This window comes from Notolabrus celidotus, chromosome 12 (assembly GCF_009762535.1).
Source record: "Notolabrus celidotus isolate fNotCel1 chromosome 12, fNotCel1.pri, whole genome shotgun sequence".
In the NCBI taxonomy this organism is placed as follows: domain Eukaryota; kingdom Metazoa; phylum Chordata; class Actinopteri; order Labriformes; family Labridae; genus Notolabrus; species Notolabrus celidotus.
This window is the reverse complement of record NC_048283.1, coordinates 35,091,489-35,163,577: the sequence shown is the minus strand read 5'-3', so window position 1 is coordinate 35,163,577 and position 72,089 is coordinate 35,091,489. Positions and strand designations below refer to the sequence as shown.

General features: G+C 41.5%; 1 protein-coding gene across 1 annotated transcript; it reads left to right on the top strand.

Annotated features, from left to right (window-relative positions):
* The first annotated feature begins 43,283 nt into the window (after positions 1-43,283).
* On the top strand, positions 43,284-59,215 carry has2 (hyaluronan synthase 2). Its single transcript, XM_034698234.1, has 4 exons — positions 43,284-43,359; positions 54,071-54,697; positions 57,086-57,187; positions 57,325-59,215. Exons 2-4 carry the CDS (start codon positions 54,071-54,073, stop codon positions 58,252-58,254), a joined length of 1,659 nt encoding a protein of 552 aa, XP_034554125.1. The 5' UTR covers positions 43,284-43,359; the 3' UTR covers positions 58,255-59,215.
* The last annotated feature ends 12,874 nt before the right edge of the window (positions 59,216-72,089 follow it).

Sequence of the window (72,089 nt, the reverse complement as noted above, 5' to 3'; positions counted from 1 at the left end):
TTACCTTCTGACACAGTGATCCTCTTAAAGTCCTGTTACCTTCTGACACAGTGATCATCTTAAAGTCCTGTTACCTTCTGACACAGTGATCATCTTAAAGTCCTGTTACCTTCTGACACAGTGATCATCTTAAAGTCCTGTTACCTTCTGACTCAGTGATCATCTTAAAGTCCTGTTACCTTCTAACACAGTGATCATCTTAAAGTCCTGTTACCTTCTGACACAGTGATCCTCTTAAAGTCCTGTTACCTTCTGACACAGTGATCCTCTTAAAGTCCTGTTACCTTCTGACACAGTGATCATCTTAAAGTCCTGTTACCTTCTGACACAGTGATCATCTTAAAGTCCTGTTACCTTCAGACACAGTGATCATCTTAAAGTCCTGTTACCTTCTGACACAGTGATCATCTTAAAGTCCTGTTACCTTCTGACACAGTGATCATCTTAAAGTCCTGTTACCTTCTGACACAGTGATCATCTTAAAGTCCTGTTACCTTCTGACACAGTGGTCATCTTAAAGTCCTGTTGTAATCGACCTGGATCACTGATATGTGGCTGTTTGTAGCTTACATCCATAATCGATGAGTATTTCTGATCTATAGGATCTTCAAACGGTCTGGAGTCCGTATATGGTGTTTTATTTTGAGATTGGCGGATGTTGCATGTGATCCTCGTGCCTGACTTCCTGTCCAGGTCGTTCTTTTCTGTGCATATTGACGCGTGCTGGGCGCGGGCTCCGTTGAAAATATACTTGAATAGACTTGAAGCGTATCTCTGGCGGAGAGGCGCTGGGGCACGCTCCCGAGACGGAGCCGTAACGTAACGCCCATTCGCCCTGTGGACCCTAGAGCATTGACTAGAATGGCAAAGTATCGCCTGTGCAGTGACGCGGGGCAGCCGATACGTAACGCCACGCATCCTGTGGACCCGAGGCTTTAGACAGCGATCAAAAGAAGAGAGAAAAAGGTTTTCCAGCTCTTTACTTGTGAGGCAAGAGCAAGGGTGGAGGATGCAACCTGCTACGGGTGGACTTTGCATGCCATGGAGTCAAACAGGACAAATCCTGCTGTGCATTCCTACGTGCCACAAACTAGCGTGATGCACGAGACCTGTAGTCCTGGTGGATATGTAACTGTAACACGCACAGTCATACAAGTTAAGTTTTAACAAGTATTTAAGCATTTACTGTGAACAGGTTTACATACACAGGTTGGTTTTGCATGTCAAGCACTAAAATGTGTATTTATTTTAGATGGGCCTTTTTTTTTTTCAAGAAATGTGAACTTTTTTATGCTAATTCAATTACAAGCAGAGCAGACTTACATTATTAACAAAGACCCAACATCAAGACAGGATAAGATCCACCATGTTACACTTTCCTTTAACAGGCAGAAACCTCCAGCAGGACCAGACTCATGTTAGACAGACATCTGCCTCAACCGTGTTGGAGAGAGGGATAGAGGGAGATGAAGAGAGAGAGATGATAATTGTGAGAAGGTAGTTCATTCTGCAATCTTTCTATGCCTCTGTATTTCATTTACTGACCAAATACATGTACAATGTTTCATCTCAGTGAAATCAAACCAAAGTGCCCTCAATATATGCATGCATTAGTCCTGTACTGTAGCTTCTGAGGGGCATTTTGTGTTCAGTAATTCAGCAGATATACAACTGCGTATCATGAGTCAACTTGTGATTCCCACCCCTGAAGTTCAGACAACTGAAGGCAACTTTCATTAGTTTTAATGTTGTTACACTCCAGCCTCAGAAATGTGTATACAAAAGCTATATGTATATCCACAAATACACAAGCTAGTCTGCACCAACCTGCCTACTTACACACTCCCATGTATGAGCACATGGCTGTAGGACAATAACACACACACACAGATGCTAGACTACAGAATGTGTGTGTGTGTGTGTGTGTGTGTGTGTGTGTGTGTGTGTTTGTGTGTGTGTGTGTGTGTGTGTTAGTCTAATTGCTTTAAAACAATACTGTCTTTCTCTGTGCAACAGGAGCTATAAGGGATGCAAAGCCAGATGTTGCCATGGCAGTGGTCTGCCAATATAGATTTTCACACACACACACACACACACACACACACACACACACACACACACACACACACACACACACATTCAGTCGCACACACACTTTCCTTGAATGTGGTCCTCATTTGATCAGGCAGTAAGACACACCACAGAGCCACTATCTCCATTTAAAGGCTCACACAAGACGCACAGATGAATAAGCTCTCTGTCAGGAGTTCTTGGAAGTGTGTGCACACATACACACGCATGCACACAAGGAAACACAACACCCCTTCACATTTTACATGCTGCATTTATGTGCACGTATGCATTGTGTTTAACACGCTGTCAGCACAGAGTTGACGGTCCAAACATCCTTTTCCTATTTGAGTTAGGGTCAGTGTCCTGAAAAGAATGGGCGCCTTTCACAACACAAAATGTAAAGCACACATTGGCTTGATGAACAATATCAGTGACAGGTTCAAGCCTTTCCCACTGCTGTCTAATGGCAAACACAATATATTAAACCCTCTAACACAAATGTGTATACATTACCAAGGAAGAAAGCCTCAGAGAGGGTAAGAAGTGATTAATGTGTCATTCAGTTTGTAACAACCAACTCAAAGTCTCTGGGATTCTGGGAAGAGTGAAGAAGAGGAGACATTGCTGTTTATCACCCAAACACAGAGCTGGCCTGAAAACTGGAAACAACCTGCAAGTGATTTTACAAGACAAAAGGTAGTCTGTCTTTTCTTTACACAGTTTAAGCTCCAGTGTTAAACATTGTTCTGTGATGCATGTACATGATGATGATGTTATAATGGTGTAGCTGGAAAGCAGAGCAGAGCTGGCAGTCTGTGAGAGGAGAAGGAGATGTGAGGTGTGGAGAAACAGATATGAGAGCTCCCTGGGAGAGGGGAGGGGATGTGAGGCCTGGAGGGAGATCAAAATGAAAGTGAGAGAAACTTAAGACAAGGAAACAGAGGTGGAAGAAAAACAGCAAACAGAACTGGTAGAAAGTGAGCTGCATGAGGGAGTCAGAGATAAAGCATGAAATAATTGATAAATATCACATGGTTAGCCAATGCTGTGGAGTTACATTGTTTTGTTGATTGTCAACTGGCAGAAAAAATGTATATCCATCAACCTGCAACACCAGCCTGCTTCAACAATGTAGAGATTCAGTGTATGCTTTGTTTACTGTGTTGTCATCTTACAGAACCCACCCCATTTCCAAATGAAGGACTATGATTGGTCTGGTTTATCTAAGATCGGCAGGAAATCCTTTAGAATGACAGAAGCTCCTGACCCACCTGCCAGTGAAAATGAATATGAGCTGGGTGATGGGTCTGGAGACACCAGGCTAGAATAACGAAGTCTGATCCATGGAGGCCCTTCCTCAAAACTTCCAGGACTCAAAGGACCTGCTGCTAACACCTTGGTGCCAAACACCACAGCACACCAAAACTCACTCACTTATTATTCCTCATTTTGACATCAAAGCTCTGACTGGTGGATGGTTCTTCCAACCAGCTGATGATCAACCACAGGACAGTATGTGAAACACTAGGGATGCAACGATATCAAAATCTCACGGCACGGTATCGTCACGGTATTAAGGCCACGGTACGGTATTATTGCGGTATTGTCAAAAAACTACAGTATACAATACTTGTATATGTATTTTTATTTAAGATATAACATGCCTAAAACATACCTACACATTACAAAACAAGTAAATGACCTAATGGTCTATACCGTAACACCTTTAAGACCGCAGACCTCTCGCTCGCTCGCCCCCCTCCCCTCTCTGTGCGCAATGCGCTCAGTGAGTGCTGAACAGTCTATGGTGCTGAACAAGACTTGTGCGAGCAATTAAAGGTCCCGACTCTTGTCCCTAATATAGGCAGGCTTCATTCAGTGATTCAAGCAAATATTAACATTAACTGAAGTTAAAGTTAAAAACGAAAAGTGGTCCACTTACATTCTTGGCGCTTGTATAAAAAGAGAGGAAAAACTGCATTTTATACCAGTGTCACTGATTGTCGGGCTCTTTTAGTCCACTGTCAATGCAGGGTCTTAGACCTGACAGGTTATTTGTCAAAAACACGAGACAGTCCACATGTGAAGAAGACAGTCCACATGTGAAGAAGACAGTCCACATGTGAATAAGACAGTCCACATGTGAAGAAGACAGTCCACATGTGAAGACAGTCCACATGTGAAGAAGACAGTCCACATGTGAAGAAGACAGTCCACATGTGAAGAAGACAGTCCACATGTGAAGAAGACAGTCTACATGTGAAGAAGACAGTCCACATGTGAAGAAGACAGTCTACATGTGAAGAAGACAGTCCACATGTGAAGAAGACAGTCCACATGTGAAGAAGACAGTCCACATGTGAAGAAGACAGTCTACATGTGAAGAAGACAGTCCACATGTGAAGAAGACAGTCCACATGTGAAGAAGACAGTCCACATGTGAAGAAGACAGTCCACATGTGAAGACAGTCCACATGTGAAGACAGTCTACATGTGAAGAAGACAGTCCACATGTGAAGAAGACAGTCTACATGTGAAGAAGACAGTCCACATGTGAAGAAGACAGTCCACATGTGAAGAAGACAGTCCACATGTGAAGAAGACAGTCCACATGTGAAGAAGACAGTCTACATGTGAAGAAGACAGTCCACATGTGAAGAAGACAGTCCACATGTGAAGAAGACAGTCCACATGTGAAGACAGTCCACATGTGAAGAAGACAGTCTACATCTGAAGAAGACAGTCCACATGTGAAGAAGACAGTCTACATGTGAAGAAGACAGTCCACATGTGAAGAAGACAGTCCACATGTGAAGAAGACAGTCCACATGTGAATAAGACAGTCCACATGTGAAGAAGACAGTCCACATGTGAAGACAGTCCACATGTGAAGAAGACAGTCCACACGTGAAGAAGACAGTCCACATGTGAAGAAGACAGTCCACATGTGAAGAAGACAGTCTACATGTGAAGAAGACAGTCCACATGTGAAGAAGACAGTCCACATGTGAAGAAGACAGTCCACATGTGAAGACAGTCCACATGTGAAGAGAAGAAGACAGTCTACATGTGAAGAAGACAGTCCACATGTGAAGAAGACAGTCTACATGTGAAGAAGACAGTCCACATGTGAAGAAGACAGTCCACATGTGAAGAAGACAGTCTACATGTGAAGAAGACAGTCCACATGTGAAGAAGACAGTCCACATGTGAAGAAGACAGTCCACATGTGAAGAAGACAGTCCACATGTGAAGACAGTCCACATGTGAAGACAGTCTACATGTGAAGAAGACAGTCCACATGTGAAGAAGACAGTCTACATGTGAAGAAGACAGTCCACATGTGAAGAAGACAGTCCACATGTGAAGAAGACAGTCCACATGTGAAGAAGACAGTCCACATGTGAAGAAGACAGTCCACATGTGAAGAAGACAGTCTACATGTGAAGAAGACAGTCCACATGTGAAGAAGACAGTCCACATGTGAAGACAGTCCACATGTGAAGAAGACAGTCCACATGTGAAGAAGACAGTCCACATGTGAAGAAGACAGTCCACATGTGAAGAAGACAGTCTACATGTGAAGAAGACAGTCCACATGTGAAGAAGACAGTCCACATGTGAAGACAGTCCACATGTGAAGAAGACAGTCCACATGTGAAGAAGACAGTCCACATGTGAAGAAGACAGTCCACATGTGAAGAAGACAGTCCACATGTGAAGAAGACAGTCCACATGTGAAGAAGACAGTCCACATGTGAAGAAGACAGTCCACATGTGAAGAAGACAGTCCACATGTGAAGAAGACAGTCTACATGTGAAGAAGACAGTCCACATGTGAAGAAGACAGTCCACATGTGAAGAAGACAGTCCACATGTGAAGAAGACAGTCCACATGTGAAGACAGTCCACATGTGAAGACAGTCTACATGTGAAGAAGACAGTCCACATGTGAAGAAGACAGTCTACATGTGAAGAAGACAGTCCACATGTGAAGAAGACAGTCCACATGTGAAGAAGACAGTCCACATGTGAAGAAGACAGTCCACATGTGAAGAAGACAGTCCACATGTGAAGAAGACAGTCTACATGTGAAGAAGACAGTCCACATGTGAAGAAGACAGTCCACATGTGAAGACAGTCCACATGTGAAGAAGACAGTCCACATGTGAAGAAGACAGTCCACATGTGAAGAAGACAGTCCACATGTGAAGAAGACAGTCTACATGTGAAGAAGACAGTCCACATGTGAAGAAGACAGTCCACATGTGAAGACAGTCCACATGTGAAGAAGACAGTTCACATGTGAAGAAGACAGTCCACATGTGAAGAAGACAGTCCACATGTGAAGAAGACAGTCCACATGTGAAGAAGACAGTCCACATGTGAAGAAGACAGTCCACATGTGAAGAAGACAGTCCACATGTGAAGAAGACAGTCTACATGTGAAGAAGACAGTCCACATGTGAAGAAGACAGTCCACATGTGAAGAAGACAGTCCACATGTGAAGAAGACAGTCCACATGTGAAGAAGACAGTCCACATGTGAAGAAGACAGTCTACATGTGAAGAAGACAGTCCACATGTGAAGAAGACAGTCCACATGTGAAGACAGTCCACATGTGAAGAAGACAGTCCACATGTGAAGAAGACAGTCCACATGTGAAGAAGACAGTCCACATGTGAAGAAGACAGTCTACATGTGAAGAAGACAGTCCACATGTGAAGAAGACAGTCCACACGAGAAGACAGTCCACATGTGAAGAAGACAGTCCACATGTGAAGAAGACAGTCCACATGTGAAGAAGACAGTCCACATGTGAAGAAGACAGTCCACATGTGAAGAAGACAGTCCACATGTGAAGAAGACAGTCCACATGTGAAGAAGACAGTCCACATGTGAAGAAGACAGTCCACATGTGAAGAAGACAGTCTACATGTGAAGAAGACAGTCCACATGTGAAGAAGACAGTCCACATGTGAAGAAGACAGTCCACATGTGAAGAGGCCAGATCTCTTTTTATTCCCTATACTCCCAGCGGAGGAAAAGACGTGTTCAGAGGATCCTGGCATGGAAAGATTTCTCTCTGCAGTCTGCTTCATGCTGTGCATGTGTGACTCCTGTGACCTGTCCCTGACCTGTCATGCAGTGCGCCCACTCTCAAAGCAGCCGCCGATGTGTTTTTTTCCACAGTCGAATATTAATTTTCATAATCGAATCTCCGTTTTTTTTTTAATATTCAAATTTAGAATATTCATTGACAGCCCTACTACCAACATGTCTTTTCAAGTGCAATGAGCAGTGCAAGCACATCCAGTGTTTCAACTAACAAGCAAATAAAAAACAATCCCTTTTAAATCCCTCATTGTCCCCCAGTGAAAACGGCTGCAGGGGGATGATTCATCAAGTGCCTTCTCATATTTCTTGTATTCCCCGACTTTTAGACGATCGTGGTCTGACAGTGTCTGCAAACAGTTTTTTGTGCATGTCCGTCATGTTTTCTGCTCGATCGTTTTTGTTTACTGCAAAACCAAAATGCGTCCATACTTCAGTTTAAACTTCGCAGGAGGTTCCACTAGTTTAAGTTTTCCGCTCTGCTCCCCCTCTGTACTTTCCGTCATCTCTTCCTGCACTGCGCAGGGGATCATGGGAGATGATGTTTGCTTCTCAGACCGGCCCACTCAATGGCGCCAGAAAAAAACTACACTAGCGGGAGTACTCCGAGTCCCTGTTTGATACCGTCACATGCCACGGTATTACTGTGAGAATTTTGATACCGAAATAACCGCGATATTTACAATACCGTTACATCCCTATGAAACACCAAAAATGTTGTTCTGTAATATTTGAAAATGAACAGAGGACTGGAGCCGACTAATTAATTTCAATAATACATCCACAAAGCAAACTTCAAAACTGATCATAGACTGAAGAATGAGTAAAGAGAATAAATGATCTAGCAGAGACAGCCCAAAATTTCTCAAGACACCATTGACTTCAGGTTGTTTTCTCATTTAGTGCTTTACATTTGAATGAACGTAATGAAGGGATATTGGTGTGCATGGCACCATATTTAATGGACCTTTCTCTCTCTCTTTCTGTCGCTCTCTCATTCTCTCTCCATCTCTGTGTCTTTCTCTCTGTGTTAGTGTTTTATTCTTATAATTACCCAAATACCTGCATACGCACCAGCTCAGCTCATCTAAACCCCTCCTAAGAACTTTGATTTAGTGTGTGAACAGATTGAAATATTGTAAAAAAAAAACAACCTTATTTTCCCCAATTATTTGATATATATGTATATATATATATATATATTTCAAGCCTCCATGCTTCCACATGTGACTTCTATTAGTTTTCATGACTTTGTGGAGACATAGTTGGCGTTATCGGTGTGATTCTTGCCAAGCTAAAGCAATCAAGATTCCTTAACTTTAGTGCACTTTCTGAATATATTCTTTCAGTTTCCAATGCTTGTCCATAATAGAGTGCTGGATTAATAATATTAAGCCTGTAAGAGTTCCTCTTTTCTAATCAAGCACTGTAGAATATCTAAACAGGACACATTATCCAATCTTTTTTTTCGCTGCTGATGTAAATACTTTGGTGGTACTCATCAATCACATCGGACAGAGAACATTTGGTCCATGTAACCAAAGCAACTCATGAGTTTTTTCAGCTCCTGAAGCCAAAAAGAGTAAATTCAGTGTGTCCTGGGACTCCTGGATCATTAACAGTCTGTGACACCCTCTCTCATGTTTGGCCATAACACAACCACGTGCAAACCTATAATTATTCCCCCTTCATCTCTTGAAGCATGAGTCTGGGGTTCGCTTACATCTACATACATGCTACACTTCCTGGCATCTGTAATGTGTCACCTCTTCAGGATAAAGAGGAAAAAGCTGCTAAGTTTCACTGCTCACGTTTGGGATTTCTGACGTGCGATAATGCATCATCAAAGTGCGTGGAGCGCTGGAAAGCATTCCTTTACCGAGGGGATCATATCAGCTGTGAAAAAGAAAACCAAGAGTCAGGATGGTGGACTCCAGCAAACAAAGATACTAACATCTCACTGGTTCCCTCATATCGTCGCATGTCACAAATGAGCAGCGTGAGGTTTCAGATGAAGCTCTTTTACAGGGAAATGAAGCAGGTTAGGGTTGAAAGGGCCCAAAGGAAACTCTGCGGTGGTCAGGTCTTCCTACGTAAAATAAATAGAGGGCGAGCCGTTTATTTTCACTGTGCTTAAATAGGGGGGGAGGGCAGAAAGCAAGAGGCAGAGAAAGAGGGAGAGAGAGAGAAGAAGAGAAAGCAGTTTATTTTCACTGTGGCCAAATGGGTTTGTTTTAACTCTGCAGTGTTTGGACTTGGAGTTATCCCCTGTGTGAGCCACGGGCAGAAAGTCAGAGAGCAATAAAAGAGAGAGGAAGGTGGACAGAGCGACAGGAAGGTGTAACACAAGAAGGTGAATGTGAAAGAGTATCTGAGGAAGAGAGAGAAACAAGGGTTTGTGAGACTCATATGGTCATGCTTAGTGTTGGGAAATCAGAGGAAGAAACGAGAGATCCCAAGAGTACCTCTTCTGTGCCACAGCCAAGTCTCCCCCGCTCATCCAGGATCCCTCTGCAAGGCTCTGTCTCGGTCTATCTCAATCTGTAAGAAACACTGGTGTGAATGTGTTTTATCAAAGCATGCTCCACTGTTGACGCATTCACAGCTTCATGATGTCACTGATCTAATTGATTCCTGCGTCAGAGCAAAGAATAAAGGAGTTTTTCTTCTGTGTGCATGGAAACATGTGCATAAGAATGATGTTTCTGATTATTGCGCTGTTGTAACTGTTATTACTTAACTCTCATACACATGTAGTTTTTAGAGATGAATCAGATTTCGTTTTGCCTTCATGACGGGATGGAGTTGATGGAGTCAAAAGTCAAGAATCATCCTTTTTTAGAAAGACTCTTTTCATTTATACCTAACTTTACACATCTGTAGGTTAAATCTATAAATACACAACATAACACAGTGTTATCAGAACATTAAACAACGTGAAGTGTAAATAAAACCTGTAAAATGTGACCACATTCTCCAGAAAAGAACTGTTCTCCAAAGTGAATGGTCACCAAACGCCATCTTTTCATCTTAAAGCTGAAGCAAGCCTGGCATAAACTATTAGCATTAATAGTAGCTTGTAAGTTTTCATTTATTCAAAGAATATATATTATATTTCACCTCCTCTAGCCTTATACTAGCCTGTAGTCGAGCCTTCAGTTATCAGGCACCTCTCCTTTGGAATCATCTACCAGTCAGGGTCTGGGAGGCAGACACCCTCTCTACTTTTAAGAGTAGGCTTCAAACTTTCCTTTTTGACAAAGCTTATAGTTAGAGCTGGCTCAGGCTTGGACCAGCTCTTAGTTATGCTGCTATAGGCTTAGACTGGAACACTGGGATCCTGTCTTTCCCTCTCTCCTCTCTCTGCCTATCACTTACTTTAACTCTCCCTGTCCCATCAAAGTTACTAACCATAGACCTTCTGGAGTCCCTGAGCTCCCTTGTCTCGTAGGTTCCTCTGGATCTCTGCTGCATGGACTGTTGTGGACGTGCCAGACTCCAGCTGCTACAACTAATATCCGTCTCACCATCCGTCTGGTCCTGCTGGAGGTTTCTGCCTGTTAAAGGAAGTTTGTCCTTGCCACTGTAACTTGCTAAATGCTGTAAAGTGCTCTGCTCATGGTGGATTAAGATGAGTTCAGACTGAGTCCTGTCTGTAAGATGGGACTGGATCTTATCATGTCTTCATGTTTGGTCTTTGTTGATAATAGAGCATAAAGTATGGTCTAGAACTTATTTAAAATCCTAATTATTCAGATGTCACTGAAAATCATGCCTCGTTGAAGTACAGCATAGGACAGGAAAGAAACAGAATCTCTGCTTACATCGGCTTACATGAATTACCTGTTTTACTGAGCTAATGTATAAAATCCAATTATATTCATACAGGTGTACAGTACGGCTATTACTGTATATCCACCTCTAAACTACTAAAAATGTCTTCACTGATTCAGCTCTCATCATCGTTCCTGACCTTCCACTCCACAGAGATTTGATGTTTCTGTATGGAGGAGAAGAGGAGGTTGGTTATGTAACGTTCAAAAGCCTTGTTCTTTTGTTTTTGAATAAAGCAGCCATTAAAAGCCCCACTCTAAGATAAACTCCCCTTGCCCAACATGATGTCTCAGAGATTTTTAAAGATAGAGTTTCACTCAGTTATGGTCCTAATTATAGAGAATCATGTTTGGAGAAGTATTGCATAATTTTAAATAAAACTGCTCTAGCTTTAGAGATCCAGATTCAGGTCTCTGTGCTGCCGACAGCTGGCAAGGCCTGTCGCTGGCCAAAGGCTATCCTGCTCTCCTCAGAGAAATCTGGACGGTTTAGGTTTTGTTTAAGTTGATTTTGTTTTACTGTATAACAAGCAGAAAAGTAATGTCAAGAGAGGCCACTGCAGATAAACTGTAGAACCCTTTCCAAAACCAGCTGGGCTTCATAAAGAGAAACAGGGGTGAGGTAAGGTGAGCTGAAGTGATACATGGTTGTTGTATGGCTCAAGAGTACAGTTTGTCAGGTGTCACATGCTCTTGTTACAAGATCCAGATTTCCATGCACCTTGTGCCAACATTATCTCGACTAATGAGACAGTCTGACCCTTACCTCACGTTCCTTGCATCTTTAATCAGTCCTCGTCATGATGTATGGAGTATCAAGGGATAATCACAAGGTTAGCTGTCAGGATAGTTGACTTGGTCTTCTATCAGCTGGAGAGGGACTGGTGGTTTTCTAAGCTTTGTAAATGATCCTGACATCTTCAAGAGGTACAAAGACAAAAAGATCCTAAATCTCCAAAGTGCCACAGAAGGTGAAAAAAGATTATCAGTTCATAATATCTCTCCCTGAAATAAAACAACCAGGCTGCTCTGCTAACGCATGATAGCGTGCTCATCAGATAAAGATGCTCCTGTGTTAGCAGAAACATGGACTCAAATCAGTCCCATATGGAGCTTGTTAAAGACAGAGTTCCTTTTTCAAACAAGCTGTGACTGATAAGAGGTTGAGGGCTCGACTCATTAAAAACATCATTGTTATATTTGAGAGCATTGTCTTCACTCTTGATTCAAAGGCTGACATCAGCATTTAAATGAATTCAGTCTTGGCCTCTGAAGTCAGTTCCTGTCTTGAAGCAGAACAGGGCTGTAATTTATGATATGATGAATCTCTACCTGAAACACCCTCTGAACAGTCATATTGGTAGTGTTTGTGGCAATTTTTCAATGAGTGTCCAGTTTGCTTTTCATCAGTTAGTGACAGATTACTTCACTACTCAGAGAGTGTGTCAAACCTCAAATGGACCAAAAATGCTGTAAGTAAATCTGACTGGAGGCAATCATCTGTAGTATCCCGTCAGTGCTCCACCCCAGACAAGCTGATTCCTGTTTGTGGTGAAGTGTTTCAACAGAACCACTTTTATATTTCAGACAAAGATCAGAACTAAAGCCATGTGTTTTGGCTTAATTGTTTTCTCTAAAGAAGTTATCCAGCGACAAAAGGTCAATGTCTTTTTTTTTGGTCTACAGTCATGGCCAAAAGTTTTGAGAATGACACAAATATAAAATTTTCCCAAAGTCTGCTGCTTCAGGGTTTTTAGGTGTTTTTGTCAGATGTTTCTATGGTATAATGAAATACAATTAGAAGCATTTCATAAGTATCAAAAGCTTTTATTGAGAATTACACAGAATTCATGCAATAAGTCAATATTTGCAGTGTTGACCCTTCTTTTTCAAGACCTCTGCAATTCTCCCTGGCATGCTGTCAATCAACTTCTGGACCAAATCCTGACTGATGGCAGTCCATTCTTGCATAATCAATGCTTGGAGTTTGTCAGAATTTGTGGGTTTTTGATTGTCCACCCGCCTCTTGAGGATTGACCACAAGTTCTCAATGGGATTAAGATCTGGGGAGTTTCCTGGCCAAGGGCCCAAAATCTTAATGTTTTGTTCCCCGAGCCATTTTGTTCTGACTTTTGCTTTATGGCAAGGTGCTCCATCATGCTGCAAAAGGCATTCTTCATCACCAAACTGCCCTTGGATGGTTGGGAGAAGTTGCTCTCGGAGGACGTTCTGGTACCATTCTTTATTCATGGCTGTGTTTTTAGGCAAGATTGTGAGAGAGCCCACTCCCTTGACTGAAAAGCAACCCCACACATGAATGGTCTCAGGATGCTTCACTGTTGGCAAGAGACAGGACTGATGGTAGCGCTCACCTCGTCTTCTCCGAACAAGCCTTCCTCCAGATGCCCCAAACAATGGGAAAGGGATTCATCAGAGAAAATGACTTTACCCCAGTCCTCAGCAGTCCAGTCCCTGTACCTTCTGCAGAATATCAGTCTGTCCCTGATGTTTTTACTGGAGAGAAGTGGCTTCTTTGCTGCCCTCCTTGACACCAGGCCTTCCTCCAAAAGTCTTGGCCTCACTGTGCGTGCAGATGCACTCACACCTGCCTGCTGCCATTCCTGAGCAAGCTCTGCACTGGTGGTGGCCCGATCCCGCAGCTGTAACACCTTCAGGAGACTGTCCTGGCACTTGCTGGACTTTCTTGGGCGCCCTTTCTTGAGCCTGTTTGGCAACAATTGAACCTCTCTCCTTGAAGTTCTTGATAATTTGATAGACGGTTGACTGAGGTGTAATCTTACTCGCTGCTATAAACTTCCCTGTTAGGCCCTTTTTGTGCAATGCAATGATGGCTGCACGTGTTTCCTTGCAGGTAACCATGGCTAACAGATGAGGAACAATGGTGTCATGCACCATCTTCCTTTTAAAGTGTCCAGTCACTCAATCATGACAGATTGATCGCCAGCCTTGTCCTCATCAACACCCACACCTGTGTTAATGTGTGTGACACCTGTGTGTCATTGAAATTATGTTAGCTGGTCCTTTTGTGGCAGGGCTGAAATGCAGTAGAAATGTGTTTTTGGTGATAAAGTTCATTTTCAAGGCAAAGAGGGACTTTGCAATTAATTGCAGTTGAGCTGATCACTCCTCATAACATTCTGGAGTATATGCAAATTGCCATTATAAAAACTGAAACAGCAGACTTTGTGAAAATTAATAGTTGTGTCATTCTCAAAACTTTTGGCCATGACTGTACTGTCAGTTTGGCATTTCAGCCGTAATGGAGTGAAGAGTTTGGCTAACACAGTGCCTTATCTGCCAAACACTGGCATCCTGATTGACTCTGATTTTATTTTTTAACATCTCAAAGAATTTTAAAAAGTTCAGTATATTTTTGTGTATGAAAGCTGTAACAAAAGGAGCCAAAACTAAGGTTGAGAATGTTTAAAAATGTGTTCATTTTTGTTTTAACAAAGCGAAGGTAAAGAATAAACCAGTAAAGACAGACATGTATCGCACTTTTCAACTGACTCATGCCGCTGAGGATTTACTGAAACACTTTGCCCACTCAAACAGTCCACCTTCACATGGCCTCAGACAGTTTTAAACTAGGACCAAGAGGGTTGAGGCTCATATCTGATGACCTTTGACCTTCTGTCAGACCAGAGCTAGAGCTAATACCACCACAGCACGTCGTTAATGGAGCTGTGTCCCATTTGACTCAACCTCCAAACTGACCCCGTTGTGTGGTAGTTTAATCAGAGGTGAAAGTCCATGATTCAAACCAGAAGTTACTACATAGTGACGACACATTCATACGAGTGGATAAAATTATCTTTATACATCTCTAGCTGTTTGCTTTTTGAAGATTGAATAGAGTGAGCTTGATTTATCTTTTACCATACTGAGGTTCTTATGCAAGACCAAAACATGCAAACACATTTTGGGAACCAGTTTAAAGCTTAATTTGTCAAAACCTTTTAATATTTAGTATCTGGTATGTAACTCATATATCATTCTTTTATGAAGGGGAACCACGTCTTGGTCTTGGATGAACCTCAGTGAGGTAAAATAGCTGGTAAATGGACCACATCATCCCATCAGCATTAATTAATCCCACACATACTGTACATTTGCACACTGCTGACGAGAGCATTTCAAGGTTCAGTATCCTGCCCAAGGACACATGGACACATGGACACATGGACACATGGACACATGGACACATGGACACATGGACACATGGACACATGGACACATGGACACATGGACACACGGACACACGGACACACGGACACACGGACACACGGACACACGGACACACGGACACACGGACACATGGACACATGGACAGTAGAAGCTGAGGATAAGAAACAGTCAGACAGACTGAAAGTGAGGACTGACAGCTTTTAGTTTTCGGGTCATAGATAATTAGCGCAATGCATCAGTTGACTGTGAATGAGAAGGTGCGAAAGCTGCCAAGTGAGAGATTACCGGGTCAGTCAGCAGGTTACAGAGGGGGTGGGATGTAGTGGCTGGGAACCTCTGGATTATTGATCACTGCAGGCACCAGTCCATCTCCCCTGGACAGCTGTGGCTTGTCCACTCTGACCTCTGGGTGAAATATACCTGCACCTCTACAGCGCGACCTATATTCTTCCTGCTTTATCTCCCCGGAGGCCTGCTGGGAGAGGAATGAAAAACCTAAGATTGACAGGCCTCCTCTGTAAAGACCATGTCAAGGACTTCAGAGCCTTTACCATAAAAGCTGAAAAAGTGCAATTTAAATACCTGCTGAGTACAAGGTATGCATTCTTCTCTGTGTGAAATCAGCCACAGCACCATGGTGTCTTTTTTAGCCTCTTATCACTAAGTTAGCAGGGATCCTGTAGGATGACTGCTCAGACTGACAGCAGGGAAAGGATTGTCTTTGTAGTGTACAAGTAGAAAACAGGGTTTACAAATCAGTGTCAGTGATGTTTGGGATAAAGAGCTGATAGGTCTCTGTGGGTGAGCTTTGGTCCCTGCAGTACTGCTCTCATGGATCAATGTGGGTGAGTTCTGAGGGCCTGATTCACAAGAGGACTGCGCTGCTTCTTCGTCTGCTAAACCTGTGTAAATGAGACACAGGTCGCATCCACAACAGAAGTATTAGGTCTGCTGATCAGCTGCTTATTGTGGTCCCGAGACAGGGCTGAAAACCAGGGGTGACCACTCCTTCTCACTACTGCTCCCCAAACTGGGGACGAGATACAATCATGCATTAATCATGCATTAAGATGTCCCTTTGCATACCCTGGCTTATAACCTTACATGAGAGTCTGTGATTCTTGTTTGTTTGTTTTCTTTGCTCTACTCTTTTCACTGTATTTCCACGTTTTAGATGTTGTTAAAGGGATATTTCAGTTTTTTTTTTAAAGTGTATGAGTTACAGCACATTAGTGCTCCTGTTAGTCACAATGCATGCCAGTGAAGACAGGTTTGTACCATCTTTTAAATTTGCAGAAAAGTGAGTTTAATTCACTGTAAAGAACGATCCTGCTACTTGATCCTGCTACGTGCTTGTTGATCCAAACAGCTGATCGGTGTGTATCCGTGCTCATGCAGCGGAAGAACACCGGTCTGCGAGGTGCGTTCGAAAATAGTGCCAAAACAAAGACTGACGGCAAACTGAATAGTTCCAATATTTTTTTACTGGTGCATGCATTTGCACCGTGATGAGTTCCTGGACCATATTTTCTTAACTTTGATGAAATTACGCAAAATAGGAGACCCTGTCCACAGAGAAAATAGCCTAGCTTACCTCCCGGTCCTCTGGGAATTTTTGTCATGATCCTCATCATGGCAGCCCTCCCCTCTCCCTCTTTGTGTGTGTGTTTTGTCATTTCCCTGTCTGTTACTCCTCCTCCTGTGTCTCTTCCCCTTGTTTGTTTCTTGTGGGTGAATGTAGGCGGGGTTTCCAATCAACAGGCAGCACCAGGTGAAGCCATTCACTAATCAACCCTCTACTATAAAGCCTCTGGATTTCCTCCTACTCATCACCAGATCGTACTTCAGTTTTCAGTGGTATTCTGAGTCCGTGGCTCCTAAAGAATTTATGTTTTGCTTGTCTTTGTGTGTGTTTAGCTGACGTCCTTGTGTATTTCCATCTTGCTTCAGAGATTGCCGTGCATGCTTCCTGCTCTCGTGCTGATCGCTTCCCTGTCTGCTGCTGAACCTGCCTGCCTTTGCCTTAGCTCCAGTTACCCTCTGTTTAAGTACGCCGGAGAGAGGGACTGCTCCGCTCTGTACTCACGGCGCCATTTCCACAGAGTGAACTCCAAATAAAAGACTTGTATTTTCACAATCCATCTTTGCCTGAGTTCTGCTTTTGGGTCCAGTCCTGGTGACAATCCTTAACAATTTTCTCATTAAAGGGAAGAGCTCACCGGCATGCATTGTGGCTAGCAGGCGCAATAGTGTACTGTAACTTATACGACCCCACTTAAAAAAAACTGAAATATCCCTTTAAATGTGTTCTTATGTTATTTTGTACTTTCTATATTTGACTGTGTTTTTATTTCTGCTTTTACTTTTGTTGTACATAACTTTGGTAAACTTAAAGGTGACATATCATGCAAAACTGACTTTTTAATGGTTCTCTACCTGAAATATGTTTCCCTGGCATGTCTACAAACCCCCCGAGAATGAAAAAAATCCATTCTGCCCCTGTTTTGATTTCTCCACCTTTCTGTAAATGTGTGTGAAACCAGCCGTTTCAGACTTCAGTGTTTTTGTTACGTAACAACAATATCCGGTCTGTCACTGAGTCAGAGCTCGGAGCTTGTTCAGCCCATAGACTGTATAAAATACAACTCAACCCCTCCTCTGTTTTTCATTCCCTGCACACATGTGCTAACAAGGAGCTTAGGAGGGAGGCATGCTAGTTGTAGGCTGTCTTAATAAACACAAAGGTCGGTTTTACTCCCCACGTCTGCAGATTTGAAGATCTAGTGGATGATTTTTATTTATCATGGATAAGTGCTAGCGCTAGTTAGCATAGCCACATAGCTACATGTTCGTAACTGTGTACCAAGACACACGTCTACATACTGATAAATAAAACAATAAGAAACACTAAATCTGTGACCAATCCTTCAGAAAGGTCCTGCTGCAGGCGCCTCTTCGTCAGGATCAGATTCTGGATCAGATTCAGAGGGTTGAAGTAACGCAGGTCTGTGAGCAGCCGTGTATATTCAGCCAACATGTAAACATTAGATCAACATGCTGGAGAGCCGAGGCACATCCACTTCCGGAGGGGGCGTGGTCAGACAGAAAACAGAGTGTTCTGAGGAGGACTGAAGAAGAGGGTTTTTCAGGCAGACCAAAATCTGATTTCAAAGTGTTTTTTTGAGCATAAACTTTAAAGACATGTTTTGGGGACCTCTTAGACCAATATATATTGATGAAACAAGTGTGATATGTCTGTCACCTTTAAATGTTTTTTTTCAGATGTCCAACAAAAATGTTATGTCCTTTTACCTTTTTAAAAAAAAAAAACATGTGTTTTTTTTTAACCTTGAAATTGATGCCTGTTAATAAAAAAATGTAATTAAAATGAAAAAAACACTTAGGTTTTAAGGCAGTTAAAGTATAGAATTCTGATCTTGTGAAGTCTGTGGCAATTTCAGACCTTAGGGCTTCCAGGGCTTTTCACTTGATTTCAAAATAAAGCTGTAAAATGGGGGTCTGTTGACCCGCATTTTGTAATAACGGTGCATTTTGTAATAAACGTCCAAAATGTAAAAACTTTTTCATTTCATTTTGTAATAAAGCCGCATTTTGTAATAATCTTCTCAAAATGTAATAACTTATTACATAATGCGGCAAAATTTATTACAAAATGCATTGGGGCAGTTTATTACAAAATGCGGCAGTTTATTACAAAATGCGGCTTATTACAAAATGAAATGAAAAAGTTATTACATTTTGGACGTTTATTACAAAATGCACCGTTATTACAAAATGCGTCTCAACAGGGTCCCCACGTTACATCCTTCACCTTCATTTTCAAATCAAAAGATCCCACAAACATAAAACTCCTGTTATGGGAGAGTTTCTGAGCAACAGAGGCAGAAATAAATGAGCTGGTTGACTACATGACATGCAGCTGGAAAAGACAATCAGAAGAAAAAACAAAAACCATGAGAATTTGTGCCGCTTGCTTAAAGTGCTGACTCAACACAGAAAAAGTGTTGTGAAATCGCTGAGGAGACAATAGTTGTCTGGTCTCTCTTTCACAATGTTCAGCACATGATAATTAGCAGTAATTTAACTTGTAATTATGACCATCAATTGTTTCATTTTTTGACTCATGTATTCATCTGAAATTAAAATTAAAATTATTCCCACGGTCTAAATACACTACTTTCCCCTTAAGGCTACACAAGATCTAAACTCTGAATATTCCAGCCTTTTCACAGGGCCTTATTTCTTTTTGCTGGGGGCTTATGAAGGTGTCAGACCTTTTATTTAGCAGCTCTTTCATACAAGACTCTCCAGCTGGTTCTGCGACCGTAGACCTGAAGGGTCGAATGTGACCCTTGAACTTCGGGGGATCCCAGACCTGACATTCTGCACTCTGACCCCTAAAGCTGGAGATTATGTCTGGCCACTAACCACGCCTGAATCAAAGGAAAAGGAAACACAGGCTTTGGTTTATGTGCAGGAGAGTTATCAGGACAACGACGGCCAACAAGTCAACAAATCAGTCTCAGGATGAAATGAGGTGATATGTGTTTCTTTGTGAGGGCATGTTTGTGAATATCTGCATGAGAGAGCTGATTAATCTCATGCCAAATGTGGAGGTGTTGCAGAGAGACAAGAATTTGACCCAAACTTCATCTGATCCAGGACCAGCAGGGGTCCAGTTCTGTCACATGTTTGCCTGTCTGTTCAGATAAGACCACTGAGCACAGATCCAGGTCCAACAGATGGTCAGACAGCAGGGAATTGTGATAAAGTAATGAGTTAAACATGCCTATGGTGTGCCAGCACCAAGATTAAAGGTCTTACAGTCAGTGGTTTGAGAACTTAAACTTCTTGGTTTGGTTTGGGAAAGGGTCATGGCTTGGATTTAAATTATACAATTTTATACGTATTACAAATGTATGACTAACTTATTCTCTTTAACTAAAGGACCTCAAATGTTTGGACGAAAGGAGTTAACTTCTGAAAAGAAGGCCTCTGTACATTTCCAAGTACAGAGGCCTGTGTATCTTTTATTCATACTCTTGGACCATCACCTGAAGTGGACTTCTGTGCTCCTCAGACTACATCACCTGACTTCAACGCCAAATTAAAACCATATGACTGAGGCCAGCTTCCAGAAATGACACCATGAATACTTACAGCATTGTGGTTTTTGTGAGCAAGTTTTAAAAATCAATGACTTTAAAGTGTGTTGGTTGAGTTTGGTTTGATTGGAAAACTGTCTTTAATGTGTGTTTTGTCCTCAAATTTGAAAGATTTTACAACAAAGGAAGAATAAAGCACTGATGTGAAAATATTAAATGACAAATTGAGACTCACATTGGATACTTCCTCCTCCTCAGATACCAGTGTCAACTTGTTGTGATTGCGTTCATGGTTATCATTAACAATTCAAAGGGAAGCATCTTCTTCAGAAAGGAGTAACATAAATCATCTCTACCTGTCTCCTGATTACCCTTATGAAGACCTCTTACATAACACACTTTGAAAGCTGCGGTGAAACATCAGAAACTAATGTCATGCTTGTGATCGTTACTAACCTGCTGTGCGCTCTGTCACTCTGTACAGCTGAGTTAAGACTTGTCCTGCTGTGTGAAGTGTGCGTGCCATGTGTTGAAATCTTGTGATCTACAGTTTTAAAGCAATGGACTTCTCACTAATCTCCCACCTCCTGTGTCACAGTGATTGTGTCATTCTTTCTTCCCATGTCTGCTCTGGTTTTATGCATTCAACAAATCAACCTCATGAAGTGTTATTAAAACACTGTACATTTATCTTCAAGCCAAGTCAGCATTTAACAAAGGCAGTTAATTTGATGGAAGAATTTCCCCCTTCTGACATAGTTGATGTGACTTGATCCTTACCCTCTAATCACATCTATCTACAACTCCATCTTTTATCTGACAAATTGAAATGACAGCCATATCCTACTTCATTACACAAACCCATCTTACCTTTCAATAACACACTATAAAAAACAACCTGGAGATTCTACTCAATAATATTTTGGTAAAATGTTGCACTCTATTTAATAGTGTAAATTTGACCTACTTTTTAAAGTGAAGACTACCTATATTTCACTATGATGAAATACTAAAATGATTTAGGTAAAAGCTACTCATATTTTTTTTAAATACATTTCAAAACTTAAAAATAAGTTGTTGACTGTCAGAGCTGAGCTTGAACTGCCAACCTTCTGATTGATAGACAACTGACTCTTCCCACTGAGCTACAGCCACCCTGGTTCTACTGATAGATTACAGGCATTAGGTGATTAGGAAACAAGCAAACAGCTAAGGCAACACGTTATTAAAACAATGTCTTTATTATGATTTACCACAACTGGTGCCCCACCCCACTATTAGGCCATTGGTGGTCGGGCCCCTGCAGAGTGGCACCACCGCTGGGGGTGTCCTTTATTTTTCTGCTGGGAAGGTAGCAACCCTAATATCAATCCTACCTTCTACCACGATGCCAAACCACAACTGGAGAGTCCCACCAACTGAAACTGTCCTCAGCAAAGAAGAAGTGAGGACGCATACACACCCTTCAGTGCATACCAAATATCTTTGGGTAGATATTATTTAGTTTATTTGTGTAGACATTTTTACTGGTAAAAAATAGGTAAAGAAGGTCAAATGTACCAATCATAATACAGCTCACCTGCTGACCGAATTCTTTTTAGTATAATTTAAACAATTTATATGGATAATATTTACTACCCACAAAAATCCTTTTTCATAGTGCACCTTGATCCAAACACTGACAGGTCTTGGTTTAAAAGATTTAATTTGATCAGTTATATTAAGTATATATATGTAAGAAAGAAAAGATGAAGCAGGGGTAAATGACCCCTGAAATGAACACAATGTGACCCCCCAAAAGAGAAGACAGGAGACTGGATCTTAAACAGTGACCGCTGAATGTACCTTATTTCTCTCTCACTGGTGTGCACGATTACATCACTTTCACACACTCACTGAAATACCAGCCTACTGCTGTAAAGAAGAGGCTGAAGCAGCACAGCGCTGAGACACTGAAAAGCTAAGGCTGACAGTGAAGTAGAGTTCATAAGAGAACGTACGACTGGTTTAACCCTAATGCCAGTCATTCTTACGAATGTCTAAGTTCTGAAATACTGTTATACTGTGTGTTTAGGATGCATTTTTAGTTTTGGTTTATGATTTTCTATATTTTCAAGAACACCTATCAACACTGAGCAAAGACACACGTGCATAAAAAAGCAATGTTTGGTGCTTCTAGCTCTATATAGGAATCGTCTTTGTTTCTGAACAGCTCTAAGGAGTCCTGATAAATAATATTAAGTTCAGTCAGACAACTCGCGTTAAAATTGTTTATTGTAGCAGCAAAAACATATTCATGTTTGGCACCCAGGCTCCAGCCTCATCACTCCCTGCAGATAAGTTACATATAGACATTGAGGAGTGATGAGCAAAACACCCCCCGGAGCCTGCAGGTGGAAGCTGGGGAGGCTGTGGGGATGAAGAAAATTTCAGCAAAAGGCATGCAGCAGCAGAGGCGTTGACAGGCAGAGGGAGAGATGGGAGATTTTCCCAGTTTAAATAGACCGCCAATTTGAGAGGATGGTGGTTATGGGAGTGGGACATGTGACATGTATGGCATTGTAGCTTGAGTTGTCTGCCTGAACTAGCTCGCAGGCGTCGCTCCATTTGATTTTCCACTTAAAGTTTATACTTGCAGCGGAAGCACTTGACACTGCAGATAATACTTGCCTCTTCCACATACAGCTGGCAGCTTCACAGCTTCTATCACAATAAATAGTGAAGTGAGTGTCTGGATAATAGGAATGTTAGCTTGACCTATTTCAAAGGGTTGTGCTGGTTCCATTACATTTGGCTTGTAATGCAATAATTCTTAATATTTAAATCCAGATCAAAGCTGTATTAAATTGTTTATACAAGATTTCTGCAAAAAAGCATGTTTGGATAATGAAGGTTTGGTTGAGTCAGTGGAGTCTAAAGGCTTAGGAACATATTACGCATATATGAGTGCCAATTCATTGTTAATATATTTTTTAATAAGGTATGTAATGTACTTGTTAGTAGGGTTGCAAAATTCAGAGAATTTTCAAAGTTGGAAACCTAACGTGAATTTATGGGAATAAACGGGAATAAAGCAGGAATTGACTAAATTGAAGGTTGGCTCTTAATAGGGAACTTAAATGTAGTTGGGGAAATATATTTTATCATAATCCTGACTAATACAACCAGATTTCATCAAGTACAGTTGAATATCTCTGCTATTCTTCAATCACATGCACATAGCACACTGCTTACTGCAGGGCTATTGAGACCACGCCCCCTACATGCACTGTGCATTCCTCCATCACATGAAGCACACATGATTTCTAGAATCCTGCAGAGGCTAGGCTTGAGAAGCTTGAGGGGAGATGCTTTTTTATTTGCATGTTGAATGGGACTTCGTTGGAGGGAGAGGGGCTCTTTTTATTTAACATTTTGAATGGGAATTTGTTGGGATTGCATTTTTGTTCATTTTTGAATGGGTTGGGTCGGGGGATGAGTAATATTTAACTAATCATTCATGTTTTTGTTCTTCAATGAAATAATTGATTGTTCAATAAAATATTTATCACTTGATAAAGTTCTTCTTACAAATAAATCTGTTTTAATTGTATTATTGTGGATGGATGTCTACTCATAACAAAACAAATATTTATACTTGGATATGATACCTTTCCATTAAATGACCCTCAATTCCCATAAATTCCAATAATTCCTGTTGAAAGTTTCCAATTTGGAATATTTCCAAAATTCCCCAGCTTAACTTCCCATGGAAATTTACTGGGAACTTTCCAGCCCTTTGCAAACCTACTTGAAAGTGCTTGGAAAAACAACATTTAAACATCTGTGATCCCAACACAACTGGACAATTTCCTTCCAAGGCATTCAGGGTAATATTAAATAAATCTCTAGAACCTTAAATACCCTTTAACCTGGCTTTTTGGTTATTTCTTCATATTACATTGGTAAAAAATGTAAGTGTGAGTTTTTAAATCAACAGTATGATTGATTAGCAGTGGAACAAGTTGTGTTTGTGCATCATTGATCAGTTTCTTTGGTTGGTTTTTTTACAGCACCACCCTGTCTGTCTTTTTACACAGATCCAACTCATCCTGTGCAGTAACCTAAAACCTTCCTCCAGTCTGTCTTCCTGACGTTCAAAACATCTCTATTCTTATCATTGACAGCTGACTACAAGCATACACAAGTAAAGATGTCAACTGAAACCCACTTTATGATGTGTTATGCTAACAAGTAGAGCTGTAACAAGCATCCACTTAACCGAAGAAAACGTTTTAATGATAAGAAGAAGAAAGACGATGAGGTCATTATGTCATGTGACACTCAGAATAGAGGAAAGAACTGTAATGAAGTACCTGCTTCAATCTTTGTGACATCCATTACAGGAGGCAGCACACACAGAGGCCTGTTTCTTTTTATCATCTGCCTCCAGTGTCACCAGTGATGTGGAAATATGTTGTTGTGCATGTACCTGACAAAGGCTGGGGTTCTGCTGCTACACTATAAAGGTTTTTATAGCTGTGATTGTTGCAGGAATATGTATTGAAATCAAGGCAGAACTAATACTTGTACTAGTTGATGTAACATGGAAACAATGAAAGTGAGGAAGGATTACAAGGAATTTACACACAAGTAATTGCTGGTAATTACCAACATTTATTTCTTCTCTATTCAACTTAAAATCTAAAGTTCAGTATCTCTTGAAACTAAAAAAACGTTCAAAAAAAGATCAACAGAGCAATCATTTTCACAGATTTGAAAATCTATAATTTCATCACTCTACAGCCAACCAACTAAAACAGCCTGTTTCCTGGTCGCAGTGAAAGCGCAGTAAAAAAAGAAGCCATTAGTGACTTACAGCTGTCATTTAAGTCTCAGATAAAAGCCACTTAGTCCCCTGAGTCAGACCATTACTCTGATGATAGCAGCTCTTTGAAGCACAGCAGAGGACAGAGGGGGCCGTAAAGAACGACCGGCAGACTTCCTGTTCACACAGGTCAGTCAGACCTGCTCAATAAATGAGGGTCTGCTGGACCGTCAGCGAGGAAGTGAGTCATCAAAGAACCGATCCTCATTCATCAATTTATGATTCATCAAACCAGTTTCTTCCAGTTAATGTAATGTTACTCACATGCCAACTTGTCTACGGGAGAAATACTGAACCCCAAAATACTCTAAAGCTGAATCACTGAGGAGAGAAGAAACTGTTTTTGAGAAAGGTTAACAGTATGTATTCAAAAGTGCTCAGCATACCAGAAAGATATACGAGCAGTCTATGACCTGTCATGTTTACTCATTGTTGAAGTTTGAAGCATGTTATGGTAGCAGTATAGTTGAACTGTTTTAACCTCAGGAGGTTATCATTATTGAAAACATACAAGTGATCTCTTTCAGGCTACACATGTAGTTTTTTAGTATTTCCAAATAAAGTATGGGAACTTTTGAATAACATGTCAAAAAGAATTGTCAAAACTGATTAAAAGCTTAATTTAGTCCTTATCTTCAGTCTCTGGAATGTGCTGTAGCCCCAACTTTCCTACATTTCCAATGACTGTGTAACTCTGCGGCTCTGGACCTCAGAATGGCGAGCTCTCTGGGTGTTTTTAAAAGTAAATTTAAGACTTACCTCTTTAATCTGGCTTTTAATTTGTAGTAGTTGTTTTTAGCCCTGGACTGCATTATTATAATACATGTATTTACAACTTTTATCAAGTTGTAAAAACAGTTGATCAAACATAACTGGCCGCATATATTTCAATCAGGAGAGACACAATTTGAATATTACGATTATTTATTACAACTGAATGAATGGCGTAAGGACTCTATGGGGATAATGTTGTGAGCGTAGGATGCATGAATTTGGCAGCTGAAGAAATCCCCCTAGAGTCCAGACAATGGTGGTGGTGGTTGATGATCCAAGGAAATGAAGACTAGCAGAGACCAGGTGGAGACAGGGAGGTGGAGGGGTGCGCACCATCAATGCAAGAAGGAACTAGCTGAAGAGAGAGAGACACATTTAAAAAGACAGCAGAGAGTTGATAGGCTGACGATAAGGGCGTGCCACTGAGCTATTGGATGAGGGAGAGTTAAACTGCTGTGATTGCTTTATAGTCTTCCTGTCTGAACTTTTGCTAGAGCTGCATAATACAAATGTTTTTAGCGTTTTCTGCATGTTTTTGTTGATTGTCACTGTTCTGGTTGTTGTTTTGTTTTTAACTCTGTAAAGCACTTTGAATTGCTCTTGTATGAATGGTGCTTTATAAATAAACTTGCCTTGCCTATCTTATTTATTTATTGATCCATTTATTTCTTGTAGTTTGTCTGATCGTTTTAATTTTGCTAGCTAGTCTTACTTATTTTTATTAATTCTACTGTATTGATTTTATTTTATTTTTAAGTATTTTATTCATGAATATGTCTTTTATTATTTTACCATTTCTGCTGTTTTCTGTCTCTGTTCTTTTGTGAAACACTTTTGGGCTACATATGAGTTGTATGAGTTCTGGAGGTCCGGGAATGTAGCACTGTGTGCTTCACGGAAACGTGGCTACATCAGGATATTCCTGACCACGTCTCCATTGACGGCTTCCAGACTGTCCGGGCAGACCGGGATAGCAGCGAGAGCGCTGTGGGCCTCCGACCATATTATCTGCACAGGGAGATCTCACATGTCATACTGGTAGCTGTTTACATCCCCCCTCTGCCAACCCGACTACGGCGTCCAACGTTCTCAACACTGCCATAGCCAGACTCCAGACAGACCACCAGAGTGCCCTCTTCCTGATCTCCGGACAGACCACCAGAGTGCCCTCTACCTGATCTCCAGACAGACCACCAGAGTGCCCTCTTCCTGATCTCCAGACAGACCACCAGAGTGCCCTCTACCTGATCTCCAGACAGACCAACAGAGTGCCCTCTACCTGATCTCCAGACAGACCACCAGAGTGCCCTCTTCCTGATCTCCAGACAGACCACCAGAGTGCCCTGTACCTGATCTCCAGACAGACCACCAGAGTGCCCTCTACCTGATCTCCAGACAGACCACCAGAGTGCCCTCTTCCTGATCTCCAGACAGACCACCAGAGTGCCCTCTACCTGATCTCCAGACAGACCACCAGAGTGCCCTCTTCCTGATCTCCAGACAGACCACCAGAGTGCCCTCTTCCTGATCTCTGGGGACTTAAACCATGTATTTATTTTATACATTGCTTATTCTGTCTTCTGTACATACTTTTATTATCATTATTTTTTATTAATTACTTCTTCTATTAATATTATTTGATATTCTTAACTATTGCATAATGACTGAATTTCCCCCGGGATAAATAAAGTATTTCTGATTCAGATGTATGAAAGGTGCTGTATAAATAAAGTTGAGTTGAGTTGATTGAACAAAATTGCGTTGTCTGAATCCCTGCTTATTCCAGACTTCACTGCTCCATTATGCAGTGCAGGTTTTCTGCTCAGTGTATAAAGGCTGAGGTTTGATACTGCAGGGAACTGAGATTGCCTTTATTAAATGTTAAATGGTAAATGGACTTCTGATCACTCAAAGCACTTTATTACACTACTTGTCAAATTCATCCATTCACATCACATTCAAAAACTGATTGCAGATGCTGCTACAGTATCTGACCATCAGTATTAGCTTATCTAGTTCATACACATTCATACACCGCTGATCATTTCTATGGGAGCAATTTAGGATTCAGGGTCTTGCCTAAGGACACTTTGGCATGGGATAGGAGCTGGGATCGAACCAGCAACCATCCAATGGACAGATGACCAACTCTACCACTGAGCCACAGCCACTACGAGTTATCATGTTGCATTATTAGCACCCTGTATAGAGTAACACAACTCTAACTTTTATCATCATCAAGGATAAAAAAGCAGAGAATGTTCAAATGTGATGATGATAAGAGAGTATAGACCTCAGAAGCATCCCCTTTCATTGCTCTCTTTATGTCATTTTTGAGAGTATTGCATATTATATAAACTTCCTCCATCAGGATTCATATGCTCATTTTAGATAACAGAGAACATTTATTATTTTATAGTTTTTTTTCAAACTTTGAAGCACTCCACACTCAGCCACATGCAAAGGATATTATGTGTGGCTTTCAAGATGTGATCATGTATACATTTGTGGACTGAACTAATCCATGATATATACTGTGATGTATAGAAATCAGTTCAGGAAGAGTTCATTTTCTTGGCACCTGGATTGTAAAGTTGTAAAAGAAGATGGATGCCTCCCGTAGGACAGTGAGGGGGGCTCTGATGACATACTTCATCTGGTGTTATATATGGAGCAATCAATCAGTCTCAATCTTTAATCCCATGGTGTCTTCAATACTCTAAAGTATATAACTCATGGCACCAACTTGGACTGGCTCGGTATGTTGAGTGAGTAAATCTCAATTTGGTGTAGCAACAGGAACATGGCATTTGTTTAGTGCTTGGGGAATAATTAAGTCTTAAACAATCTTTTAAATGACATTTATTTTTGAAGGACAATGACAGGTTATTAATCATAAATCTTGGCTTCTATAGCTCTGGCATTTTGGATCAAATCTGCAGACTCTACTACGAAATAAAGAAGATTCCAACTCCCACTTTTCTTTACTCTTTAGTATGAGTCAAATGTTTTAATAGCCCAAGTTAGCATATTCATAAGACTGGTTGGTTATTAATTCTGATTGTCTATGTACTTTATTAAACAAAAGGTGGAAGAGCAGGTGACCCAGATGTGATTCTTGTGTGGTGTTTTACACAGATGACAACATGGCAGCCCTGATGAGTCATGAGCACTTCACATCCTCTTCTGATCTCAACACAGACTGCATGATGTATACATTCACAGAAAGATACCTGATGTTGATTTATCACATCAACACTAAATGACTGTTATTTTTATGTATTTTGGAAACACGATTTCTAAATGATTTATGTCAGTTGTCAACATCAGTTAAAGGTGACATATCATGCAAAATGGACTTTTTAATGGTTCTCTACCTGAAATATGTGTCCCTGGCATGTCTACAAACCCCCCAAGAATGAAAAAAAAATCCATTCTGCCCCTGTTCTGATTTCTCCACCTTTCTGTAAATGTGTGCTGAAACCAGCCGTTTCAGACTTCAGTGTTTTTGTTACGTAACAACAATATCCGGTCTGTCACGGAGTCAGAGCTCGGAGCTTGTTCAGCCCATAGACTGTATAAAATACAACTCAACCCCTCCTCTGTTTTTCATTACCTGCACAAATGTGTGCTAACAAGGAGCTTAGGAGGGAGGCATGCTTGTTGTAGGCTGTCTTAATAAACACAAAGGTCGGTTTACTCCCCACGTCTGCAGATTTGAAGATCTAGTGGATGGTTTTTATTTGTCATGGATAAGTGCTAGCACTAGTTAGCATAGCCACATAGCTACATGTTCATAGCTGTAGCTGTAGCTGTGTACCAAGACACACGTCGACATACTGACAAATAAAACAACAAGAAACACAGAATCTGTGACCAATCCTTCAGAAAAGGTCCTGCTGCCTTTCTGGTAGAGGTCGGTTTTACTCCCCAGGCCTGCAGATTTGAAGATCTAGTGGATGATTTTTATTTATCATGGATAAGTGCTAGCGCTAGTTAGCATTGCCACATAGCTACATGTTCGTAGCTGTGTACCAAGACACACGTCAACATACTGACAAATAAAACAACAGGAAACACTAAATCTGTGACCAACCATTCAGAAAGTTCCTGCTACAGGCGCCTCTCCGTCAGGATCAGATTCTTGATCAGATTCAGAGGGTTGAAGTAACGCTATCTATGAGCAGCCGTGTATATTCAGCCAACATGTAAACATTAGATCAACGTGCTGGAGAGCCGAGGCACATCCACTTCCTGAGGGGGCGTGGTCAGAGAGAAAACAGACTGTTCTGAGGAGGACTGAAGAAGAGGGTTTTTTTAGGCAGACCAAAATCTGATTTCAAAGTGTTTTTTTGAGCATAAACTTTAAAGACATGTTTTGGGGACCTCTTAGATCAATATATATTGATGAAAAAAGCGTGATATGTCCCCTTTAATTATATTTTGGATCTGTTTGGGTTCTCCGAGACTAGCAGGGATATTTGTTGATTTTTTATTTCTCAATTGCATTTCATATTACACAACATACACCCAAACTAAATCAACTTCAGTGCTCTTCCAAACACACTTTGAAACATTATAATATTGTTAAAATCATCCAACATCATTCATGCTACCAAAGGAAAAGATTTGATCAAGCAACAACCTCTGGTGTTGAAAAATGAAGACAATGCAGCAGTGCATTAAAAGTGCAGTTCCTCGATTGACCACCTGGGGTTGGCTCTCAACGCCAAGAAAACCCAGCAAGAGCTCACAATCATGTTGATTTTTACAGCAGACTTAAACATGTTCACAGCCTGGTAAAAAGAAAATGGTTTTGGTCTCTATCCTGTGCCTCATTTCTTGAAGCCTTGGGAGAACATAGGCAACGTGACTCTGTGGAGAATACAGCAGTTGACACCCTCTGCAGAGGTATCTGTAACAACAAAACAGAAACTCCACCCTGAGCATAACGGCATTAGGGCCGACCTAGGGAAGCAGCCAAAGTCCCCAGACCACATTGTAAAGACAACACTCAGGCCAGATCTGGTCCTGACTTCAGAGTTGTTTAAGCAGCTGATCATGATTGAAGACCAAACAGAAATGGCCCACAAGCGAAAGTGGGCCACAAATTAGATCTGGTGATGCAGAGCAGAAGCTGCTGGTGGAGAGCCAACTGTGAGTCCATTGTAGTGGGCTGCAAGGGCTTTGCAGGCTAATCCCTATCAGACACTGAGCCACCAGGGCCCATATGCACATCCAGCCATTACACAAACGGCAGTAGCGTTAGCCGCATGCAAGACTGCAAATAATCAGCCAATAAACTAATTGCGCCATGAAAGCGAGACTGGTGCAAAACGTCATATGTCCAGGGAACCTCCTGGAAAACCCCGATCCAACAAATTCAAACTGCGCATGCCTACTACACATAAACAACAATAAACATGGCGAGCAGTACCGGTGTGACTGAGAGAAGATCAAGAAAAATCTATGTTGCAGAGGAAGAAGAAATGGACATTTGATTAGAAGAATCTAGAATGAACAAACAGCTGTTATCAGCAAGTCAATCCTCAAAGAGAACAAACAAGGAGAAAGGGAAAGATTGGCTTCAGATCTTGAACCGGGTAAATGCGTGTGGTGTTTCTGAGCGCACAGTAGAAGACCTACAAAATAAAATAAGCAACATGAAAGTGGCTTTGAGCAACAAACACCGCCACCAACGTGGTCCAGGTGGAGGACCACCTGTCCCCCCATTGAAGGATGAGGACTTATTAATGGAGTTGTTTGGGAAGGATTCACTTCACAGTGCTGCTGGTAGGTTACTTAAGGATTATGTTGCATCTCCTAAATCTAAATTTGCTGTTTATTTCGACATCGTCATTCTTTTCCAAAGGATTGGTTCCATCCCTAAATATCTGTTGTCTTCTCATATTTGGTCTTAAACAGTAACACATAAGCACGATGTCCTCCATCCTTTAAACAGCCTAACAGGTGAGGTAATCCTGCCGTTAGCATCTGTAATGGTGGGGTCTACCGACATTAAATTGAATGCCTTGTTGGGGCGTTAACCTGGCTCATGCAGACCACTAATCAATTTTTTCTTCACCATTAGTACAAATGGCCTGTTTTCCTCACTAGTGGCTGGACATGCAAACGGGCCCAGGGCATTAGTGAGCTGCAAGATAGAAAGGCCGCTACAAACTTCACAGAAAGTCATCCTTTGACCCTGGGTCCATCACTTCAGGCTGATGATGGTTGCTGTTTTCACCACCAGTTGTGGTTTAAGTTACTTTGTGGCAATTAGCAACTTGGAGATGATCTCACCAGCTCTGCTGCTGTTGCCTGGGTTGCAGGACAGGACCATGCTCCACTTTTCCCCATCAGGGATGGATCATATCAGAGTTGCGTGTCCTCCTAACAAAGTAAAACTGAAAAAAGTCCTTCATTTTGTTTGTCTGCGAAGGTTCTCAGTCATCCAGGTCATTTTGTTTAGCCTGCTGATTTAGCATGCTAATGGAAGCTAAGAATTTTTTCCACAGTGTCAACAGGCAGAGGTGAAACGAGCTGGACTCCTGTAACATGTGTGATCAGGTTGTCCTTGACTAATCGCTGTTGTGACCAATCAGAATCAAGTATTTAACACAACTCTGTAACATGCATGTTTATCTCATAGAACATGCATCTGCTCCTTCATCATAAGCCATAAATTCTGATATACAGAATAACGTGTTGTGTATGTGTGCTTCCAGTTTAAAATGCCTGTCACTTGTCTGTATTAACGTCCCCTTTCATTCTTGTCAGGACTGAATTTTTTAGGCTGGTCCCTTTGAACACAGCACTCACATAAATATCCCTTCATATTTTAGGATTCTGTAGGGAGAAGCTATTGTTACATTTTTATATTTGTAAATCTGTACAATGTGTCTGAATCAGAACCTCTGATTACAGTGTGTACTTGACACACATATTCCGCACACATGTTCATGTCAGTGCTTTTTGTCCTGTCATATTATAATCTCACTGTGCTGCCATGTTGCAAACATATGGAGCTGTTGGTAAATGCTGCTCATTGTCCTGTCAGAGGGGGTCGATGATTGAATACATGTCAACTGTGATCCTCACAGGTTGTGGCCCTGAGGTCTGTATGACCTGGAATAACACAGAGAAGAAGCAGAGGAGGACGGGGCCACAGAAGGAGAGGGGAGACAGGGGGGGGGGGGAGTATGGAGACAGTATGGAGAAATAAGGCGGGACACATAAAGAGAGAGAGAGACAGAGAGCTATCCTTTAAAACCTTTAAATTACCCTCCTGATTCTGCACGGTGGTCTGGCTGCAGAAATCACCATGGCAACAATACCACAACAAGATGGGTGGGGTATCCATGTGCAGACCCTCTTTCCCCCACTTTCACTGCCTCTGAACATACACACCCTAATGAGTGCACACACACACACAGACTCTGAAGCAATCAGGACACTACTTGTGTTGATTTGTGCAATCTCCTGCTCTTTCTCCCTTTAAGGATCTCTCTCATGTTCAATTTGTTTGGTAATGTGACTGAGCTGAGTGTGTGTGTGTGTGTGTGTGTGTGTGTGTGTGTGTGTGTGTGTGTGTGTGTGTGTGTGTGTGTGTGTGCGTGTGTGTGTGCGTGCGTGTGTGTCTGTGTGTATCTGTGTGTGTGTGTATGTCTAACTGAAAGGTTTCATCCAGACAATAGCAGCTGACAAGGTCATCGGAGCACTTGTGGAAACTCTGAGGTAGCACTCGTTGGAAGGAGGGAGGAGGAGGAAGAAGAGGACGATGCTTTCCTCTGACGGTTCAAAGGTTATTTTTATCCATTACCAACACTGCTCCACCTCAACAGACTGTCTGTGTGAGGGAAGAGATAAAGGTATGTGTTTCTGCTTGTGTGTGTGTATCATCCCTGTTTGATCAGGATCATTGAAGGCTTCTGTTATTCTCTCGTATATTCTCCTCAGTGACTGTTTTCATTCTTCATGAGCAGTCGCAGTATTCACGTTTTTCATTTACTCTAATAAAGCATATTTTAAATGAAGCAGAGGGTTTATGTGATGAATGTTTCTTAAACCGTCATGTCAAGTGTGCTCTGCTTCAGCCTTCTCTATCAGCACCAAACACCAGAGGTGGGATTGTCAGGTGGGACTCCACAGCATATGAAGTGTACCATGGCAGGTGAGTACTCCTCTCTGCAGACTCGAGTGCATCCTTCCTGTTCCCTCTCATCTCAGCATAAAAAGCTGGAGTAGCTTTTTCTTCTCTCTTTTTTCTTTTTGGCTTTGAAAGTTTCAAGCACATCTATTTCACCACTGTCTGCCAACTGTCTGTCTGTCTGTATTCCACGGCCTTCTTCTTCTACTCTAACCCCGCTGTCATCTTCTTCATCCAATAATATGACCGCCATTGATATCATCAGTGGGGAGTCATGATGTGATGATTCTGCGGCAACCTCCAGCTTCGAGAATTGAAGCCAACGTGTAAGTGTTAAAAACTGCAGTTCCACAAGTGTCCTCTTGAGCAGGGGTTCCCAAACTTTTCAGCCCGTGACCCCCAAAATATAGGTGCCAAAGACTCGTGACCCCCACTGTCCCTGAAAGAGATTTAAAGTGTCTTCATTTAGCTGGTCTGCAGAAAATGACCCTGCCTATATGAGCATGTGTCTGTGTTTCCTGTGCTGTTATGAATGAACCTGCTGCTACTGATGCTTTAGATAATTAACTGTTCTCTAACTCTAAACTTAGGAGTCATCTGGCAACAAAGGAAGGCAGAAAACTCATTACAGTTTATATTCAAGGTTTTATTTCAAGGTTAGCTACTATTTTTGTCGAAATTTGGGAACCCCTGCTCTAGAGGTTGGCTCATGAATTACTGGAAACCACATACACACCAATTGAAAAAAGCTGATCATTCCAGCAGAAATAAACATGTTTACAGCCTGGTACAAAAAATAAGTGTAGTCTGGATAGCTCATTTCTCTATTGGAACACTGTACGGGGGTGACATTTTTCATAGCATGGCAGTTTTTAAGATATTAAGATTCCAAGTTTTCCATAATGAGAGGCACAGCTGACTTGACTGACAGGCGGGAACACTGTAGCTGTTGGCGAGGAGGCTCAAAGCCCGCCTCTTTACGTCACGTTAGCTCGTTAGAAAGTAGGTTGAGCAGCATTTCCAATATGGCTGCCGCCGATGATAGGCTTCAAAACAGGGCCTCAGAAACAGATGGGTGACGTCACGGACAATACGTCCATTTATTATACGTTCTATTAATCGTAATTGGGATTACTCCTGACTCTCTTGAGGTTACCTTGGAGATGAGAACTAGGACTAAATTAAAAACTGTTCTGATTTTTGAAAGCAATCCCCTGCACAATGTTTTTAATGGACTGAGAAGCTCCTTCAGTGAGCGACTGGTGATGCTGCAGTGCTCCACAGAATGCCTTAGAAGGCCCTTTGTTCCTGCAGCAGTCAGATTTTTTAATGAACACTTGTAGCCATGGATCTGACCCATAGCTGTTAATTAGGCCTCAAATGGTGTGACTGTGTTATTTATTAATTGTCGTGTTTCATGACTGTATTGTTCTTATTGTTTGTTGATTCTGTGAACAGACCCTTGTGGCACGAGTTTCCCCCACAGGAGATTAATAAAGTTCTCTAATGTAAACTAATCTAATCTAAACTAATTGTATTGATGCAGGGAGTTGCAGGTAAGTCTATTTAGAGGGCCTATTTTTCCAGTTAAACTATCCATATTTGGTGCTGTAGTATCAATAATAGTATCACACAAGTCAAGACAAAGACATATCCCCATGGTATCATATTGTCTTATACCAAAAACAACAACATATAAGAGATTGTGTGTCCCTGTCTGCTCTATTGTTTGAGGAATCTATTAAAAGTGACTCGACGGACAAATTTAATGAGACAAGTAACTTCCTGACTTCTGCCCTGCCTTAATACAATTTAAGTTTCTGTTGACTGAAGGAGGATGACAAATCACAGCTTAACAGATCCCCAGAGAGACATAAGGGAACCGTAGACTCAGGACTGAAATGTATTTAAGAAACACGTGGCACAAAATTGGCTCTGAACTTATGTAGTAACACTTTTAATGTTGGGAGGAGGAATGATGGCAACCAAACATTGCCTGATCTGCGTATGTATGTGTGTGTTGACTGTGTTAAGCCAGATTCAATCCAATTTGTGTGTGTGTGTGTGTGTGTGTGTCTGCGTTTCAGTCTTGGGCATAATCCCACCATTCACAGGGCCTGATGTCAACATTCAATCAGCTGAATGATTTTGGCGTTTTTTCTGATTGAGTTGTCTAGAAACTGTGCTCCACACCCAGAAACTCCACCCTGTGACGCTGCAGATTTATGGCTGCGGTTAAACTGAACTGAGTGCTGATTTACACCCACCCACCCATTCAGTTACACTCAATTAGACATTCTGCTTATTCCAAGCCAAACTCTTCAAACATTGAGTTTCTTTTAATGTCAGACCAGCTCAAACTCATGGGTATTGAGTGCACCTCAACACCAGAGAACTATGATTTTTGAAGACACAATCTGATTATAAATCCAATAATGTGATTGGTTATGGTCTGTACACAGTACTGAACATAGAAGAGGAACAAATCCGACTTTGTGGATAAACATTGTGGAGAATTGTATGTATGCCTCACATTTAAGTCATGCTGTCCTAAAAGGCATGGGTAAAGTTTCGTAAAAATAGTGTCATTATTTGAGATGATTCAAGTTTTTCACTCCGTTGTTGAATTGTTTTACATATAGGCCAAAACACACCAAGAAACACGAACAGGATTCAATGGAGATGCTTTAAAGAACATCTGTCACAGTGAGGGGGCTGAGTGCCACCAGCAACTGTGTCTGGTGCATTGCTCAAGACCTTATTGGCAGTGCTTAGCAAGAATGAGCTACTGCCACCCAAATGTACAACATGATCCAGTTTTCTGCAAATAACATTGGTATGTTACACAGTTTAAAACCAGTCTAATCCGACACATTTCAAACATGACTGGTGTAGAAGAAGGCATACTTAAGTTCATCTTCGGGCCTGTGGGAGTGCAAGGGTGAAAAAAGGTAAGAAATCAATGTCAGAGATCTCGTTGGTTGATTCTTTCACTGCATGACCAAAGGGGTGATGAGAGATAAAACATGTGGTCCTCGGTTTGAGAGCTTCACATCAAAGTGGTTGATGTGTATAACATCACAGACATACACAATATTTAAAGCAAGAGAAGCAAGAGAAGACAGCCAGCTGGTTCCAGCACCATCACACACCTGTGACCTCCCCCAAGGTGCGGTGCTTAGACTTAGTGATAGGGGACAGGAGGTTGGCATCTGATGATCTGAGGCAGCGAGACGGGGAGTGGCGTTTGAGGAGGTCGGTCAGGTATGAGGGGGCGAGCTTATTTAGGGCTTTGTAGGTGATGAGCAGGATCTTGAAGTGGATTCGGAGCTGTAAGGGGAGCCAGTGGAGATGCTGAAGGATGGGTGTGATGTGGGCTCTGGAGCGGGAGCGGGTGAGTAACTGGGCAGCTGAGTTCTGGACATATTGGAGGTTTTTTTAGGTCAGTGGAGGGAAGGCCGTAAAGGATGCTGTTGCAGACTAACACAGTTTCACTTCACAATAAACTGGGACCATATTTTCTTTGGACTGGGCTTATTCTCGTTATCTGTTGTTGTTCAACACCTTTACATGCTGCTAATCTCAGAACCCATCAGCTTTTGTCTGGCATTGATAGCCTCTAGGAGCAGCAGCCAACTTTAGGGGCTTGGGATGTAGCCAACAGTAAGCAATAAAGGGCCTCACGCCAAGACTAGCGTCTATACATCATCTCTAACCCTAGAACACTGTCACTAAAATTAGTAACACCATCACTAACGCCGGGTGTTTTTTACTCGATATGATATACCCAATAAAAATTAATTGTCATCAAAATATATCAAAATATATCAAAATATATCAAAATATGACAATACATGACAAATTACAGTAGTGTGTTTTTATTTTAAACTGTGCCATGTCTAACAAAATGAAAAAATGTATCACAGGGGGACCATAAAAATGCTCCACAGTTACTGAAAATTTGGTATTCAGGACCAAAAATTTCTAGAACAAAAAATGATGGAACTGGAAACTTGGTGTTCAGTCAACCCTTTCCTGGGACATTTGAGACTTCCCTGGTGAAGGCACATTCTCCTTGTCACACAAACAGCAGCAGGAGAGAGAAACAAAAAAGGGTGAAAATCACCCGAACACGTGCCTGTAGGAAAAAGCGTGTTTTGGAGTAGGGAAACACCCACGCCTTCAAAGACGATGCTGAAGCTATGACACTCAGACAAACGCAAAATAATGAAAATCATGTAAATGTGTTTGCTCAGGTGAAAATCACCTGGGAATAGTGTTGTAGGGTTAACAGTAGGATCAGCAGCTTGAGAAGGCAGAATGGAGTCAAAGTTGAGAAGCAATGCATATAAGTGCATTAATGCTGCACATGTATGAAGAAATCTATCACCAATGCACATAAACGGGCAACATCAATGTCATTTTTACGTTCCTTCTTTGTAATCCTTTGTCTCAAAGCTCATTTGAAAATCAGACACAGAGACGGTGTATTATTCCCACGCTGCTGACATTTTCTTGCATGTTTGACCACCTGATCAGAGTTTGTTCAACAGGTGGGTGACTTCCTCTGCCACATGAAAACCTCTGAATCAGGTTAACTAGCTTGCTGGCATTAAATTGATGCAACACAACATATAAACATCTGCTAATGGTGCCTGATGTCTGCCAATATCAGCAGAAGCTGATGTTCAACCAATACATCTGTGCATAATGTTTATAGAGACTACTTTAAATAGCCATCAAATGACAACCTATGAGATCCAGGATTGTATTACAACAGATGGCTTTGAACTCTTTTACCCTCACATGCAAAGTAAGCTCGCCAAACATGCTAGTGAGCTATACACTTTGTACTACGACCAGAAAACAAAACTATGCATTCATCATTTAGTGTTTTATTCTTTCTGTAAAGTGACCTTGAGTGTTTAGAAAGGTGCTTCTAAATAAAATGTATTATTATTATTATTATTATTATTATTATTATTATTATTATTATTATTATTTCTGTAAAGGGATTGATTGATTGATTGCCTGCTTGTGGTGATGGTTTTGAAGTAAAACTAAAGGCTTTAAAACCAACACAATGTCTCTGCCACTTTTATGGAGAAACTCTACTCTCAGTTATCAAGTTTTGCACTCTGTCTTTGCAGTTTATGATAGGTTCAGCCGTGTAGTATATTTTTGTTTTCAACAGCAGAATGACAGCTTTACCGTCCCTGAACAAGCACCACATATGTGCAGCTCCACCGTGACAGACCTGAATCTTCTCTGCTGCATTGAGGGGTTAACTGCTTGGTTCAAAGACCCACTGACAGCACCTCTCATGGGAAGTGCATCACTCATTCAAAGCTGCCCATTGAGACTTTTCTCAGCCGATGCAGGGGTTTAAAACAGCTATATTATATGCTACACCTAAGCTGAGGGCTGGTTGCGTCAGTGTGGGGGATTTATGTTCAATCCTGGGCTGAATTTCTGGACAAGGCAAAAGTAAAACAAACTCCAGATTGACAGTGTGACATGTTTTGTGAGTGTAGACCCACAGCTGACTATACCTCCCAGAATAATTGCTCAATATATTCCCCAATGATGTGCTGCTGTTTCCTGCCTGTAGAGTCTCACTGAAGTGGACAAAGAACATTTAGACTCTAAGTATTTCCATTTGGACATCCAGGCTGTAATATAGGTGTGTGGTGCAGTCTGTTAGTTTGAAGGAAATTTAATTGAAGTATGGCACCTCTCGGTCTTTGACAATGATGCTGAGCCACGTAGAGCTCAGTTTTTCTTTTTGTGGTCAGCATGGGGATATTCATGGGCTGGCAAGTTAGGATTTTCTCCCTTAGTACGTTTGTGATTGAAGCAAAGTGTTATAAGCAAACAAACCAGAGAAAATAATCCCATATAATTCAGCCCAGAAGAGGTAATCATGCTTAACCGAAACAAAACTCCTTCAAGCAGAAAGAAAGTACTTTTGCTCCTGGATAAAAGGCCAGATTAACTTCTTTTTTTGATTGCCTAAATGCCATTTAAATCACATACTCATTATGTTGTATTCATAAAGTCATTAAAGACAATTACTCAGAATTACCACATTAATGGGCATGTTTTCACAGTTCCCTAAATGACACCACTGACATCTCTATTCTGTGGTGTGTTAACTCTTCATCTTCTTCCAGAAAGCCTTATATGATCTGAATGTCATTGTCTATTCCCCTGTTTAAATGAGTAACTGAGCTTTTTTTTTTAAGTACAAATAATAAAGAGCGGAGACCTTATCTGGTCTTTAACAGATTCTGGCTCTTGTGACAATAACACTTCTCACTCAGTCTGTATCAGACCCACTGGAGGTTGGAAAATGTGTGTTTCTACTTCACCATACATAAACAATGCAGGGGGTTTCCTACCACAGGCCTTGGTTCTATTCATCCCTGAATTAAATACTCTCATATTCTGAATATACGCTTTATAAAGAGCATTTATTGTGTTCATTTTGATCTTGAGGAAACCTTCTGGAGTTGGCAAAGATGAATAGGACATGATTTTCGAGCAAACTCGTGTCAAAATTTAAGGAAAGGTCAGTTTTGTTTTGACAGCCCAAAATGACAAATGTGCCCCAAAGGGCTATCAATTCTAAACTTAGATACTGGAAAACTTTATTCTTAAATTATAATCATTAGTTAAACAAAGTGACTCACCCCGAGCTGTTAGGACCTATCTATATTACGTTGATACTGATTTACTTTGATTCACACTTGAGTCCCATCATTTCTGTGATTTCATTTATTTTTGCTTTTAAGTTGCCAAGATACTCAGAGCTGCAAAGCTCCGCCTGTGACATCACTGGTATCATCTGTGCTTCAGACTTTTAGGAGCTTTCTAAAGATAGAAAAGCAACCCTGATAATGTGGGAAACTGGTGCAATGCAACTTACTACTGGATTTTTTTGTTCTGAGATTCTTTTGTTGTGCATCAGTGTATGTTACAATCGCCTAACCTTATTAAGCAGCCCTGCAGGTTAAATTCAATGCAGTTATAAAGACCCACAACTGAAAGGGGCCCTAAAAATATTAGAACATTAATATTTGTGAGATGGTGCGGCCTATTTTGATATGTTCTAGTAGGGTCCAAAATCCCAGCACCCATGCTTACTTGTTAAAGAGTTTTGTACCTTTATCAACACTATCAACAAATACAGTTTCAGATTATCATCCTTTAGGCTACATTGACCACTTGAAAGGAGTCAGTTGAGGTGGTTCAGGCATTTGATAAGGAGGCCTCCCAGACACCTCCCTTTAGAGGCACATCCAACAGGGAGAAGGCCTTGGGGTGGACCCAGAACTCACTGCAGGGATTATATATTCCACCTGGTTTTAGAACACCTTGGGATTCTCAAGGGGGAGCTGGAAAATGTTGTTGGGGAGAGGGACGTCTGGATCCATCTGCTCGGACTGCTGCCTCCACGACCCGACCCCAAATAAGCGGAAGAAATTGGAAAGATGGATGGATGGAGGCTATTGACAGATTTCTGTCAGAATAAAAACTGAGCTGCTTCAGAGAAAATGTAGAATTATTGTATTATATCAAACATGTACAGTATGAGGATTCACGCTTCACTTTAGTAAATGTTACAACTTACTCTAAAATAATAGGTATCGTAGATGTTGTAATACACTGACATACTGAATTGGACATGTTTTGCAGCTGATTAAGAAACACCTATTCCCCTCACACTGTCAAACAGATTTTTAAAAAAGTGTGGAAATCTGTGGTTTTCACTGAACTTATGTTTCCTAACTTTTCCAGGTATCACAGAAGACTTCCTCATAATAATGACAAACACTTTCTGACTTGTGGGGGTAGGAGTAACAGGAGTCTTGATTTTGGTTGGATATTCCCTTTAGACTGACGAGCTACTGTAAGTTTCAGACCGCTGGCTCCCTGTTCTGTATTACACAGCACTGTCTGCTGGTCAAAGTGGAGAACTGCACTCATGTGAATCAATGAAATGACTGAAATTCCATAACATCGAAAGTCCAGCCGGACACGTGCGCACTGGATATGCACTTATTATACAGATGACTGATCTCCAGATGTTATCTCAAGTTGTACACTGTCCTTGGGTCTACTTTTTTAACCATATTAGTAACTTTTGAGGTAAATTATTGTAAACTCACTGAATTTCAATCTCAGCATTAAACATTCAACAGTTTTTTCCACCAGGTTGTGTAGAGGTAATTAAAAAATTAAAGACAAAACATATAGGTTTACGTGCCATACGTGCCATAATTCTGCTGAATGGGTGCATGGGCAGCCACTGAGGGTCTCTCTCTCACACACTCTCTCTCTCTCTCACACACTCTCTCTCTCTCTCCCTCTCTCTCTCCCTCTCCCTCTCTCTCTCTCTCTCCCTGTCGCTACCTCAGGAGTTTGAATGACTTAGATGAGGGACTCTCTCCCTCCTCTCCTTCGCTCCTCCTCATACCCCCCAAACCATCCCCTCTTATTAAAACAACACGCCAATCTGTTGTAGCCCGGTAAAAGGGGTTTGGGAGCCGCTGCAGCCATAAAGGAGGCTCCACACATACAGCCGTCTGGAAGGCATTAGACAGCAGCGGCACATACACTTTTGGCCACTTCTCTGCGCTCTGCGTAACCTGGATGCTGGGGGAAACTTAAGAAATCCTCTCCTACATGCCCCAACATTTAAATAACCTGACTTATATTTGATGGTCAGTCTTTACTGGAATTTTTCACTTTTATGTCAATCTGATTGACGCAGACAAAGTTGATGACTTTTTTTCTAACTTTGTAGAAACTTTTAAAAATGAATGAAACTGGCAGTTGATGGAGAGAAATATTTATCTTTTTTGCATAATCTATTTTTTATTTATACTTTTTTATATGAATGATGCCAAAGACAACTGACATGATGTTTGTATTTGTTTACCTGAAATATATGCGGTGCATATTGAATGACTGCAGTCGGTTTGCTCAGCTGGGTGCTTGTCTTTTCTAGTTTTTAGCAGTCTGTGGAGGAACGTGCGGCAGTATCATTTTCTTATTAACGAGGATCAGTTTCAGCGGATTCATGAGCGTCTCCACTAAAGACGTGTCTTTTGAAACTTTGACGAGACTTTTTGTCCCTGTGGAGCGGTGCCAGAGCCGCCGGAGCTGACCGCATCCTTTCTCAAGGACGAACGAACAGCTGCTTCAAGGTAAGCAACCTCACTTGGTCATTTGGTGACCCTGCAGCCAGACAGACAGTGATAAACTCTGTATCAGATGCCAGTCATACTTGAGAGCAGTAGTTTGACAACTGATTAACTGCGTAAAAATGTAGATTTTGGACATTTTGTTCATATAGACGCTCAATTCTTTGTATATATCACAATTTGTGTTTTATGATTCAAAATAATAATCATAAAGTCCAACTTAAATGTTCATCAATGGAGTGATGCTTTGATCTTGAGGCACACCAGCTTTATTGGTCTTTTTGGCTTGTGCGTAAAACGCGCAAGTGTCTTTGAAAGGTTAAAAATTGGAACGAATTATTTTCTACTGTTGTTGGCTAAACTTTATCCATATGTTGTCATTATTACCAAGGAAACAAAAGTGTGAAAAGTTTAATGTGACAGGCAAGAACATCTGTATTCCTCCTTTATCAGCAGTGCCAGCTGCGCAAAACATGTCCACCAGGGATTAGTCTTGTAATCATAAACTACATCTGGTCTTCACTGAGCCAGTCATTATACGTTTTTATACGATACCCCATCTGATTACGTCAAAAGATGTACGTCATTGTTTGAGGTTTGTGAGCCAATGAGAGGGCTGGAATGGGACACGTTTGGGTTGCCGCGTGGTGGGAGCGCGTAATTTGATGCCTGATGTGAAAGACCGCTACGCGCACACGTGAAAATGAGAAGCAATAATATTCTAGTGTGTAATTTAATGTATTACTATATGATTATTATCTTCTCTGAATGGATGTTGGTAGCTGACATTATTGCTGAAGTTGATCAGGAGTTCCTCCGGCTGCTCTGACTGATCTTGTTGGAGATCAGAAATGTATAGATTGATGCAGATATGACAGAAACTAATGTCGGTGCCATCCGCACAAAGAGCCCACTGGAGACAATGTTGGCAAAATTCCTGTCTGCTGTTGGCATAAGAACTTCCTCACACGCCTACTTCACACATAGTACATGAATGCAAATGAACATCTGTCCCCATCCTTTGACATAATCTCTTCCTCCATTCTCCCACTCCGGTCTCTCACTGTGCAGATTTACCACTGTTAAACCCACGCCCGGAATGTCCATCTGTGAGTTGGATGTCTCAACATTCCTGTCATGTATTTATGATGTTCAGTACAGTATCTATCCTACCCATGGAAACTATACTTCCTACTGACCTGGCTCACTGACCTGACCTGACTGTACTGACCTGAAGCGTTTGACTTTAAGGCCGAGGCAGTGTGAGCTGGAAGCATGATATCCACCTGTGATGAGGGATCAAGTATTAAGAGCAGTGCCAAAATATAAATGTGAGATCACGCCCCTTCCATGTTTGGCCCAACAGATTTTCATGCATACTATAGATACATTGTGATTTATACATCCCAGGTTTTTTTGGAAAACTGATACAGAAACAGCTGCAAAGTTTTGCTTTTGCATGATAGCTGCCGGACAGTTAATCCAACCAAAACTGCATTGTTTAGAAGTAAGCATAGTTTACTTTACCTATGAATGTGCTTTTACTGAAGCTGAGTTAGATGTGCATGTGTGGCTTTTAAAATAATAGTTAAGGACAAATGTTCTTTGTCAAATCTGTTCATCTGTGCACCTTCTGTCTGTGCACACATGCATCGTGACTAATACCAACTTACTGTCCTTAATCTCAGCCCTCGAGGGACTCTCTGCTGACAGTGGGGTTCACTTCTCTTCAGTGAGGGAGGCAGTCTATCTCTTGGGCCTGTTAGTGGAACAGTAAACACCAAAACAAAGATTTAATTCTTTTGTGCAGCTACATGGGGAGTCCGTAAAGGAAGAAAAGTCACTTCTATTTGGCACTCTTCAATGGTTGACACAGTCATGCAGTTTACTCATCACTGCTACAGGATGTTCCTCCTCACAGCGCACAGAGCAGTTTACTACTTAACAGAGGGAGGCATTCCATGGCTGGTCTCCATTAGGGCTCACAACAAGTCCCACGTGCCATTACTGCTCACAGCAGGGGTCCTCTGGTCTATAGGGCCTCTGGGCTGGCAAGGTATAACCACTGAAGTCAGGAGAGAGTGCATGTGTGCAGCTCCTCCCAAACACACAACACCAGCCCCACCACCTACCTCATATACTGTGCATTAATAACACACTTTTTTCCAGGTTCCCTCTGTAGGTAAAGCGGCCGTGAGGCGGCATACAGCAAGCCAGTAAAAGTGAGAGAGTTTGGATGTCGGTGAGGGTCTGAGTTAGATTCCCACTACCTCATACTGAGTCAGAGTCTCACAGGGAGGCCTGGTGCCAATGCTAATGCATAGGAGTTATGATGCACCACAAAGCAACCCGGGGGCTGTATAAGGAAACTTTTGTTTTAGTAGCTGCACAGCCAAGACTTTTGGCTTCCGTGCATTTTCATTTTTGTTGTCATAAAAGGTCAGAAATCGTTTAATCTAAATCCCAGTCATGTCCTTTTTTCTGCCCTAAAAAGCTCCAAAAACCTCTCAATTCATCTTTAAGGCTTTTTATGGCTGACCGTAACTTGTGTTATCTCTTTGCTGTGATAATACAGAGAGTAAAAATAGAATTTTCTACCATGTAGGGAGGAAGCAGAGTGATTTTAGAGCACTGCTGATAACCGTTGGTGGTCAGATAAGGGGAAGTGTTGGATGAATGGGTGACAACCTGGGCTCAGAAGAGGGGATTTAATGTGAAACTACACTTTCTATAGATCTGATGGTCTTATGTAAGAAAAAAATAACTTTTCCAGCATGCATTTTGAGCATAAAGTTTTGGAAAGACAATGAAGCATTGTCATCTGAGACATGTCTGAAACTTGGTTGTAAATTGTGCAGCCTGCCTGCCACAGAGGCGTAAGTCCAGCTCCTCAGCTGGCAGTGAACAGAGCCAAGTCCACCACCTCCAGCCTCTTTCTGCCCCCTCCTTTTGGTGACTGCCATAGATTTCAACCTCTCACTTATTCACTTCCTTCCAATAAGCTTCCTCTCTTTATCCTCTTTTTACTGAATACTGTTGTCCCCTAACTCTCTTTAACTCTCCTCTTCTGCCTCTTTACCCTCACTATCTTGTTTTCTGTAGAAGGGATGCATCGCCTACGTCTGCTCATTCACAAAAACCGAGAGAGAGAGAGCGGGGAGGAATCCAAAGGGAAAATACTGTATGTCTGTCACAACATATTTTTGGTTCGAATCTAACAAACAGATTCACCACAATGATTTTATTAAATAATGATCTGCAGCCTTACCTCCAGCCATCACTTTTAAATTGAATAAAGCTAAAATGACACCAGCAGCAGTGTTTAGTGAATCAGAGGATGCACCAAAAAGCAGCCGATGTTGACTAACGCAGAACACTCCTCTCAGATGTTGTAACCTTTGTTCCTCTGCCAATCCGAGCCTTTATCACACCTGATCTTAATGGCTTCCAGAAGGTGAGGAAATAAGGAGACAGTGGAGGAAGGAGGAGAGGGAGCGTGTAAAAGTCAACTCTCTACCTCTGCCACTTGTGGCTGTGTCCACCTGATTCCAATCATGTGCAGTGCGGTGTAGCACAGTGGGTGGTGTTACTGTTCAGCTCTGGTTCTTATAACGACGAAGCTCCCACAACAAGAGCACAATGTGACCACATTAAGGGGGGTTTATGGGAGGAAGGAGGAAGAGGACGAGGAAGAGGAGGAGTGAGCGGGGTCAATGACTTCCTGGCGGCGCCTTTGAAAACTCCCATGACCCTTCGGTTCACTTGGAGTGTTCAGTTTCACTGAGAGAAAATTAAACAGTGCAGTATCCCTTTAAAAATACTGTGAGCAGTTTTTAACTTGTTTTAAACAACCACAATTTGACATTGATTTCTCAATATGAGCTAAAAAAGCAAACAAAGCCAACATGAGGAACACGGACTACTTTAATGAAGTCATTTTTATCCCTGTTGCCACTGCCGCAAGGTCTGTTTCTGATATAACCTCTTACAACACACTGCGAAAAGGCCTTGGTTCACTATTTTCCTCACCAAATTTAGTGTTTAATATTTTTATTGAGATTTGAATAACATACAACAATATACATCAACAAAAAGAGGGAAATAAAATCCCCCAGCCCCCCCAGAACCAAACACCCCTTATCCCACTGTCACAAAAAGAAAAATGTCTGTAAAACACAGACATGTACAGTATATACAGACCATCAGTGTAGGAGTCCGCCAGAACATGAAGATAAGGATTCATTCTTGTACCCTTGTTGACGGTTTGTTAAAGAAATTTAAAAAAGGCTTCCAAACCTGATGAAACTTTCTTTCAGAGCCCTTCATTACATATCTAATTTTCTCAAGTTTCAGATGAAATAGCACATCGTTAACCCAGTGTGATTTTGTAGGGGGTGCCGCATCTTTCCATTTCCAAAGTATCAAGCGACGTGCCAGCAATGTTGAAAAGGCAATGAGTTTCTGACCATTCGCAGGTACTCCCGAAACCTCAGCAATGATCCCAAAAAGTAATAAGAGCGGGTTTAAGGTTATTTTGACACCAAGAATATCAGAGAGTGCTTCACAGATATCTTCCCAATATCGCTGTATTTTGGGGCAAAACCAGAACATGTGTATTAAAGTGGCCTCTGCTGATTTACATCGGTCACATGTTGGGTCAATTTGAGAGTAAATTCTTGCCAGCTTGGATTTAGGGAGATGAGCACGGTGAACCACTTTGAACTGAATAAGAGAGTGTCTTGCTTTCCTCACCAAATTTAAAAGTTAAAAGGAGGTCTAAAGACTTTTTTTTGTTGTCAGAAGAAGTTAGGCACACATGGAAGTGTCAGCAAAAATATATTGTTCCACTATATATCCACAGGGGCCACCATTATGGCACAAAAGAGGAGGTGCATTAAGTAAAAACAACATTACAGTCGTTTTATTTCGATGTAATCATACAACCAACTATTGCGTTTTCTTTTTCTTTTCAGAATTATGTCACTATCATTCCATTTTTTTTTTCCAAACAGGGAATAAAACTGTGTTCATATCAACACACAGTAGTTAGTATCTCAGAAAGCAGCCCCTGAAAGTTTACTGGGAGGGAATGGGAGCCCAGCTTTGAACATATCGAGAGTGTCTCGCCTGAGTCAGCAGCCAACTCTCCAGTCTTTCCCAGCCACTCCCTCTCCTCTGCCTCATCATCTGCTCAGGGACACGTGAGCCATTCCTGCATCCTGCAACAACCGCCATGAGGGCCATCTCCCACTTTTAATGCCTTGCCCTGCCCAGCTCTCTGTCTCACACACACACACACACACGCACACACACACACACACACACACACACACACACACACACACACACACACACACATACAGAAGTTTGTGCATGCACGAGTTTACAATACGCATTGCTCGTTCATTTTCCAGACTATGTAATTCATCATTCGTGGCCGTCTGCATTTTTCTGCTCACTAAACATCATGCCTCTTAGATTTCAAAATAACCTCTGCAGGTCTGGTTTTCCAATACGGCTGTGATAACGTGAAAATTGTACATATTTCTGGATCAACTCTGTGAGGCTTTGAGCTAGCATAAATATAATTTTCATATCTTCAGTAGTCTGAATCTGTTGTTTATTGATACAGATCAAAAAGTTGTCATAAACATGAACTCCAGGTCATTCAATCAAGACGCCTAAGCCACAGATGTGAGCAACACTTAAGCCTGATTTGTGAGTAGCACTCTTCTGGACAGAGCTGCAGATTTTTCATTGTTACACTTTAAGCTGACGACTGCTGAGTCACGATAACATAAAGATGTTAGCTTTATGTTATCTCAGCTCCATGCGGACCAGCAAAGCTGTCTTTGTTGGCTGTACTTCAGATTTACACTGCCTGTGCATAGCGTCCAGTCGTGACACACACACAGATTCCTATACATGTGTCTCACTGTATAAAGACACACACACAAACACACACAAGTCTGGAGAGCCTTGTTATATTTTACATCCCATCACAGGCCTTGGAGCTGGGACCCTGCTGACAGGGATTCCACTGCTCTCTTGAGACTGCTCTTCCTCTTACAGCACACATGCACTCACACACGCAGCTTTTCCTGCATGCATGTACACACACATGCTAAACACACACACAGTACATAAAATGCTTAGCTCACATGTTTGCTCAAACACACAAATGCAGGAACACATGGCCAGCCTGGCAACAGAGAGACTTAATGGTATTCAAATTTTTCCAGACAAGTCTCATGTACAGTAAATCTGGCATCTTTCTGTTGTTGCATAACCCTCATACGCATGTAGGGATTCTCTAAACTGTAATAAATCACTTAAGTACCATCACTCATTGTAGACTACCAAAATGGGTCATAGAGACATTTCCTTTACTTCTCCATTGATTAGAAACTAAATGCTTGGACTGAAACAGGTTCAGAGTCAAAGACAAGTATAAAAGAACATTTAAAATCCCAAGTCAGAGATAATAGTCTGGTTTTAAACCATCAAGAATATCTGCATGGTGTTAAAAAAGCAGTTCTATCACAATCCAAACTAAACTTGACATCTAGAATTTCAGCCACAAAATCTGTTTTTAATTTGTGTCCCAAGCTTTTATGAAAGATAAGTATTGTGTCAGTGCAAATCCCCCAGAATATTAGTAAAAGTTGAGGCTTTGGTCTGTGCATCATGCAGTATTAGTTAAGCTAGCAGCAGTTTGTCAGTCCACCACTTTAATCCAGACTAAAACAACCACACAGACTTTAAGGACTTACATGGACTTTGTGTTTACTGTTAACTAGCAAATGTTAGCATGCTAACATGCAATGGTGCCCATGCATTTTCATATTTATTAATGAATCCAGGTTGAAACCAGGATGCTCTACCTGAATAAGCTATACTTTAACATTGAGGCAGCAGACACCAGGGGTTCGACCAAACTGGGGCACCGACTTATGCAGGGCTGGCATGAAGTACACATGAATAAAATCATTTATTGACCTTGTCCTCATTATTGAAATGTACCTTCCAATATTGAAATATCATACAGATGTTATATTCCAGTGTATATTTTTGTAACTTTTAAAAGTAAAAAGACAGAATGACATCATTGAGGCTTCGATGCTTGGTTCTTAGGGACTCAAAAAGAAGTCACTGGCAATATTTCTACATGTTACCTACAAATGTAGTTGTGAAAGTTTGACAGTGTGCAGTAGCCTGCGTGTATTTTTTTGATGGACTGATTCTTCTCCTAGAAACCTCTTATAAAAAAAGTTGTGTGAAGTATTCGTCCATAATTTAAGTACCAACAAAATAAGATACTTTACATCTTAATACAAAGAAAACTACTTGCAGGCAACACAGTCCATATTTTAACATTAGCCTCCCTTCTGACAAGGCAAATTGTAGTTTTTGGGGGGCACCTGGGGTGGCCAATCAGATTTCAATGGGCTGATGCCACCCCCAGCCATCCCTCTGGATGTGCCCTTGCTCGACACTCCTTCAACGCTGGAACAGTCTCTCAAATAGTTTGAACTATTATGTCTGAGCAGAAAAGAGACCGCAACAACATTTTAGAAAGAGTGAGGAAACTCATTCATTCATTCTTCTCTCTGCTAACCCATTAACTCTCCATCAATGTTAAATTTGACCTAATTGTCTTGTCTCTATGTCAGCAGGGGTTTTACTCAAGAGAACGTCGATGACGTCAGAGTGAGACTGCAGCCAACTTAAGGTCACAACACACACAGATCCACAATGAGAGCCTTAATAACCACATTGAAGGGATTCTCTCACTTCCATGTGCTAAGATACAAAAACAAACTCAAATCTTGATGTATTCCACATGTACTAATGACTCTTTACCGGTACACACGTCATATACTGTCAAGTACATCCACACTGCTCCAGAGCGACAACATCCACATGAGTCAATGACACCTTCAGTGTCACGATAATCCTCTGATTAGAGGCTAAATCTCAGGGGGCACGTATGGACGCGCTTCATAAGTGACTTTTAGCCTGCAGTTAATCTTCCTGCAGTCTGAGCTAATTGTTAGTCTTGACCTCTGCAGTGGATCGCACGCCCATGAGGGAGTACGAGACGCTATGATGAGCACAGCACCCCAACAGCTGGCAATGTTGCACAGAATCACTTGATTACACAGAGCTGACTGTGTGTGTGTGTTTGTGGATCATGACCTGGATTCAATTTCACAGTTTGATTTTGTATTTTCACCACAAACTTTTAGCCCGGGCGAGCGTTTCATGTCTGTAAAGGGTGTATCGTAAATAAACAAGCGGTCAGAAGGCAACAAAAGCTGCGCAGGGTTTGTATGTTCTCCATGTGTGCGCAGTGGTTTCCTTCAAGTCCTGTGATTTCCTCCTGCAGCCCAGAGACATGCAGATTTGGTGAAGTGGAAACTGTGAATTCCCAGTAGGTGTGAACGTGTCTGTCTGAATTAGCCCTGTCATGCCCGGGTCAAAGAGTTACATTAATAGATTTGCAAAGCCTTCCTGTCCTAATTGCAAAGATTTTTTTACAATCATTTCTACACCAGACATTCAGAAAGCATTAGGTGCTTTTATTTTGATGGTATTTTAATGATGAAACACATTTCTCTTTAGCAGTGGCTGAGTTCATTCAAAGTTAATACTGAGAGACAGGGTGAAAGAGTTTATTCTGCACTACCATATATAGTTGTGAAGCGTAACACACACATGCACTCAAACACATTTGTGCACGAACAAAATGAGGTCGAAGGTGAAACACTCTCTCAGCACACACAATTAAAAATGTGTATTTTTTTACAGACACACTCCCCTCTCTCTTTTTCTCTCCCTCTGTTGTAATAAGCTTTTAAACATGCATTAGTGTGTGTGTGTGTGTGTCTATGTGTGTGTGTGTGTGTGAGAAGTGTATGTGTGTCAGGGGTCTTGTAAATGGGCGGCTGACGTTAAGAGCCTTGCCACGTGCCAGAGGAGGTCTGCTGCACTGGTTGTGGCCTTCTCATCCAACGATCAAATTAACAAGACATTATGTCTGAGCCAAGGTTCCTCCCTTTTAGCTTAGCCTCTCTCTCTCTCCTTCTCTCCTTCTCTCCTTCCTGTTTTCTTCTTTCCAAACATCCATCTGTTGTCTTCTTGCTCACTTTTACCCACTTTCTTTTTCTTCTGACTTTGTCTCCCAAACTCTCGAATCAATTCAGTCTCTCTCTTTCTGTCTTTATTCCCTCCCTCCATCTGTCTTGTGTGTGTTTAGGTGTGGTGTAAAGACTCCTTGCCAAATCACAAACTCCACTGGGCTTTGTGTACTCTGATGATGACTTTCTTTCTTGACCTAATTTACATGCATCGACTGAACTGACACATAGAGCTAATATTTAATTCTGTATATTGATGAAAAATGCAAGAATATTGATTTCCTTTAAGCTAAAAGAAAACGTCAGAATCTGAAATTGTAAATATTTAAATTGCAGCTTTTATGCCACAAGGGGGACCTTCACTATGACCCAAAAACATATTTTTTAAGCGTCAGACATCCCCTGATCTTTCCTTTCCTCTTATCCAAATAATCGCATCATGCCGCGTCTTCCTTCTATTTACTGTTCGACTTATCTTTTCATCTGTTTAATCCTAGTAACGACTGTCTCGTCATATTTTCATTGGGGATTCATGGAGGGGAAGAAGCACACGTGCAGCATTAGAAAATCTAAAAAGCCCTTGTGTTCTTCTTCCCACGGAGATATAAACAGATGACATCACAGGGTGGTCCGCTCTGCATTGAGCTGCGCTGAGTGGGTCTCTGCTGGTCTGCCAAACAGATGGCGGTAGCAACATAATGAGGGCTGGAAAACTAGATTCTGAGCAGAAGATTCTGTGCAATAGGGCTCAGGCTCAGAAAAGTCGGTCACTGCGAGTTAAGGCAGGACTTGTTCTTCACTCGTCCCACTTTAAAAAAAAAAAAACAACCTCAAAACTCCTGATGGTCAGGATCAGAGATCCTTCAGAGGAATGCTTCTCTTGAAAATATCTTGAGCTCTTTATTACAATACAAGAGAACAACAAATAAAATAATAGTTTCAATCAGGCATTCAGACAGCACTTGGTTGGATGTTTGGCAGGAGCAGCCAGCTTGTTGGTTAATTAGGTCAAGAAATCTTGTAATGTGTGCCCACCCACACTAAAGGAGGGCTGGAACAATCAGCTACTCACAACTGTCTGACATTTACACAGGGGTTTTGGGGAGGGGTAGAATGAAGGGAGGAGAGGGGAGACGACAAGGGGGGGGGAGACTTTACTGCTTTCTATACCTGGGTTTGTTGTAGTAAAACAGGGTTGTGTACACCGTACAGGAGCACTTTGAATAATCAGCTTTCCTCTGCAGAGTGATGATTTTCATCAAATCTTCAGCCTGTATTGATACAAGTGTTTTCTGTGGATGTTGCACACTATTGTAGCTATTTTATTTAGTACTTATACATGTGAACACATTTATCTCTCTCATTTGGCTTCCCAAACCTTTGCAACCTCAAAAGGAAGTCAATTCCATATTCATGTTAAGATGTGTGTATTTTCTAAAGGCAGTTGATTTGCATAATATGAGATACAGTTTCAACTGTCAAAGCATCAGCCTTGTAAATAACAGAATCAAATTCAATAGTTTTTGTGCTACATTTACTAAATGTAGTCCCTTTTCTCCACATTGTGTCCTCAGATGAAGTGCCAGAGAATTCTAACCTGCCTGCGGATATTTGGGACCACCATGTTTGGCGTGTCCCTGCTGGTGGGAATCACCACAGCCTACATCATGGGCTACCAGTTCTTCACCACAGCCCGCAATCATCTATCCTTTGGCCTTTACGGCGCCATCTTGGTCATCCACCTCATCATTCAAAGCCTCTTTGCGCTCCTGGAACACCGAAACATGCGGCGGTCCTTGGAGACGCCCATCAAACTCACCAAATCCTTGGCGCTGTGCATCGCAGCGTATCAAGAGGATCCAAACTACCTGAGGAAATGCTTGGTGTCCGTGAGGAGGCTGACATACCCAGGGATCAAAGTGATCATGGTGATCGATGGGAACTCAGAAGATGACTTGTACATGATGGATATTTTCAAAGAGATCATGGGATGGGACAAATCGGCCACGTACGTGTGGCGGAGTAACTTTCACCACAGAGGGCCCGAGGAGACGGATGAGAGCTACGCCGAAGGCCTGCAGCAGATCTCAAAACTGGTGCTAAACAACAAGTGTGTGTGCATCATGCAGAAGTGGGGCGGGAAGAGGGAGGTCATGTACACAGCCTTCAAAGCACTTGGGAGGAGCGTGGACTATGTGCAGGTAAGTCTATGACTTAGAAATAGACAGAATGGGTGTTAGGAATTGAATTTTCAAGAGCCAAAGAAGAGGAAGTTGTACAAAAAAAAAGTAGGGACAAGGTGTTTAAACATTGCAAACCGGACACCAGGTAAATCAAGGACAAGTGACACAAGTGTGACCTGAGATAGAGGAAAAGGGTAGAGGGCTGGAGAGAGAGAGAGAGGGGGGCTCTGCCAAGCTACATATAGGGTCCACAAAGAGTCTTTTGTGCAGCTTTTGACGGACTGTGGCTGTGTGTATCGTGTTGTGTAGTGTAGCGTGAAGAGGGCCGGCAGTAGCTCATGTCTAAGTGTAATAACAGATCTGTTTCACAGAGCTGAGTGTTACATCATCAAGTGCATGAGTCGTACCCAGAGTAGGGGCCCTCAATGGTCTCAAAAGAGATGAAATTCTGTTGTTTGTTTGCTGGATTTCAATAAAGAGCTGAAGACTTAGAGAAGAGATACATTTCTGTAGGACTAAAGACAGATTTTATGAAATACTGCTGTGGAGAGAAATCATCCACAGAATAATAACCTGTGTATGTAAATGACACTTAGATTACATCTTTAGAAAGCAGTCCCCAAGGCTGTTTGGCTGTCTGACAGTCCAAGATTGTGCAGTGGGGTTGCTTAAAATATGAACCGCACAGTACCAAGCTTGGCAGCTCAGAAGCTGATGAAGCATCAGGAAACCTGTTTTTATCCTGAAGGCAGTAAATGCTGAGGAATATGTGCTGTTCAGAAGATTGATAGCATGGTCATAAACCATAAGAGTTAAGGAAACTATTCAACTTGTGATTTGTGTCAGGCATGATGTGTGTTTTATGTTTCTTTCAAAAGTTAAAGTCAAGAGCAATAAAACAATTCAACACTCCTAAAGGGTTTGACTCATACAGCCTTTTTGTTCTGTGAGAACCAGTGGCTAATAGCAGCTAATGTTAGCATAGCATCTTACATACTTTCCTGTGTCATTGTGTTGACTTCTTTGCACCACTTTGGCTGTGCTACCATTTAGCATTATTTTATTAATAAGGCTATATGGTTAAGTTTTCCCCTGAGGTCACAGTAGCCCAGACAAGCTTGAAATTTTTTTTGTAAAGAATAAAATGAAAAGGGTAGCAGCATGTTGTCATCTAGTGTTTAACAACTGCAAATATTTTCGGAAATATTCCCAGTTGGCTAAATCACACCATGATGTTTTTTTTTTGTCTTTTTTTTTTTTTTGCACTACTTTGAGCCAATAAGTTAAATAAATGATTAGTTATAGCATGCGCCCCATTTAAAGAGGTCATTGTCCTTGTCCTGGTGGCCTTGCATTTGTTCTACAGGAATGAATGTTAGTGTTCAACATTATCTCTCTAATCAAATTCAGCATGAAAATGCAGAACCCATGAGCAAGTGGCACATAACTACTGTCCAGGTCTCCGTTTGAACTCACACAGAAACCAGACATAAGAAGTGGAACTCATCAGTATCAATGTAGTCCCAGCACCAATCAACAATTCACTGATGATTTTAAACCTGCATTTGTTCCTCATCTGCACCTCCAGTCTAGCTTCTGCAGTTGTTTGTCAGACTGTAAACAATGACACAGCATGGAAAATATGGTCTTGGTTGAATCATATCATATTAATGGCTCCCAGACTGGGTTCAGGATAAATGGCACAAGTAAAACCGATTCTGTCGAACCTTTCATTGGCCAAAACGCAAAGTCTTTACGCCATACTTGTTCTGAAATGTACTGACTGTTGTGTTACAAAAGGCATGCTGAGCAAGTAACATAAGGTGCAACCTTTTGAATGTTAAAACATGTGAAATGTTTAATGAGTTTGCAATAAAAAGCTTTAGATTTGAACACCTGCAGCAGCCTCCAGTCTGCCAGAAACCTGTTGTTTTACAGACATTTGAAAAGAAATTACTGAAACAGTGTCAGAAGTCATGCCAGTACTCTTTAACGTAAAGGGCAAGGAGGGACAGTGCTTCGTGCCTTTTTACTATCATCAGGCTCTGACTGAAACAGATGTGCTCTGTTAAAAGGGATTGGGCTCAGGGTCTCTTTTCCTCACCTGATAAGGCTTGGGTAGATTACCATTTATAGAAGAAAATAGAGAGAGCTGAAAAGAGCATCAGTTGTGAACTGCAAGACAAGAAAAGAAAGCTATAAAAGCCAAGTGAACTTTGTACTACCTTTAAGTCATGTCAAGTCCAATATCACATGTCGTGAATTCATTTTAAGGGGCCTTAATGATCTTGTGATCACTCTATTCTTGGAAAATGACTTGGATAGAAATAAATACTTCCATTAATTGTGTTTTTTACATGAAAGTAGCTGATGATCTTCTATATTTATCTTGTGGCTTCTGCTCAGGTGTGTGACTCTGACACCATGTTGGACCCAGCATCATCAGTCGAGATGGTGAAGGTTCTGGAAGAAGATCCGATGGTGGGAGGCGTTGGAGGAGATGTACAGGTTAGTTCCAATACCAAGCTCATTACTGACATGCAAACTTCATGACATATGTACAAACTGAGCTCTTTACATCGATTGCATTTCCCTTTCATGTTGAACTTACTTCTTTATCTTTTGGTGAACCAATTCCTCTTTAGATCCTGAACAAATACGAGTCGTGGATCTCCTTCCTGAGCAGTGTGAGGTACTGGATGGCCTTCAACATTGAGCGGGCATGCCAATCCTACTTTGGTTGTGTACAGTGCATTAGCGGGCCTTTAGGAATGTACCGGAACTCTCTCCTGCATGAGTTTGTTGAAGACTGGTACAATCAGACTTTCATGGGATCCCACTGCAGTTTTGGGGATGACCGCCATCTCACAAACAGAGTTTTAAGTCTCGGATATGCAACCAAATATACTGCACGATCAAAGTGCCTCACTGAGACGCCGGTCACGTACTTGCGGTGGCTCAACCAACAGACTCGTTGGAGTAAGTCATACTTCAGAGAGTGGCTTTACAACTCCCTGTGGTTCCACAAACACCATTTATGGATGACTTATGAGGCCGTGATCACGGGCTTCTTCCCGTTTTTCCTCATTGCCACTGCAATCAAACTCTTCTACCAAGGAAGACTCTGGAATATTTTCTTGTTTCTACTCATTGTGCAGGCGGTGGCACTGATCAAGTCGTCATTCGCCAGCTGCCTTAGAGGTAACATTGTCATGGTATTCATGTCATTCTACTCCGTACTGTACATGTCAAGCCTGTTGCCTGCCAAGATGTTTGCAATACTAACAATCAACAAGTCTGGATGGGGGACCTCTGGGAGGAAAACAATAGTGGTGAACTTCATCGGCTTGATTCCTATATCAGTTTGGTTCACCATCCTCTTCATTGGGATTCTCTACACAACAATCCTGCAGTTTAAGAAGCCCTTTCCTGACTCTGAAAAGATTGTTCTGATCATAGGGGCAGTCGTGTACGCCAGTTACTGGGTCATTCTATTGATGTTATACACAGTGCTTATCAATAAGTGTGGGAAGAGGAAGAAGGAACCACTCTATGATATGGTCCTGGATGTATGACTTGCAGACTACGGTCATCATTTACCACTGAACTTTCTTTTGACATTGTTCTATCTCACACTATGTTGTTGTTATTCAAATGTTGTAAGATGCAGAGCAGCTCTGGAGGCAAATTGTTGAGTTCAACCAAAATGGAGTTTCTGTCAAGCTTGAATGGGAAAACATTGAAATGGCAGTGGCTGCTTTTTTTTGTCCATTCATGACCATAACAATTATGATCTTGGAATGTCAGCATGTCAGCTAATTGGCTTACCTAGCTGTCTTTAGCTGAAAAATTCAGCTACTGTAAGCTAACGTGCTAATCTTGATAACTCAGAATGGCAAGATAAAAAATATCTTGTGGTTAGCAGCGAGAGTGCTAGGCTTTGCAATATTAGCTACCTCTTACCCATGTCGTTTTCACTGGTCTTCAGTATGACATTTACAACTGAACCAAAGAAACTGTGGATTTTTATCTACTACCATTTGGGTTCAACTTGACCAGTAAAATATTCAACCTCCAGAGCATCATTGTATCACCAATAACTGTCTGTACATCCTGACCAGGAACAAGTTAACATATCACTCCCACTATGGAAGCCAAGAAACCACTGGTACATTGCTTGAGTTTATATTAAAACTGTCAAATGACGAATGTTATGGATTATGTCTGAAATCCAAGTGGAGCTGAGGGAGGCTATCACCATCTACCAAAAATGTAATGCAGGCAAATCATTCTGGATGGTGAGTGTGGATCTCATTGACACATTTCCATTTCAAAAGTCAAACAAAAAATATGATTTCAAGAAAGTTTTTAGTACTGTGGAAAATGCAACAGTGATCCCTTCCAGTGTTTTATGGCAGTTTTTTCAGTAGAGTAACAATATCAAAGAGTTAGGGCTTAGGGTGAGGCTTATAAGGAAAGGGCTTTAAAATGGAGAGCTGCTCTTTCTTTGTTGCATCCATGTCATATGGGAAATATTCTGCCTTGAGGTCTTCTCACATTATCAAAGCATTTTTGTATCGCATCAGCTCATTATTCCAACTCCTACATTGCTGCTAAATTGCCCTCAGTCCAACCATATCACTCACTGCAGTGCAATTTATTCTTTGTGAATGGATGTGTAAAGGTGTGAACAGGTGTGAGATTCAAAGAAGTGTTCACTTTGTGCCTTGAATATTCTGAAAATTCATTGTGTTCAAATGTCTGGACTCTCACAAGCCTTGCAAGTTTTTTTTCCCATATGACATGAATGCAGATTTATTCTCGACGTTTACAAAGTGAAGAATCTCAAACTGATCGCTGATTGGTGGATGCAATCTCAACCAGATCAGGTGACCAGGTGAACACGTGACCAGAAGAGAGATGGTGTATCATTGCTGCTGTGACTATTTTATTTTATACAGATGACAATGACATTTTTAAAAAGAATATGAATAATGGGCGCGTGTTGAAAGATCATTTTAACACTTTTGTTGTTTATGTATTTCTTTCTACAAAGTTGAATGAAAACCACCAAGTAGACACGGTGGATCTGTTCCACTCCAAGACTGTGGTGTTCCCCTGCAATGTGCCCTGGCTCTCATCCTTTCTTTAAATACTGTAATGAGGAAAACGGATGCATCTCGGTTTTCTTGAATTAAGTAGAACAATCAGTTTAAAATGCATCTAATGGGAGACAAGTACTACCTGATGACAGGAATGTGAAAAGGGCACTTGATGAAAGGGGACAGCGTTTTGGAATGAAACAAGTCCAGTGTTTGCTAAAGACGACCAGGAGCAGACGTAAGTTTAATTCTTATGCACTTTTATGTCTCTCCAGTCGTCAAGTGTGATGCTTGACGTAATCAAGATGAAATACCTCAGTGGTTCTCTTTGCATTGCATCAAGGCATCGGGATGCCATCCAAAGACTGATGCATTCTGAAAGTCTCAAGTAATTTATGATCTGTTTGTGATATTGAATATTAAAGTGTCCTTTTTTATACGCAGTTCCTTATTAAGTCAAAGCTGGATATCTCTGCCTTGTTGGCCTTTTGCTGTAGCCGTTTACGTATTGTACCTTTGTATTTCAATGCATTTTATATATAGACATATTCTATTTTTGCTTAGCTACCAAAGATCCTTTATTTTCACTCATGTTTTTGTAAGGAAAATGGGAAAATATTTGTTGTGCTTTCAACTGTTCTGACAATGACTTGTATATCTGACCAAACAATGTGAAATTATGAGCTGGGGGTTTTGTCTGCAATAACAACAACAAAAATGCAATTAGTAGGGATAAGTTATTGGTTTAAAGAGAGAGGTGATGAACCTGTGTTTTTGTACACTAAACGTAGATAAAACCCAGCATATTTATGTGGATAGAATTATGCAATTAGTAGATTGCCCTCTGGTATATACAGTATGTCAAATCCCTAAACTGCAAAAACAATACATTTAGGACTTATTTTTAATATGTACAGTATATTAACATAATTGCTTGAATCAACTTTCTTACAGTGTTCCATCTACATGGAGCTTGACATGAAGGCCTACAAAGCCAAAGCAGACTCAAAAAGTTTGTCTAAGACCTTTGCACAAAATGTGTTGTCAAGTTTTTGAGGTGCCTTAATGAGCAGTGACAAAAGAAAAACTGAGTGACTTTTTTTGTTCAAACTATTTGAAAGAGGTTTATTCTAAGGTTTTATGAATGAGACCAACAGTTACGGTTGTTTTCATGCCAAAGTAGTCATGGGCAGTGTTATCGTAAAGCACTTTTTTGTGTTGTGCCAAATAAAATAAACTATTGTTATGACATTTTGGTGTATGAGTCTTTTTTAGTTGTTCATCTGTTTTTATGGAAGTGTGGTTAGAATAAATATTTTTAGATGCACCAGGACACAAAATCAGGTTTGTCACTTTTGGTAACTGCTCGGTTTTTATTAATAGTTTTTCAACATCACACATCCCCACAGAGGCAACCCCACTGGAATCATCTGTGAGCTCTCACTTGTTTCCTGGAAGTTTCTTCATTGAAAATCAGAGTGTCAGTTAATTCAATGGGCATAATGATCAGTCTGTGATTCAACTCAAGAGTAGTTATCACCACAATTAAAGATCCATACAAAAATGTATTACTGTTCTCAGAAAAATATCACCTGCTGCATGCTTTAAGTAAACTGGTGCAACTATTCTTTCTTCACTTAAAGCTGGGGTTGGTAATCAGGTTTAGATCCACTTTTTGTTCTACTGGTTAAAATGATCTTTACGCCTGATGGCAATCAATACATATTGTGTTCTTAAAAAGGAGTGAAGAAAAGCTGCTATCTACAGCCGGAGTAAACCTGGGAAAACACCAACCAATCACCGTTTTTTGGGTGCCAAAATTTTAAACCATTCAAATCCCGTCCTGCCTTTCTGCCCGCCTCCTGCGCGTACATTTCCCCGGTGTGCACTCCGAGTCCCCGTCCCCTGCCTCTACTTCCCCTGACTCTACTGACTGCCCCTCTCGCTCTACCTCAGGCCTGTCCCCTCTGACCCGATGAGGTGCTTTGTTCAGGACTGTAGTCCGGATCAGAGTCTAAAAAGCTCTCACCACGGGGCTCTGACAAGCAGAAGAATGAATGACATTCAGTAAGTCCTACAGAAAATGTAGATGTATTGTAGCGTCCGTCCGGACGCTGTAGTGATGATGAGCCGATTGGTGAACATGTTGATCTTTAATAACCGGTCACTGTCGGCCGTGATCACGCCAACCAACAAAACAACAATCAATGTTTGAATGAATGAAGAACTTCTCCTCTTGTCTCTCCTTTCTACATCTCACACACTCTACACCTCTCCTGATGCCTTCACTGACTGTCAACACTGTAGGAATTAAGAACATCTACACTGAACAGGTTTAACAAACAGTAGATCTGTTACAGTATTATATATGTGTTATAACTTTTCTCCTGATATCGTGTCACCAGTACAACTGGATAATGCTAGCATGACAGTTGTGAGTACTAACAGCAGCCATGTTTATTTGTATTTTTAACTTTCACTATGAGAATGTTTTGGTGAGGACCGGTTTTGAATCAGTCACCATCATATGGTCGCAAGTCAGCGGCGCTCGTGCATGTGAGCGGGGGGGGCGTCGTTTTGGAGGAGCTCTGAGGGAGGAGGGGAGGGGTTAGATGGAGTCCTGAAGACATGCTACATTCAAATTCATGCTAGTTTTCCAAGATTACCAACCCCAGCTTTAAAGGTGTATGAATTTCAAGAAGATCATAAAAAAGAACAAAGAATTTCCACACGTTTGCCTTATGCATCCACATCTTGATCTAACTATTTGGACTGTGAAGCAGTCATGACGAGCACAGCATTGAAAGACATTCTCTCTTTAACATAACACTCAATATTCCTTTTTCCTTTTCAATATTATTATCACAAGCTTTTGCCAATTTTCTGGAACATTTGTGCGAGGAAACATTCTCCTTAACAAACGCACAATCCTGTCACAAAGTGAATACTCTCCTTCCAAATGGATGCTGATGCCCATGAGTGAGTGGGAAGTGTTAGATTGGCATGAATATACGTAAATGGCCTGAATGAAAGTGCTGCATTTTAATTATTGGATTAAGTAATCAATAATTATTTATTTTAGATGCAAGCAGGCATTCATCATCTTCCATTGTCAAAAGAGCAGCATTTGGCAAAGCTACAAAAACATTCAACACAGTCCTTTACATGTCTTTAAATAAATCGGGTAACAGACATACAATCCCCAAAAATCACACTGATTCTTTGGTTCTTGATCCAAGTCCTTCTTCACACCTCTGGCAAAATGAACTCCTCATAAACCCGCCGAAACAAGTTGCAACGTTAAAGTCATAATTCTGAAGAAAATACACAAAAAGTGTTAATACAAAGTCCTGTTTGCACTTGAGAGAGGATAACCCTATGTTTTTGATCACTACATAGATGTGCATGATCCATTGCAACAATCTGACCTCAGCTTCTTACCATTAAAAACCAAACCTCAACCTTCGCTGTAGAATGTTTCATTCATGATACCGCTCTAAACAGGAAAGAAGACCTACTGTATGAAGACACATTTTTAGAAACACAATGTGAGCTCAACCTTGTCCATTTTTTACATTTTATCACGTTTCATTGGAATTTTCTGTTGACTCATTTTTCTGCAGATGGCTGCTTTTGTCTTCATAGTCATCCGAGTCCTCATGAATCAAATACTGACACGACTCTTCCTGTATATCAGAGTGTTTCTTATAAAATGCTGTGGAGAAACTTCTTGGGAAGTCCATCATCAGCTTGTCGATTCTAAGATAATTTGTCATAAATTGCTGTGAAATGGACACAACTCTCAGTTTTTATTTCAATAAAATGAAACAAATCTGCTTCCTTTAGAAAGTTAGTGAGTTGTGAGAAAGTGTGCAGCCCAAGGGTGAGTCAGCCAATCTGAATTTTGCCAGAATTCCCAGTTGGCCTGTCCAAGCGTGGATTTGGCTCTAAAGCCCAAGAGAAAACTGAACGTGTTTGTGTCTTAGTATTTGGTAAGAGAGATCCAACCAGAGAGGGATACATACATTTATGGACACCAACAAAATTGCTGGCCAATACGAGCAAGCACACTCGGATTTGGAAACAGTTTTCCTTGTTGTCTGTAGAAAATGCGTGTGTGTGTTTGTGTGTGTGTGTGGAATCAGACAGAGGAAGGAGGGAGAACAGAGGTCCTTTATGCAGCAGTGTATCAGGGGGTGGATGGTTGTCAGGGCAAAAGTAAACTTATTTACTGGATACACACTTACACACACCTGCACACACTTACACACAGAGTATCAGGAATTTTGGTTCAGGGCAGGGCAGAGGGATCTGTGGTAATGCTACTAAAATGATATGTAAATCTGACATGAAATCACTGACGTGCACAGAGACAGAGAAACAGTTTTTACTCTCTTATCAGTTAGGCTGTTACTGCTGACTCTCTTGGCACCGTCAATGGAAAATTCACACGATGGTTACACGATAGCTTGGTCAGGGGGTCCAAAATGTTTTTTTCCATTCATGTTACCAAGTGTTCATTGATATTTATATGAGGTAGGATTTTTTATCAACATCATTCTGGATAAGTTTGGTAACAACCAAAAACCAACACTAAATGGATCCATGCAACAGGTGATGACCATGTATCCAAATCTGACACGCTAAGACTGACCCCCATTAATGAGTTACTGTGGCTGACATGTGGATTGGACTTCAGACAGAATGAGCAAGACTCCAACACAAAGAAGGAGGGGTCTCGTCTCACTCTGAAGGTGTAGGGCTGACTTTAACATTGGTAGTGCTTTCATGGCAATGGTAGGCCTATATTTCTTTTCACCCAAACAGTTCTTCAGTCAAGAGGACCAAGGCACGCACTGTTTTCCATTTCCATTTTGTGGCTGCTTCACGCCTGTCTTCTGCAATTTGGTAGAGTCTCTTTTAATCTGCTCATTGTGTCAGTCAACCTCCCTCGCTCTTTCTGCACTGCTTACGTCTCTCTTTTTCTTTTCTTTGTTGGTGACTAGTCAGCTATTATCCACAAATCTGAATACATTCAAATGAATATAAACAATGTCCTCTGTGTTGTTTGTTACAGATTTACAATGCCAACTGGATCTAATGTTTTTTGCCACAGTGTCAACAGGCAGAGGTGAAATGTGCTGCACTCCTTTCTGCAGATTAATTTGACTTGACATGTGGGATGAGGTGGTCCCTGGTAATACTTTACTGTTGATAAATAAATCACAGTTGTTATGGGGTTTTGACCAATCAGAATAGAATATTTTACACAGCTGGGTAATAAGTTATTGCCATAAACTAAGGCTGTAGTTTATTTTAAGTTCATACCCGATACACCCAAATGGTGTTCTATTTTTACTCTTTTTTTTTAAGAGTAGTCATCAACAAAAACAGCATCTGTTGTAAGAATTGCTGCAAAATTAAAGAAGGTTTGAGTAAAGGTACAAAACTTAAATCATTACAATAAAGTGTATTGCTAACTAAAGCCCAAAATTGCTCGCTTGCTGTATTATCCCTCTTTATGAAAAAAGCATCTGCTGTGTCAACATGTGCCACTGTCCACAAGGATTACTCATTCCAACCTTTTCAGACTACCTCAGCCACAAATGACCACTTGTCATTTCCTTTCTTATTGTTGGACATATCTAAAAAGACATTTCCTCCTTTATCCAATCACATTTCAATCTATCTGGAACATACCAAACCTCTTTCATTAACTCTGTTTCTGTGCCGTGTGTTGGTGTCTCTCAGTGAGGTCATTCTCGTACACGCAGAGCAGAAGAGCACACGTGGGCAGCACAGCAGAAGCAGCCGGGTTTTTCTCTCATTATGTTGGCAGTGAACACCATTGGTGTTTTAACTCTGCCAAATACATTACAGCACAGCTTTGTGCTGTTGCTAGCAAGCTAATGGCTCCCTACTGGCAAACTGTCTCCAGCAGCTGACTGAATCAGACCCTGCTTGTCCCTCTCAGCTGGTTCGTACTTTTGTAACTGCACAGCCTACCTTTCTCCCATGAAAGCCCCAACCTTACTGACTTTTGACTGCAATTACATATCTACGCACTTTACAAGGACAGATTGCACCACAAGTCTTTAGCTTTGTGCAACTGGGCTGTATTTAAGTTCTGTGAGCTTCACAACTCCCATTTGGTTCTAGTATGTCTAATGGGTTTTATTTGAGTTGGACCCTGAGCTTCAGGAGTTTGGGACTTGGAATTTACTGAAGTCTTTTTTTTAATCTTGGGGACTTTTTGTGAACACTCAAAAAGAACATGTTTGGACATGAAATTTCCCATCATTGATATGACTGCATCCATTTACAGGTTTTTTCTTCACATACTGCAGCTTCACTACTTCAGTTGTTTAAGTATCTGAGCAATGTGAGCTGTGAGATGATGGAAATGTGTCAACGAGCAGAGATTTTTCTGTCAAATGCATAAACAGATTTTATTCCATTTATATTGATGCAGATATCACTCCTGAATAGTATTTGAAAATCAGTAAGCAAGACACCCGTGCGTCAGTCATGTAGTTACATGTTTTAACACTATTAACATGCTGTACATTGTGTGCTCATCCCTGGTCATCAAATAACACTTGACCACTTTGGTGTTTAGTTAGGTTTAGGACTCAACAAATATATGGTAAAGGTTAGGAAAAAGATTACGGTCAGAGTCTAAAACAACAATACAACACTGGATTTCAGCCATGTCGCCTGGGCGGAGGTTCAGTGTTGTTTGGCCTGATCTGTTGTTCCCAGCCTCTGACTTTGTCAGTCTTTCTAGTACAGCCTGGTATGAAACTGAAGATTTGAAAACTCCTAACAGCTGTTGAAAATGTGTGAGACCCCACACATTATAACCAATAATGCAAGCTACAATATGGTCACCACACACTAACAGATTCACCAGCAACTGGGAATCTCACAAAATGTCTTGAAGTCAAACAAAACTTCAGAGTAAACACACATGGTGGACAGGGGGAAGGTTTACAAGCTAAATGTTGTTTAGCTAGCTTCATGGTGCATCCATTGTGTTCAAAAGTTCAGTTCAACTCCTCTCCTTGTCAGTTCAATGGTATTATATTTTACATGACACATTGTGTTGTTGACACAAATCAACATGTGGGTCCTTCATGTCTTATGTCCATCCAACGCTATGCTTCACATTTACTGTTGTTGCCTTGGTATTGTTTGTTGTGCTTCCTTCTTCAGCCAGCTTGCTCTCTGATTGGGTATCGTTTCATTCCAAGTGAAAATCCACAGAGGCTGCTCTGCTGTCCGCTGGTTAGGATATCTGATTGTAAATAGTGAACATGTTTGATATGTTTGATTACAAATCAGTGTGGCCCTGATTGTCTTCGGGGCAGATTTGGGGGAGTGAAATCGCTCGTAACACATCTGACAACATCTTTAGAACCATCAAAATATCGGGCCTTCACTGACTGTTGTTGGAAGAAGGAATCACACCCTCATCCTGATTATCTTGTAGTGTGTACCCTGGTGAAGTCACTCAATGCAGTAGTTACTCTGAGTCCAACGCTGAGGATTTTTATAATGTTGAGTTAAAAGCCAGATGCTGCAGGGTACGTCTCTGTAGGCTGCAGTGGGCAGTGACAAAGTGTGAGTACATGACTCCTTGGGAATAAAAGGGCCAACATAAACAATGAGGTTTGATGTAGGAATCAAACAAATAAAGGCTCTATGGCTGTTTATGAATGAATAAATAGAGAGCGCTCACTTTAGCCTAAATCTATTATGACTGAAGAAACTTAAGGATTACATTTTACAGTACGATTAATCATCTTTGACCAAATCAAAAACATGCACCACACACACTCCTTTATGCAAACATAAACTAACACACATTAACACACTCTGGATAGAAAATTGGCAGTAGCATCCTGGATCCATTGAAGCAGCTGCTTTGCATTGACCTGTCACCTTTTCTCCATTCATCCTTGTACGATGAACGTTTGGCGTCTCTGCATTGCAAGCACTAAATATTTGTGATGTTTAGTACACTTGGTGGAAAAAACTGAGAGCGTATGACTGCTTATGATAAATATGATATTCTCTTGGTTCCAACAGGATAACCAGATCAACCTCTGATTGCTGGCATGCGTAACGTCATATATAATGCCAAATTTACTCACAGATAGTCAGTGATAGCCGTGTGCAGGGGTGCCAGAACAAAATTATGAGGCTTAAATTCTGGAAAATAATGCAAGATGATTTAAGCAGTGCATAAATAATATACTGTATACTCTGTGGATTTTGCATTGTGTGCATTATAATGTCACTGATCCAAGAACGTAATGTACAAACACTGTATTCAACCTGTGCCAAAGAATAGCTGAAAAATCTACAGCATGCATACAGAATGGAAAGTGTTGGGTTAGAATTTCTATAAAGAGTTTTCACTCCCGTTAGATTAAAGGTGATGAATGGAAAATGAGGTGACAGCAGCTGCATGTTTAGTGCACCAGAGCTTCAGTTAAAACAAGAAGCTGTGAAAGTTAAAAGCAAGATGACTGCAACTTTGGCATCAGAAGCTGTGTTTGATGGTTATGCCGTCATTACATCACTCCCTAACTGCCTTAGTGTAATTAACCCATTGCTTTTATTTTTCAGCACTTCCAATTAAAAGTCAACACGCAGCTCCTGAGGGAAGAAATCATGGCATATAAATGAATGAATGAATGAATGAATGAACCCTCAGTAACCAATCTTGGTGTCATAATGGATGATGATTTTAAATTAGATTAACAGATCAATTCTGTCGTCCGATCTTGTTTTTAACATTTGAGGCTTTTATCTAAGATGAAATCGGGTTTTACTTTCAATGATTTTGAGAGAGTGATGCATGCTATTATTTCTACTCGACTGGACGAGTGTAACGCCCTTTATGTAGGCATTAACCGGGCCTCCCTGCCACGCCTACAGTCAGCCCAAAATGCTGCTGCTCGTCTTTTAACTGGCACCCATAAGTAACAGCACATTACCCTCATCCTCGCTTCCCTCCACCGGCTCCCTGTTCATTTCAGGATTCATTTTAAGATTGTATTGTCTTAAGAATCTTTAAATGGAGTAGCTCCACAGTATATTTCTGACCTCCTGCAAAGACTCCCACAAGGTCTTGTAACAATCGACTCGACTCTTGTTCTCGTCGTAGTTACACACTAAGGGGATTCATGAGGAAACCGGTAAACCTGGTCGGTACAGAAAAGAAATAAAACACTAGTAAACGTATCAGGTTTTAAATTGGACCGTTTATGGACCCTAAATCAACGTAAAATTATTTCAAAACGAAATCCACATTCAAACAAAACAATACTGCACTCTTTTGTGTCTTTTTCAGTCTTTTTAAGTTCGTTCGGGCTCTCCGGTCCGCCGATGCGTCCGTCCTCCGTCACCGAGAAGTTAATCCGTTAAAATAAATAAGAAGCCATCCAAAAGAAAAACGATCGATCCCCCCCCTGGTATACCAGTACAAAAGAAAAACAGTCAGATCTCACCCGCAGCCGGCGCAATATTTCCTTCCAATATCCAAAGACGAGCCTGGGAGTCTGATGTCTCCGTGCGGGAAACGAGGAGAAAAAATCCGCATAATCCACAACAGTCGCGTTAAGGGATTTCCTGGGAACAAACTTTAACCACAGTTGTCACCTTACAACTCAACATAAAACAGTAGTAGCTGCAGACAGCTCTGGCGCTACAAACTTTTTCTCATTTTTTCGCGGCTCTCCTCCGTTTCCTCCCCTTCCTGGACCTCACATCCTCCTTAAATAACCTCGTCTAATTCTCACGGTATACTGGATTGATACAGGTAATGACAATAATGCCTTAGATGCCTCCTCAGCTCATACCTCTCCTTTACAGTGGAAATACAACATATCATACACATCATTCACATATCTTTCAATTTATATTGTGTCTGACATATCTTCCATATTTTTTGTGGTCGGTTTAACACTTCTTGCTATGTGGCCCTGTCACAGATCCCCCCCCCCCTGCCGGAGGTAGCGGAGGCTGAACCCCAAAATAGGGCTTCAGGTTCACCACATTAACTGTGTCTGACCTCTTACTGTGGTCGTTCCACTGTACACGGTAGTTGATGGGGCCTAACGTTCTCATCACCGTAGCTGGCCCTGACCACTTAGGCGCAAGCTTGGATGAGAAACTGTCTGACGCTTTTGAGAGAGGGTGAGTACGGACCCAGACCTGGTCTCCCGGCAGGAATTGTGCACCTCTCCTCCGGGCATTATAATACCTGGCTTGTCGGGTCTGACACACCCCCACTTTCTTTTTGACTTGCTCAGCCATTTGTTGTTGCCTCTCTAATAGTTTGTAGGGAGATTGCTGAGGTGTAGGCGGTGAACTAATCATCCGTTCTAGTGGACCTTTAAGGATTCTCCCTAATGCCAGTTCTGCCGGCGTTCTACCAGTGGTTTCATGTTGTGCCGCATTGATGGCAAAGCGGAATTCCCTGATCCACTGATCCCAATCCTTGTGCTGGTCGCCTACATAGGAAGCAATCATAGTCTTAATGGTTCGATTGGAGCGCTCTGTTAGATTGGCTTGAGGGTGATAACTCGTAGTGAAACTCTGCCTCACTCCCCAGATTTTACACAGGTTAGCCATCTCATGGCCTGTGAACTGAGGACCCCGATCCGATACTAACTCCCTAGGGACACCAAAGCGAGTAAAGATCTCATCCTTCAGAATGCTAGCAATGCGGGGCGCTTTACTGTCTTTCAGGGGAAACATCTCAACCCACTTTGTAAAGTAGTCCACGATGACCAAAAGGAATCGATGTCCTTTCTTGCTCCTGGGAAACGGTCCCATCAGATCCATGCCAAGCTTTTCCCATGCTGCTTCAACTTTGGTGGACTGCAAGAAACCAGCTGGTCTTTGATTCTCTGCTTTGTAAGACTGGCAGGTGAGACAACATTTCACATGCGACCATACATCCTGTCGCACCGATGTCCACCAGGCAACCTCCAGAATCCGCAGGAGGGTCTTCAGCCTTCCAAGGTGCCCACCTAATGGATGATCATGGAAATACTCCAGAAAACAAAGCACCAGACTCTTAGGCACCACCAGTTGATATTTTAGGCCTCCATCACCTAGGGGTGACTTCCGATACAGGAGTCCTTGCAACATGGTGAAGGCCACCCTTCCCGGCCTTCCAGGGTTGGCAGCGTCTTTCATCCAATCTACGACCTCCGGATCTTTTTCTTGTGCTCCTCTGATTTCAGCCAAGGACATAGGGAGATCTGAGAGGTCTCTGGAGGTGTTCAAGGCAACATAGGCTGCAGATGTAGCAATTGATGAACCAACTCTGGAGAGGGCATCAGGCACAATGTTTTGAAGGCCTTTTCTGTAACAGACCTTGAACTGGAACTGTTGGAGCCGCAAGATCCAACGAGTCAATCGTGACGAGGTTTTTGGACAATTGAAGGCCCAGGTCAAGGCTGCATGGTCTGTATACACAATGAATTCTCTTCCCTCCAGATAATGGCGCCACTTTTCAACAGCCCACACAACGGCAAGGCACTCCTTCTCTGAGGTGGAGTAATTACACTCAGCCCCTCGCAGACCTCGGGAAGCATAGGCTATTACCTTTTCCCCTTCCTCATCAACCTGTACGAGCACTGCTCCTAAACCTACATCACTAGCATCTGTATGCACCTCAAAAGGGAGTGAATGGTCAGGCTGAGTCAGGATTGGCGCACTGACCAGGGCCTGCTTTAACTGGTCAAAGCTTTGCTGGCATTTTTCTGTCCAGATCCATTTCACATCCTTCCTCGTCAGGAGGTGCAAGGGCGCAGCAATGTCCGCAAAGTGGGCAATGAACTTGTGGTACCACCCCACAAGACCAAGAAACCGCTGCAGCGATTTAACGGTGGTAGGGGTGGGATACACCGTCACTGCTTCAGTCTTCTCAGGGTCCACCTGGACCCCCTTTTCAGAAACCACATGACCAAGGAATTTTAGTTCTTGACAGAAGAAATGGCACTTCTTCATGTTAAGCGTTAAGTTGGCATCATGAAGCTTTCTCAGCACTGCATTTAAGTCTTTGAGGTGCTGCTCAGGCGTGGGGGAGAAAATTATGACGTCATCGATGTAAACAAAACAGATCTTCCCCCTTAACTCCCCCAGGACCCTCTCCATCAGCCTCTGAAACGAAGCACCAGCGTTTTTTAGCCCAAATGGCATGCATTTGAACTGGAAGAGACCCACTGGGGTTATAACTGCTGTCTTGGCTTTGCTTTCTTCGGACATTGCCATTTGCCAGTAACCTG

Bases quoted from the DNA above. Each gene is read 5' to 3' on its own strand.
- has2 (XM_034698234.1), top strand. From the start codon at position 54,071: ATGAAGTGCCAGAGAATTCTAACCTGCCTGCGGATATTTGGGACCACC. The intron at 54,698-57,085 runs GTAAGTCTATGA...GCTTCTGCTCAG, and splicing joins GGAGCGTGGACTATGTGCAG to GTGTGTGACTCTGACACCAT. The intron at 57,188-57,324 runs GTTAGTTCCAAT...ATTCCTCTTTAG, and splicing joins GCGTTGGAGGAGATGTACAG to ATCCTGAACAAATACGAGTC.